Source organism: Leptosomus discolor, chromosome 20 (genome assembly GCF_034619465.1).
Source record: "Leptosomus discolor isolate bLepDis1 chromosome 20, bLepDis1.hap2, whole genome shotgun sequence".
Classification (NCBI taxonomy): Eukaryota; Metazoa; Chordata; class Aves; order Leptosomiformes; family Leptosomidae; genus Leptosomus; species Leptosomus discolor.
In genome coordinates, this window is record NC_141410.1 from 1,748,694 (window position 1) to 1,819,490 (window position 70,797).

General features: G+C 52.9%; 1 protein-coding gene across 1 annotated transcript; it reads right to left on the bottom strand.

Moving 5' to 3' along the window:
• Positions 1–797: 797 nt before the first annotated feature.
• On the bottom strand, positions 798–51,189 carry EPHA8 (EPH receptor A8). Its single transcript, XM_086476361.1, has 17 exons — positions 51,105–51,189; positions 38,577–38,641; positions 28,246–28,909; positions 14,813–14,968; positions 13,408–13,743; positions 10,991–11,115; positions 10,643–10,805; positions 10,068–10,164; positions 9,385–9,452; positions 8,741–8,866; positions 7,694–7,879; positions 7,008–7,069; positions 6,400–6,609; positions 3,891–4,040; positions 2,507–2,697; positions 1,949–2,104; positions 798–912 (listed from the first exon to the last, which is right to left on the bottom strand). Exons 1-17 carry the CDS (start codon positions 51,187–51,189, stop codon positions 798–800), a joined length of 2,955 nt encoding a protein of 984 aa, XP_086332487.1.
• Positions 51,190–70,797: the final 19,608 nt, after the last annotated feature.

A 70,797-nucleotide genomic window follows, 5' to 3' on the forward strand; every position in this document is an offset into this window, starting at 1 on the left:
CTGCCCTGGGCTGCCTCTGCCAGATCTGGAGAGGAGCAGTGCTGGTGGGTTCAAGAGGTGGAGAGCCTCCTGCAGCACTCTGGGGCTTCTTGGGGGTCCAGATAGCACACCCTGGCCAACTGTCCTCCACACTGGGGAAGTCTCCTCTGCACACAGAGCCAGCTGTTCCTGGCACTGCCACTTTGTACTCTGTCCCCTGGCCTCCTGGGCTTGGTGGGGGTGGACCATGAAGTCACCTGCAGGCTGGTGCAGTTCAGGAGGTCCAAGCTGGAGTACACTGGAACTGTGAGGTACAGGGAGCAGGGCTGTCTCTGCTGTGCGGCAGCCTGTGGAGCCCTCCTCAGTTCGGAGATCCAACAAATTCCGCAGCTGTCAGATCCAAAGGAGCTGTGTTCCACTGCAAGCCCAGTCCCACTGCTCCTGGTATTGCTGTTGCATCTGATACCCCTCCATCTTGGGTAGCAGCTTGGGCCATCCCACTGTGTGAAGGGGTTACCACCTGTCCTACATAATTTTGTGGGGACCCCCAGTCCCCCAGAGACACAGCAGAGGATGGAGAGAGGCATGGCATGTTCCCTAGCCTGCTTAGAAGGCTGCTCCCACCTTCAGATGAGGGAAGGAGGCAGCAGGACCATCGAGGTATCTGGAAAGCCATGTTTCCACCAACTCTGAAATCAAGGAGATGCTGTCAGGGCTCCAGGTCCTGGTCTGGTGCCCTTTTTCCTGCTCACCACCCTGCTGCCCCTTTGCCAGGGTAAGTGTTAAGGAATGCCCAACGCGGGTCCGCAAACTGGTGATCAGAGATGCCTCCTGGGGCCATTTGTGTTCAGCAGCTGGGATCTCATGGCCTGGATGCTGTTCAAGATCTTCTTCTGGTGGCCCATCATGGTGATGCCCAGACTTCGAACATCCCTGGAGAACAAAGACACTGCCAGACACCCCATGGGCTGTGCCAGGTACCAGAGAGTGAGACTGCTCCTCCCCATGCGCACACCCCATGCACCAGCCCAGGAACCCATGCCTGGCTCCTCTCCACTCGCCCATCGGCACAAGGCTGCTGCTGCTGCTGAGGGTCCGTGGGCATCCTCCCAGGGACAGAGAGGCTGCCGTTCCCTTGGGTACATCCTCCTGACAGGGCCACTGGGACAGACCCAGGGGAAGCAGGAGCAGCAAGGCGATCACTCCTGACAGGCTAGTAGGTGACAAGATCACTGCTCTGAAATTGGCTTCAGTTTTAGTGAGATGCCCTCAGATAACCAAGTCAGAAAGCTGGACTCATGATGAGCCTTCTCCACTCAAAAGTTTCCCTGAGGTGCATGAGAAACAAGGATCAGCTCAATCCCACCACAAAGGCCCCAAGTACAACCTCAGATCAATGCACATGACAGCCCTCTGCCTGTGTCTCTCCGTCTTCCCTTTCACTGGCTGCTTCTGACCTGCTGCACCTCAACCAAGGTGTGCACTGTCACATTCTTTCTGAGGAACCACCGTCTGGCAGCTCGATGCCTTTTGACAGGGAACAAGTCTCCTCAGAGGTAGCAGAGGTTGTTGCCAGCCCTGGCACTAATGCTACCACCAAGGGATGGGGAATATAAGCCTAGGAGTCAGCAACCTCCTATCTGACCCTCCTTTGATCAGGAGGTTATATGACCACCTGAAGCACCTTACAAACCAAATCACCTATGAACTTGTGACGACATTGGAGAGCCACCACAGAGCACCAGAGGTGACTTGGTACTTGCACTCTCTCAGTACAACTGCCACATCTTCTCCCAAGGTCAGCATAGCCTTGGACACTGTCTGAGGTCTCAACACCATTTCCTTAAGGGTGTGTCTCTGGCATGCAGGACCAACTAGATGGAGAAAGTCAAGGAGGATGGTCACTGTTTGGGGCTAGTGGAATGGTGCAGGGCAACCCATCCAGTTCTGTTTGTTCTCTGGTACTCACTCAATGTTCATGTGCATCACCATGCCCAGGGAGGAGTACCCTGCCATGGCAAAGTTGTCCCGGTAATGCCCCAGTCGGATGGAGTCCAGCCAGTCCTCCACTGTCAGACAGCTGGCCAGGTCGAAGAGACCCCTGTCAAAGGGTGTTTGGGTGAACCTGGGAGCAGGATAGAAGGGGTTAGACCAGGAGGTGTTGGTTGTAGGTGGCCAGACTGTGAGGTCCACCTCAAAGAGCCTGTGACTCTGCAGGTGAGGGCAGGACAGAGAGAACCCTCCCAGGCTGGTAAAGGCAGGCACACCTCTGTACAGGCACTGCTGTACATGCTTGACCAGACCCTCGTGTGGAGATGCCACAGTGGGAGCAAGGCAGTGGAGTGCAGGATGCTTCCCCCTGTCCACTACAACCTGTGCCCACGGGCCCTATGCATGTCCATGGTCACAGCAGAAGCCACCGCTGCTAGAGTTGGTCAGAAATATCCCTGATTTTCTGCAACCTGCATGCTCTGCCCAGCATCAGCTGTCAACCCCTGCTCATCGCGGTGGCTCAGGGAGCCCTTACCGGTTGACGGTGGCTGTGCACTTCAAGTTGTCCGGGTTACGGATCAGCTTGTCCAGGATGCCGACAATCTGGGAGAAGCGCGGCCTCTCGCTGCGGTCCTTCTGCCAGCAATCCAGCATGAGCTGGTGCAGCGCGGTGGGGCAGCCCATGGGGGCAGGCAGGCGGTAGCCTTCCTCCACCGAGTTAATAACCTGGAAGAAAGCCACACATTGAAGTGGAGCTGCACCCCCACTTGACTCGCAGCACCCCAGACAGTGACATACAGGGAAGATCCCTGGTGCATGAGCTGCTGAGGCCATCAGACAGGGAAGCAGGGGGTTGTACACAAGATTCATGCTCAACAACAAGTGAATTGCCAGCGAGCTGCGTGCGATCTCTGTGGAGAGCTGGAAGCAGGCTGGAGACCATATACATACACGAAATCACTGCCACGACAGCTGATTTACTATGTGGTTCAACAGGCCTGAAATATCGCAGCTACCCACCAGCAGACAAGCCACGAGAGCTGCACTCACAATCAGTTGTTCTACAACCAGGGCTTGCCACTGCTCAGCAAGGCTGGAGGAACAGTGCAGAGGAGGCAGAGTATGCCACTGCATCCGTGCCCTGTTGTCACCAAAGCCACTTCTTAAAATAATAAAAACACTAGGGAGAGAGGGGACTTTTGGGACTCCCAGAGCAGAGAGAGGCAGATAGGTTTATAGTCCCCACACGTGAAAAAAAAAGGAGTCCTGTGGTTCTGCAGAGTCGAAATATTCCTTTTATTGCCCCCTTTTGGAAATTTTGCTCTCAGGTTGTAGTCAGGAATATAACCTACATTTTCCTACAGTTTTTATGCTACTCTTGAGGTAAGGGTGACTCCACATAACTCTGACAAACCCAAAGCCTACTGCCAGGTGGTGTAAGCCTGAGGTTCTCAGTAGCCTCATGGGGTTCTCAGTAGCCTCATGTGGGCAGTGGAAGGGATAGACCCCCAGCGCTGGGTGCAGGAGGGACTGGAAGGCTAATGCAGTGGGGCTGCAGTGATCCTAGGGAAGCCCTGGCCCCTTACAGGGAAAGGTGGCACAACACATGCTGAAGCTCTCCAGCCAGCAAAAAGGCTTGCACAGAGCAGCAGACAGGGATGGGAAGACCCACAGTGCACACACCCAGGCACAGCCAGGGGCCACAGTGCTGCAAAGGGAAAGGCTGCATGGCGCAACGATGGGCAACACGCTGATGTCCCCGCTGAGGGGACGAGCACACTCTGCACAGCCCTGTGGGGATGTGAGGAGAGGCAAAGGCTGCTCTTTGGGTTCCTTTTCCCAGCCTCCCCTTCTAGGCTGGTTGGGTGAGGGCAGAAGGAGAGGCAGGCTTGCCACCATGCTGCCCCGCATCCACTCACGTCCCGGTTGGTCATGTTCCAGTATGGGCGCTCGCCGAAGGCCAGCACCTCCCACATGACGATGCCGTAGCTCCACACATCGCTGGCCGAGGAGAACTTGCGGTATGCGATGGCCTCCGGAGCCGTCCAGCGAATGGGGATCTTCCCCCCCTGAAAAAGTGAGCAACAGTGGAGGCTCAGAGTATGCAGGGCTCAGGCATCCCTACCTCTCTGCAGCTGGGACAGCACATTAGACAAGCGATACACGGGGATGGCATCTTCCAGAAAGGACCGAGAGGGCAACCTGCACAAGGTAAGCCTAGACGTGCACCTGAAGGATGACTTCAAGGTATTTCCAGCAGAGCAAGGAGAAAGCTGTGCTGTTTTACAAGGGCTTCTTCATGCACAATTCTGCCCCACGTTTAAAGAGATAAGAATTCAAGGTGATGAAGTGACGCTGAGGAGCTGACCCTGGGCACAGGCAGAGACCCTGACTTGAGCAGACAAGGAGAGTGATGGCATGTGCTCCTGGTCCATTACTGCTCTGGCAGGCAAGCACTGAAGAGGAGGACTTGTTGAATTAAAGGATCGTGCTGACAAAAATCAGCAACGTTTGGGCTAACAATACATTTAAGCTGGAAATGTGGTCGCCAGCCATTTGAAGAGGAAAGTTGTGGTGTAGGGACCATTGGGTGGGTTTCCCAGCTGGGGCAGGCATGATGTGCCTGGGAACACTTTTCAGGTACCCCTGTCAAGGGACAGTTGCCTCCACCCAGCTGAGTCCTGCCTGCTCTGGTGCACTCCTTGGTGGGCACTGAAGACAAATGACATGTCCTTTGGGGCAGTCCTTTTGAGGAAGCTATCTCCTGAGCAGGTCAAGGACAACAAAGGAGGAACATAGGATACCATCTGACCACAGGTTTCTGAACAAGAAAGCATCCTCATTTTCAGGATACCCTGACCGAGACCTTGCCAGAGATCTTGTGCTCCTGATCCTGTCACTGCATCCTTGTGGTTCAGCTCTATCCAGACTATACACCTAGTCTTCCTCCAGAGCAACCAGCTCTGGTGGGTTTCACCTCCACTTGTGACATTCCTAGTGGCTGCTTCATCCTCTAGTGACCTTCCTGCTTGCATTCACACAGGGGACATGGGACAGTGTCCCTAGAAACGGGGCAGGATTGGAAAGGGTCAGCAGGTAGGTGAATACATGAGCTCTGGTCACTCAGGTCACCCTCCTGACCCACTGTCTCTGGAAACTTGTTCACAAAGATTAAAAGTACTGGAGGAAAGCTCAGAGACTGGCTTGCTGGGAGGAAGGCCAGGCTATGTGTGTGTCTCTAGGCCACAGACAAGACCATGGGCTGCTCTGATGTCAGGAAGCCCTAGCTGATCATGGGCCCCTTCTCACCCTTCTTCTGAGAGTCCCAAAGCCAAGATGCAGAAGATGCTGTACTTGAACCAAGCAGCAGGAACATTCCCCAAATTAAAGGATCTGGTATATCAAGTTATTTGTTGAGATACCAAAGGGAGCAGCTGAACACAAAGACACACACAGGACATATTCTGGCTCATTTCTCCACTTGGCTGAAGCCAAGCCAACAGTATGAAGGCCATGTTTTCCATAGTGGGTCACTGTGCACTCATTCCTCAGAGCTACAACCACTTTGGGCCATGCTCTACATTGGCATCAGCTACCCCAAAGTAACCTGAGACTCTTTCTGCTTCTCTAGTCTTGGTCCTTCTGAAAAATGTTGTTTGGACTCCTCAGCTGCAGCTCCAAACTGACCTCCATCAGAAACTGTCTGTCTACCACATCGTCCCAGCCAGAGGTGTGCTTGGGGAGCACACTAATTCCTTTCACGGCCAGAGAAGAGCAAAAAGCACACATTCCCTCAATGTATGTCATTTTGCCTCTGATGACCTCCAGTGGAGGAGCACATTAAGCTCTAGAGCTACCAGGTTGGCCAGAAAAATCTTAAAATGTCTTGGCAGACAAAAGCATCCTACATTAAAACAAAATCACCCAGGTTGTGAAGCCAATTCTTACCCTTTCCACACCCCTGAATGAGGCAGAGCCACATGGAGCAACTAGTGTGTGGCTAGGCTACTGAAGAGTGTACCATAACACCTTCCTACTGACCGGTGGCTCTAGGACAGCTGAAGGAGTGGATGGAGCTACATGGCCTAGCAAAGGACCCCAATAGGGGCATGGGAGTGTCCCTGCACAGTGGGCCATGCATGTCCACAGGAGCTGTTGGCTGGGGAGGTTTGATCACCTCCCTGCTCTCCCACCCTGGTTCTCTTTGTTCTCTGCACACTTTGGTTCTGGGATGTCCCTGTATGAAGGACAATGCATTAAGACTCAGAAGCTCTTTCTGGGGGCAGATATCAGCAGTGAGGTGACCATCTCCATTCCTGCCCTGTTTATCTTGGCTTGAGAGTGTCTAACTTTTCCATCTCTCAGTGGCCTGGGAATCCTACGCCGTCACTAAGGATCAACAAGACTGCAACGCTAGGAGCTACGCACTGTGGTGGTGTACGCAGCATCAGGGTCATCCTCCAGGATGCGCGAGAGGCCAAAATCAGACACTTTGCAGACCAAGTTGCTGTTCACCAGGATATTGCGGGCAGCCAGGTCCCGGTGCACGTAGCCCAGGTCAGACAGGTACATCATGCCCGCTCCAATGCCACGCAACATGCCCACCAGCTGGATGATGGTGAACTGCCCATCATGTTTCTGGAAAGGAAATAACCCAGAGTTCATTTGTGGATTTTACCAGCAGCCTATTGACACTGCTCTCATTAAACTAACCCCATAGTACCTCTTGTCTTTGGCTTAGTACTTCCTCTAAACCCAGTGCCTCTCTCTTGTCCCCCCAGTCCACTTCCTGCTCTCCCAGGGCTTCTGACATGCTACTCAGGCAGGAATCCCTGCCTTTGCAGTGCCACTCTGGGGAGCCAGCCATGATGTCCTGGAGCCTGTGTCTGCTGGAGAGGTGAGAGCCCAGAGCACACCGCTCTTGTGCAGGGGTCGCAGTGGCTGTGAGGCTGGGGAGCAGCAACCAGCTTCTCCTCCAGTCACTCAGCCCAGGGGGATGTGACATGCATGAACAGAAATATAAAGGAGATCCTTACCCTGAGGAAGGTGTCTAGCGAGCCGTTCTCCATGTATTCAGTAACAATCATTACCAATTTGCCTGCAGAAGACAAGAGAGGTCAAGTTAACAGAGAAGTCACCTTCCTCCGGGAAGCCCAGTGCCAGGCTTTTACTGAGAGAGACACGAATCCAGGCCTGTGGATCTCCTGCAGCCCCACAGAGTGGTCTTACTCCTGCACTGCACAGGATGGGCATGACAGTGGGGATGTGGCAATAACCCAAACACTTACCCCTCCCTCCAGATGCTATTGATGTGGGCTAGGTCAGCTTCATTATCCCACTGAAATTTGCATTCCATTAGCATAACACTTTGCATCAGAATGTGCCTTTTTGAAGGAAGACTTCAAAATATGATTCAATACAGTCAGCCTTTAAATTAAATGCTAATGGGTAGGACACCTCCTAAACTAATAACCCTGACCTGGGGCACACTGTGGAGTAAAGTGGGGAACTACCTGATGGAAAGTTTGTCCTTTAATAGAAGGCAAGGGGGTGGGGCAGAGGGGACCCTGGGTAAATGGGCATCTGACAAGCAATCAGCCAGGGCAGCTGAAGCATGGAGTGCACCCAAAGTGATCCCTGACCCCCATCTCCCAGGGTGCCCACAGGGAGATACATCCCAGCTCTGTCTCATCATAGGGTCCTATCCCCACTAGCCACATACTCCTCGTCACCACCCCCTCCAGATGGATGATGTTGGGGTGGTCGAACTGTGCCATGATGCTGGCTTCGCTCAGGAAGTCCCGTCTCTGCTTCTCCGTGTAACCTGCTTTCAGTGCCTTGATGGCCACAGGAATCTCCCTTTTCCCTGGCAGCTTCAGGCGGCCGTAGCACACCTCTCCAGACTCCCCTGCAAGGCAAAGGAAGGTGAGGGCATGGGGACCTTCTCAGCTTCTCCCACTGACCCACCAGCACCATGGATAGACCGGTCTGCCAGCACACTCACAGCACGCTCCACCCCCTCAGGAGTCCTGGGCTCTTTGTACATTGCTGCTTCTGAGTACCGAAAGCATTGCCCATCTCCAGCTTCCAGTGCCACCTCTGGGAACTGGGCAGAAACATCGGAAACGACCTCTCTCTGATGCCTTTACCAAAGGCGATGGGCCAAGAGTAGTGATTACAGTGGCATTTGTTTCACTGCTTTTAATGAACAAATCTGGGAGTGTTTTAGAGTGGCAGAGATCTCTCTCAGCCAGGATTCCTAATGCTGCTCTAGGGTAAGCCCTTGGAGTGCTGCTGGTGAAGTTCCAGCTTTGTCTCTGACCTGTGTTTCCCTGCAAGCCCCTGTTCCTATGCAAAAAATCCCTTTTTTTCTGAAAATTTACCATTTTGCTTGCAATTTCATTTGAATCTTGTCACTCCAGACACTTGCTCCAAGGTTTGAAAGCAGGGTAGCCGCATTGGAGCACCCACGCAGGACAGGCTGAGCCATCTGCTATGTCAGTGTGAGCTATCAGTGCCATGCTGGCTGAACAGCAACCCTCTGTACCAGGCTGCCTCCAAAGAGTTTACTTCATAAACCAAAAAAACCCACTCTATCCACTGTTTTGATCTCAAAGGGATAAGGAGCAGATGAAGCACTGGCTGAGCACTGTGCCAGTACTGTGCAGCCTGCTGTGGTCCCAGTGGGCCACAGGAACAGCACAACCTCAGACCATGAATTTCCCTGAGCAGACACGATGCAAAGAGGCAGCCTGGCCTGCGGACTCACCAGACCCAATGACCTTCTCGATCTTGATCCGAGAGGCCTCGATTTCACGGGTGAACTCATGCACGGCTTGGCAGGGGTCCTCATATGTGTGTGGGTCCACGTAGAACTTGGAGTCAGGGAACTTCACTGCCAGGTTTCAAAAGGGAGAGAGGAGATAAGCTCTTTCAGGCAGCCCTGCTGAGAAGTAGGGGGCATGCAGCAGCTGGGCACAGGGCAGGACTGCTTGGGTTGACATGATGAGGAGTCACAGAGGTTGCAGCCCCAAGGAAACATAAGGCATTCTTGCATATCAGTGACCTCAGAGCAGTCCCAGACCTGGTTGCCCAGGTCTCCTCCATGTGATTGTCCTCCTCCATCACCCCTCCACCCCGACCCATTGCCTGTGATGAATTTTCCATTCTGCTGGCCTACTGCTCTCTGGGGTGAACCTGCTGCAGTCCCATCTCACACTGTGCAACTCTTCAACCCCATTACCAGGATGCCCCTGGGACCAGAGTCCCTGCTCAGCTCTCCTAGACACATCCCCAGAAGCAGGCAGCATCCTGGAAACCACACCAGTGCCAGGGGGTAATGGTCCAGGTCACTGCCCATCCACAGGGCTGAGGTCTTTCACACCCCAGGGGCAGTAGCAGGGAGAGTCCTACCTTGCCCATTCTGATAATGCATCTTCTCCTCGTCGGAGTCCTGGAAAGCCTTGCTGTACCCGCAGTGCCTGCCACAAGGACACAAGGGTCAGAAGAGGTGCTCCTGTCCCTTGCTCCCACAAGCAGCCCAAAGGCAGGGTGGTAGGCAGCCCAGGAGGAGCTGGAGCTAACACTTGGCCCTCTACCAGCTGCATCCCTGCATCTTGCTGGACTGACCCTTTGACCTGGAGCAAGGTATTTTCCAGGTGCTCTCCAAGGCTTGGCAGTGCTAAAAGCTGCAGCCTTTTTGTCTCCTCTGTGTGTTCCACGTGCCTGGCTCAGCCATGCTGAGATGTAGCAGACACAGCCCCCCTTGGACCTTTCTGATGGAGAAGAGCTCTTTCCACTCCTGACCTACCCCCTAGCCCGTCTAGTTAGCCCTCATACAGGTAGTGGTACTGGTATTGCTATGGCTGTGGCTATTGCTATTCAGCCTGCTGGCGTGAGAGGAAGGTCTAGAGACTGGCTCTGCCTCAGGGACAGTGGAGGCAACGAGACCCCTAAACAAAGTCTCTTGGTTGCTTATTTACCCCTGACATACTTATGCTCTGGACAAACTGAGAGGAGAAATGTTGAGCCCAAGTTCTCCCACCCCTCCTGCCCTACTTGGTGACAAGACGCATTGACCTCCAGAAAACCCTTACCTCTTCTTACAGATTAGGAACACCAGCAATGCGACAAGGCCAGTGATGAGTGTCAGGCAGATCCAGACAATCGTCATCGTGTCATATCGGAGAGAGACTGGAAGAAGCAGCGTAGGAAGGAGGTCAGCTGGAGTAGGGAGTGTGCTGCTAAGCTCAGAAACTTACCTACACTGATGGGGTCATGGTCTTCAAAGATAAAGCAACATCCCCCCATCCAGCCCCAGCTTTGGGGATCTCACAGTGTACAGGGACCATTCACACATGGGGAAACCATGCACAGATCTGGGAAAGCCATGGTGGTACCGCAAACCAGCGCAGAGAGGAATCTAGAGCCTCAGAACCTCACCAGGTCTTCCCTGCCCTAACTGCTATGTCCTTCCTCCCTCTCCTTTCTAATGTATAAGCACATCTCAGGAAAGCAGTATCAAGCAAGCCCTGCCGGCTGAAAGCCCAGGAGATGTGCCTCCAGCATCCCTCCTTGTGTGGCAGAGGAGCAATGGCCATGGAGAAGGGCATCACCATCCCCCATGCCCCCTGACCCACATTTCCTACATCCCACAACTGCACACACTCACCTGGCTTCCCAGTTTCCACCTCCACAGTCTGACTGAACCTTCCGCAGCCAGCAGAGGTGCGAGCCCGAACCTGGAAAATGTAGCGGGTTGCAGGCTTAAGCCCCGAGATGGTGGCAGTGGTGCCCTTGGACTTCAGAGTCGAATAGCTCTGCATTTCCTTGTCCTGGGGAAAAATCACACCAAAAAACCTTGCCACATCAGTACAGCAACCACAAAGCCTTCCAAAATAGTTCCTTTGTGCGAGGCTGGCTGATAGCAGTGATTGCACCAGCAGGATTTAAACTGAGCCATGCCCCTGCCTGAATCTGCCATGCTGGGACCGCTTTGTGGCAGCAAGCTCAGCTTTACCTTCTCATAGTACTTGATCTCGTACTCCAGGATGATGCCGTTGGGCTGGTCCGGCTCTTGCCACAACAAGGTGACGCTATTCTGACCCGTGCTCTCCTGGCGGACCACCACCACCTGGGACGGAGCTGGGGACACAGACGGCAGAGTGTTAGGTGCCTGCTGTCAGGGGTCCTGCATGGGTGGGGGCAGCAGGACACAGCAGCAGGGAAGGGTGGATCTGGAGCTCCATGCAGGACCCCTGGTTTAAACCACGTTTTTGTTTTAGTTAAAGCCACATGGAGATGAGTGCTGGGAACGGGCATGCAAATGTGCTTTGGTTCGCTTGAGTCGCCCTAATCTCTTTCCCATGGAGGGAGCAGGCCCTGAGGAGATGAAAGAGGAGGGCACGGTCCCAGCACAGGCAGGAGGGAACACTGGTGCTTTGCTGTGACCTGGAGTCAGAAAGGAAAAGGCGCTGTGGGACTGAAGGCTGTGGAGGTCCCTAGCAGAACACTGACCCCTCCTGCCCCACCTGGGGAAGGGGGAGAGGGAAGAGGGAGATGTTAAACGGCCAGCGGGGTGATCAAGGACTGAGCATCAGTCTAAAGGTGCCCTGGGCATGCTTTCCTGCCCTGAGATATTTGTCATCTGCCTGGGCCTGGGTTGGGAGCCTGTGAATCGGTCCTCGTACCTGCCATGTCCAAATTGGAGCCACCAACTCACCAGCCTCTTTTTCCTCTCGGAAAATCCCCCCCTGGAAGGACCCCAGAGAATGCAGTGTGGTGCTGTGACAGCCAGGAGCAGCCATTGGGTCTAACCCATGGGAAGGGGCCAGGCACCCCTTATGAGCCTAGCTGGTGAATGAAATACGGGTTGTGGTAGCTCTGGGGAAGATAGACCTGATGTCTGCCGTGGCTGCAGCACAGGGGTGTTGCTGGAGCAGCACAGAGACCAAAGGAGGCCAGATGGGCTGCAGCAGCAGTGGGGCACCCGGGAACTGTAAGGCAGCAGTTACAGCTGAGTTAATCTTTGAGTTGGCTCCTCTGCGAAGCAGAAATCCTGGTTGGGACACAAGACCCTGGGGGGCTGGGACAGGGTGGGATGGTGGGAATCAGCTAAACCACGGGCACATGCAATGCCATCTCTCCAAACAGCCCCAGGGCCTCTCTGCTGCACCTGCTCCTGCCCTGCTCAGCTGCCCAGGGCTGGAGAGACAAGAGTGACCAGCACCCAGCACAGACAGGCCACCCCAAGCAGTGTGGCAGGGGGCCCTCAGCCCCTCCTGGTGGGCAGGGATGCTCTGTGCTGTGCAGCAGCTGGAGCACTGCACAGTCAGGGCAGCTAAGCTTCAATCGCTACCAGATTCCCAACCCCACTGGTTTTGCAGCACCTGCTCAGCATCCACTTCCCAGCAGCAGCTGAAAAGGGAATATTCAGCACTTCCAGAGACCATCCCCCTCCCAGGCACCAGGGTGACGCTGCTGGTCAGCACTTGGAGGGATCATGCAGGAGGAAGCTGGCAGGACTCAACCATTTCCACATAGGCTCAGCAGAGCACCGAAGAAGTGCTAAGGCAGGCACTAGTAACAAAAGGGCCTTGTTCTCATGCCAGCCATGAGCTAACCCAGCGAAGGTCCCCAGGTTTCTCCTGCTGGCACCACCGTCGTGAGAGCAGAAGGGGCTCAGCATCACAGGAAATTCCTATGGGCTCATTTCCAACTTGGAGGATTAACGAGAAGGGTCAGTCCCTGCCCTGTCCTCTCTGCCTGCAGCACGCTCCATGGAACGGGGCTTGGCTGGACTCTGCTCTGGGGAGATGCCCAGGTGACCCTGGAGCAATGTCCTGGCCCACTTGGGCTAGAGCATGGCTCAGAAGTATTTCAGGGGGAAAAAGCATTTCACAGCAAGGGATCTGCAAGGAGGATACATGCGTGAGAGAGGCTTTTCCCAGTAAATGTTGCTGTCACCTGCCAGGGCCCGGCATAGGTGTGAGCTAAAAGCAGAGTATGAACTGCTGCTTGGCCCTTTGGGAAGGCACAGAAGGCTGGAGGAGCAGCCTGAAAGATTCATGCTCCACTTAGTGTTCCTGTCAATAAACAAGTGTTCTCTGTGCCCCCTGTCTCCTGCAGAAAAGGAGTCTCTAGCAGTGACTGCAGGCTGCAGTGGAGGGAAAGGAGGATGAAAAAGGATACCATGAATGAGAGGAGGGTAAGATTTGCCTTGGGCAGCAGCTTGTCTCCAGCCCACCCCAGCTCCCTGAACCCACCTCCAGCAGCAGAGAGGATAGGGGTGACATCTCCTGGGCATCCCACACACATCACCGAACCAGCCCTTGCCTGCTAGGGCAGGTTCTGGCTCCTGCAGATACCGGCTGGAGCAACATCAGCATCACCCGCACAGACAAAGCCTGGGGTGGAGGGGGTGTCTGCTCCTCCTACCTGCCTGGTTTGTCGTGATGTTGGCGACTGCAGCTCTCCTGGACTCCAGGCTGAGGTCAGAGACGCCGTTGACAGCCTCCACCCAAAAGGAGTAGTTGGTGTGGGCCAGGAGGTTGGTCACTGTCAGTGCTCCCTGCACCAGGCTCATCTGCTGGGGCACGAAGCGGATCCCACTGCCGCACGCCTCGCACTGGCCAGCGTCCCCCACGCAGCGCCTGCAGACCACGTTGTACACGATGTCGGCGCGTCCCCCTTTGTCGAGGGGTGGGCCCCACTCCAGTGTCACCGAGGTGCCATTTACACTGGAGATCAGGTTCACAGGAGCAGAGGGCGGGCCTGGAAAAGAAGCAGAGCTTCAGGCAGAGCAGGGGCGGCTGAAGTGCGTTGGGACTGGCAGAACATGGGACCGATGGAGAGATGCACCTTGGGCAGCATGTGCCTGCGCATACAAACGATGCTACAGGGAATACAGAGCTTCCCAGAGGGGGAAATGTTCCAAACAGAGGACAGCAAAGACACAGACAAGTCTCAGAGTGAAATGCTGTGGAGGTAAGATGCTCTGGATCAGGACGCCAAAAGCCAGGCAAGCGAGAGCTGACATTTGTTCTGGGGGAAGCAGGAAGCAATGGGGATGTAAGAAGCTTTTGGGGGAAGAGCCAAAGTGCTGATGAGAGTGGACCCGCTCATCTAAAGCGAAGGGTAAACTCACATTTCCTGGGGAGATTAACAATCTTGGTGGATATTCCCTCGGGAAACACAAGTCAGATGTTGCTGACCTGTCTTTCACTCTGGCATCAACTAGCAGCCACACACCTTTCTCCCCTCCTGGACCAACTACAGAGAGGAAGCTTGCTCCTGGGATGTTCTTTTTTAATAGCACTGGGCCCCTCAAAGAGGACTAGTGCAGAGAGCCAAGCTGAAGCCATATGACAAGCCCTTGTACCACCATCCACCCACAGCGAAGGAGAGCACAGCAATACTTGCGTTGCCCCGTGGCCTCCCAGGGGTCTGATTGCCCTCAGCGTTTCTGCAAAGGGAAGAAGCCAGCAAGTGGCTGGCACACTGGCTGGTGCAGGAGCAGGCAAGCTTGCCAGCAGTGCCACGGTCTCACTCTGCTCCGTCGCAAGGGAGAAGCCCGGAAGGGGAGAAGACTCTGGCCAGGGATGTTTGGAGAGAAGCAGGATGAGGATGAGACAGAAGGCAATGAGGGAGTGCAGCTAAGGGAGTCTCAGCTCATGCACCGAAGGGAGACCTGGGGTTGAAAGGCTGCTGCAGGGCCTTGGGCAGCATGCACAGAGGCAAGGGGGCATGCTGGACGCAGCCAGGGAGCATCTGCGGTGTCTGGGGACACGACGCCTGCCCCCGCTGCAGCGTGGGTGGATGCCTGAGCAGCTGGGGTACTCACGCGTGCAGGCTGCCGAGGGGGGGTCCTGCACCGCCCTGTAGAAGCTGCTGTCACAGCGGCACACGCGGGCCGCCCGGCTCTCCGAGTGGCTGTGCAAGGGGCACTTTGCACATAGCTGGTCCCCTGGGGCTGACTTGTAAAATCCCATCTGGCAGGCTGCAGAGGAGGGAAGGGGCAGAGGTCAGAGGGATGCACCTGGTTGAGGAGCATCCCATGACTTGGCAGATCCCACCAGCACAAAGCTGGACCCCACGCTTACCTCCATCCCAGTGCGTGGGAAACCAGCCCTTCTCCCCAATGCCTGGGTGAGCCCCCCCCGCAGCTGTCCGTCTGGAAGCCGGGCTCTGTGAAAATGGCTTTTGTCTCTCCCCTAGGATGTACTTACTGCTGTCCTAGTACCCATTCCCTATTATTTCACAAGCAGGCTTGGGTGCCTCTGCTTTTCCTGAGCTGCCTGTAAAGCTCGAGGTGCTCTCCTTGCACCCGTGCCTGCTGCCCAGAGCTCTCCCGACTGCAGCCACTCCTCTGGACCGCTGCCTGGCCCCAGGGCAGGGAGCACTGCAAAGATCAAACCAGGCAGCACTGGAAATCCCCGTGTTAACTATTCTAAGAACCATAAGTTATGGGGCAAATTTAAGGCACAGTCCCCACTTCACAGTGGTTGCCTCATTACTCATGCTGGGTGTGCCCAGGTGCCCAAGAGCATCCATGTGGGCAGTTTCAAGAATTAAAAGCTCTTCACCTGGGACACAATTCACATCCTTCTGCAAGCCCCCAGTGTGTTGCTATACAAAGAAACAAGTTTCCTCGCACAAAACAAAGGGAAAACACCCTCTCTTTTTTCATGTTGCAACAAACTGGCAGTGCGTGCAGGCTGCCTGCTCTCTGCTGAGGGACAGCAAGGTGAAACGAGCCAGTCTGAGTTTTTCCTGACAACACAACCCACCTTCAGTTGCTCTGCCTCCTCCTGGTCCTGGGGCTGTGCAGCAGGAGCACACGCTCATTCCACACTGGGGCTGCCATCAGTCTACGCCATCCTACCCCCACGTCTCCCAGCAGCCCCTCAGGTGAATCATTTGTCACACAAACAAACAACTTGTCTCTCGTTAGGAAAATCGATTAGCTCAAGAGTGACATGTAGCATGTCAGGTATCTGTCTGGAGGTGGAAGGATCTGTCCTCTCTTGCAGATTTCAATTCCAAGTAAGGAAACAGAGGCTCTGCCTGTGTCCCAGTATTCATAAAGTACTTCTAGGACCAGTTCCAGTGATTCAAGCACTGATCCTGGCTCTGACTCATTTTTGCTTTTCCCTACTGAGGTAGTAATACCTTCATTTTCCCGTCTTTACCCCCAGTGGCCACCTCTGCATACTGCTTCAATTTTTGCTTCCAAGCCTGTAGAAGGGTTTTGTTTGCGATCCAGCATCCCCACTGGTCTGGGTCCCTCCGTGCTGGCTGTTTGTTCTGCTTCTAGGTGCTGATTTGTTTTCTTATTAATAACACCCCCTTCCTTGCCACAGATCTCTCTGGACTGATTGCTACCAACATATTTCGCGTATCACATGCTGCACAGTATTACAACGGCCTCTTTATAACTGAACTACTTCCAGCAACAGCAGCTGAAGGCTGTGTTCCAGCCACACACACATCCCTGGTGGCTTGCTGGTCCCTGTTCAGACTTATCACCCACTTCTGTGGCAGTTTTGCACTGAATGCTACTTTAAAGACAGGGGGAAAATGCCACCAGAAGGATGTACATGTGTTGCATGTGCCAGAGATGCTGGTACCACAGTTTGGTATAAGCAGGCTGGAAAAAGCGAAGTCCAGAATCTCCAGAGTTTGTTCCCAAATCCCTGCTCCTCCTGCCCCCAAAGAGCATCAGAGCTAGGAGCAGAAATGCCCAAACTTTGGATGCAAGGGAAAGCAGATGTGACTACGAGGAAATTGCAGCAGGTCGGAGCTGGCTTTGCTCCCCCGCTCTCTCAACACCTTTCACCTCCTCAAGGGCATCAGAAGAGGAGAGGAAACAGGGGAGGCAGATCTAAGAGAGGAGGTTTGCTGTCCCCAGCCAGCCACAAGAAGGACAGCCTGGGACATTTGCCGAGCTCTGGTGCTGACTGGTCCTTGTTACACCACACACCAAGAGAGCCAGGGAATCTGCCTTTACGAAATGCCCTCTGCCTGATGCTGCAACACTCTCCAGTCTACAACCCCTTGTTTTGGGGTGTAAGACTGAGACGACTGCTGTCACACCCTGTTCTTAGGTGGGAACAAATTTGGGGAGTAAGCAACTGGGGAAAAAACCAAACTGAATCTCTAAGAAAGAAAATTTCCCAGTCTTCTTTCCCAGCGGGAAAGAATGAAGACATGGCGTGAGCACAGCCTACCAGATGGGAACCGAGCAACAAGACAGACTCACGGTCCACGGTAGCCAGTGTGCATGCCAGGATTTGCCACCTTCAACTTGTTGTGTGAACACCCCCCCCCCCCCTTGTACCTGCAAACCACCATGCAGAAACCAGCAACCAGGGACTCTTGATTCAAGAAGCACTGGAGTGCTTCCTCCCACCAATATTTAATTAAGGGCAGAGAAATCGGTGCCATGTTAGGTATGGAGAGACAGGCCAGCAGGAAGGATGGGAACACTAAGCACAGCAGATTTGCACCGAGCAATTGTAATCACTTAGCACTTAATGCTGTAAAAAAAGTTAATTACCTGTAGCAATGATTCACAATTATTTTAGATGCACTCAGGGGTAAAATTATCCTAAATGACAAATTACAGGTGAATTTGTGCACCAGGGCAGAGCTGTTGAGAGCCACTGCCCAGCACCTGGACAGCATGAGCACATGAAGGGGCCTGGAGAGTCACTGGGACTGGGGCAAGCACTGCCCTGGATAGGGTCATGCACCCTTGTGCGTCTCAGCGCATGCTTTAGAAGGATGCAGGACACACACGCAAAGCCCTTTGCAGGCACGGGAGACAGGGCATCAGCCTGGAATCTGCACAAGATAGGAAATCCCTACAGTACAGCATGACAGGCATGTCCCTCATGCCAGGCGAATGACATGTGGAAGACCAGGACCTCCTGGATCAGCTCTGGTAAGAGCAAACCATCAGAGAAGCAGCCAGTGAGAAAAATTCAGTAGAACACATGAAGTCTAAAATCTACAGGGCTACACAGCCATGGTTGTAGCACACACTGAAGCCGCTGAAATCTGAAGCCACCCATCCACCAGGGAGATGCAGAACCATTGTCCTGCTGCCTCCACTGAAACCAGCTACTGCCACCTGCCAGAAGGGCCCTCCCAGGAGCCCTGTAGAAAGTGAGGGTATTTGTTTTGGTTTGGTGTGGTTTTTTATTATTTTATGTAGTTGATACCATTGCTCTGTGCTTGAGGATCTTGGGTCCTGCCTCTTTGTGGATGACCAGAAATCCTGCTACTGGTGTCCTCCTTCTGTTCCCAGTGCCATCCCCATGCAAAACCCAGCCAAGGCTGCCTGTCCTTGCAGTTTCATCTCATGGTGTGGTTTCGCAGTGCATGTGGGACAGCAGCAGACCTTCGCCTGCAGCCCAGCTCAAGACTTGCACATCTATACTGAGCCGGCAGCCCAGACACCTGGCTGGTCCCAGTGTCACAAGAAGAACCAACACTAAACCTGTGCTTGGCAGGGCACATCTCCAGCCTTCTCTCACATAGCTGGGTCCCCAGTTATCACTCCAGCCTGCTTGGTTCAATACCACGGTGCTTCCACTGATCCCCCCAGCCTGCACAGCACATCTTGCTTGTTTTTCCCAGACCACCAGCCCCACTCCCTCATGCATCGCCTGCCCAAGGGGCCCTGAAGCAGCGGTCTTGTCTCAGAAACAGCAAGCGTGGGGAGGGCTCTGCCAGCCATCTGTAGTTCGGTCCATTTGCTTCCCTCCTTCTCTGTCCTCTGGGGACAGGACAACATCTGCTAATAAGCTGGCAGAGCTCAGGAAATGATAGATGAACCTGTCAAGGATACACGAACCGGGAACGAGCCACTCAGTCTGAAGTCACCGTCTGGGACTAATACTCTGCAGGTGGCCCTGGTGGGACCACCAAGGGCTGTTTCGGTGGGGCTGCAAATGCGAGAATCAACCCCACATCACTCCCTCTTGGCTCCATCCTCAGCCCAGGAGGTTTGGGCAGGGTGAGGGCATGGCTGAGACGGTGCCATGGGGCAGCTCTGCAGAACTGATGCCACCAATTGCCTCTTCCCTGACCCTGCAATGAAGCTGGGCATAAGCAATCACCAGAAGAGCAGCCATGTACCTCCTTTTGGTGCTGCTGGGAAGAGACAGAGATGGAAATAAGGGTGTCATAGCTACTGTGACAGCCAGAGACAGGCACCAGTCCCAGAGCCCTCCAGGCTGTGGGAGAAGCTAGCACAGAAAATCACAAACTCTTTCAATCCATTTTCAGCATGATGCCTCCAATCTCGGCTCCCACATGACACAGACACTGAAACAGAAGTGTGTTATTCACAGTCGCATCTTAAAAAGAACCATCCACCTCACTGCCCCCCCAACATTGTGTTTTTGCAAGGCTATGCTCCCCTTTCCTTGAAATCCCAGGTCAGCCCAGGCTCTATCCCCAAGTTGGTTGGTGGTCTGGAGGGGGCTTTGGGGGCTGGCTGGGCTGGCTCTCTCAGGCAAACTCTTGGTCCCTAGATCATTCATCATCCCACGGCCCTACTGATCCTCCGTGCATCTTTTGTGTGCTGCTTGCCCCTGCACCATCTCACACCCCTGGTCACTGCCTTACCTCTAGGCCCTGAGCACCACCTTACAGCCCTTTGCACAGCCCAGTTCCCACCTTGCAGCCCCTTGGCATAGCCTCACAACCCCTCCCAGCCCCAGTGCTACCTTACAAACTGTCACACCACTCTACACACGTGAACTTGTCTCATGTCACCCCAGATCCCACCTCACATCATCTCCCTGCTGCTTGGCCCTTCTTCCCACAGCTCAACCCATCTCATACTCCTTCACACCCCCAAAGGTTGCAGAGAGGGGAACAGGGGGAATTTTCACCTGTGAAGATTCTGCAAAACTAGCAAAACCCTACAGATCAGGCTGCGAGCAAATGGCATACGCAGCAAAGGGCACCCTGCACAGCTTCTTGATCAACACCCAGACTTCATGGCCACCAGGACAAGTTGTATAAGGAGGGCCCTGCTCATCCAAGTGGAATAATTCCGCTTGTTGTGCTGGGCAAACTGGAACCATAGTGGTCCAGACTGGCTGCATCCCAAACTGGACATCTGCATGGCACTGCCATAGAAAAATCAGCAGCTCTTGACTTTTGCCTTGAATTCAGTACTGTTGAAAGCACCCCTGACTCTGTCCTGCTCTTCTTCCCTACATTTAAAAAAAAAAAAAAAGGAAATAAAAATTAAAAAAGCAAGAACCATCCAAATCCCAGTTTGCTGTGAATGCTGCTCTGCTGCCTGGTGCAGACATCCTTCTGCAGGAGTGGAGTCGAGGTGACGCTGTGCAGACTTATGTAGGTGAGACAGCCTGGCACGCTCTTGGAGTGAAGCTTTTTTTATAAAGCTTATCTGGGGAAATGCTACAGCTTGCGGGAGTCGGAGAGAAACAGGCGGCCTAATGCTAGAATTAGAAAAAAGCTGTTTCCAAAACTTAGTCTTGTTGGAGGGTTTTAGACAGAACTATCCAAGGCTTCTGAAAAAACCACAGTTTTCGCCAGACCAAAAACAAAACCAGAAATTGCTGTGTTCAGGAAGGAGCGGGGCCTAATGGGAGCCTCCCCTGTAGGTGACAGTGCTGGTGGTAACTCTCCATCTCTGCTGCAAGGCTTCAGGGAGCAAAGGTGCATAAATGAAGAAAGAACATACAAAACACCATGAACTTAATCCCTCTGCAGGAACCAGTGTGCAGCTTTGGAGGGTGTGTATGTGAGCCCTCTCACCACATGCATATGGCTATGGGTATATACAGGGGCTGAGCTTTAAAATAAGGGCAGCCAGCATTGCAGCAGAAGCAAGCGAAGAGCATCACAGGGGCCAGCATAGCTCTCACCCCCACACAGCTGAGCACCACCAGCTTTTGGATCCCTTTCTCCTTCACAGGAAACAGTCAGGAGCAGCACCTTGTTTTCAGGAAGGGGAAGAAGTCATCGCACAAAAAGCGGTAAGATGGATGGGATCTGGATCTCATGCCAAGTACAGAACAAATTTTTGGCGTGGTCCTACTGTTCCGTGGAATGAGGAGCATCCTCCCCATGCGAGGCGGTCACACCAAGCCTCTGAGTATGCTGGTAATGAATTTAAGGTCCCCAGTCTCCCATCGCATTACACTGTCTCCAGTGTAAGTACTGGTGCAAAATGCCAGGTCCTTCCTGCAGGCTGCCTGTTTCTAAACTCCCCAATGACAGCTTCCCAGGCACCTGCACATTGGGAATCCAGAGCAACAACCTGTGTTCATGACCTTAACCTAGCCAAATTCTGTGGAAAAGAAGAGTTCAAATAAAAAAAAAAAAAGCACATTCCAAAACTGGTGAAGGTCTCTGAGTGCTGCCAGAACCATCCATCACAGTCCAGCTGCTCTTTGGCACTTCTTATAGGGACTACAGAGGCCCAACAAGCACAAATGAAATTTGTTTCATCCTCAGCAACACTCAGAACTCCAGCCTAGCATCATTCTCACCCTTCTTCTATGTCAGTAGCTAAACATAGCAAACAGAGGAGAAGTGGCAAACAATAAAATATTCAGACAGGGACAAAACCCATATTGTTCTGTTGGTGGGGAAAGAGCAGCTCTGTAGTCATCTCTGTCCTTTTTGTTTGTTCCTAACCAGAAAAAAAAAAAAAAGTTTTAGGTGTTGGGGCGCTGCTGTTTTGTTTGCCTAGTGAATGCAATTGGCCGCTTGCTCGAGTTTTAGAGGAATGAAGTTGTTGGAGATACTGAGACCACCTTGTTCTGCACCCTGCCTTCTCCAGCATCCTGGCTGAGCTGAATTAGTCATGCACACTCAGCCCAGCAGACCTGGAATCCAAGCAGACTGATTAGCAGCCAGGTCTGGGACTATAAGCTGGAAGTCCTGATATAAGGCAAGTGTGAATCCAAGGATCTCATCCTAGGGCTGGATAATCCTCCAAGGGAAGAAGTTTTTCCTAATGTCCAGCCCAAATCTTGCAAGCAATATGTGTCTCTGACACACCTTATTTACAGTCTGTTCCCGTCTGAAGTCTGATACCTGGATCCTGACAGCTGTAGCTTATGTGGTTTGGAAAAGAAACTATTTCCTTCTTTTTTTTTTTTTTTTTTTTTAGGATGCAGGGCTTTGCATGGGATAAACAGAAAGTGATATAATCTTACCAGCCAGTATTGCCTGTATTTTACAAAGCAGCTAACGGGCTTGCAAACCAACAATGAAAATCTAAGTTTCTTTGATTTTCTTGCCTGGCATCACGGAAAGGATGTTTACATAACTCCCATGGCGCATCTTCGAAACTACCACTGCTCCTGCCCTTGAAAGGTTTATTTTGGTACACTGACAGCAGAAGCTGTCTGTGTTGGGCACCCAGGGCATTGGTGCAGTCTAGCTCTGGGTACAACAGCCTAGTACTCTGCCAGCAGACATGGGAGACTCTGCACAGGTGTCACTGGGGTGCAACACAGCCACGAAGCCTGCAGCTCAGAGCTGACACGTGTGCGCTGAGACTCGCATGGAAAGTCCTTGAAATCCTCACCAATTTGCAAAGAAACGCAAACTGTATTCCAACTTGTCTGTCTGGAGTTGCAGTGACAGGGTACTTTGGTGCACACTTATCTGTCACTTTGATACATGGTACATATGCTTCTAGGCAGGACCTAAGGGAGGTGGAGCCCAGCCTGGTAACAGGTGCCCTGAAATCCCAGGTTTGCTGGTTGACAGAGGCACGTGTGACCCCATGCACACTTTTTGGGACCCCACATAGCTCAGAGCCAGGAAAAAGGGGGTTTGCTTGGAGTCAGTCCAGCAAGACAGTGTCTTGTTTCCCACAAAGCAGCGTGTATCAGCTGTTTCACATGAAGACACCATACAAGGAGCTCATGGTTGCTGTGTGATGTTCTTATACAGGTGGGGAAAAAAACCACTGCTAGCAGAAAAGGGAGAGAGAAGCCTGAGGCTTCTCAGAACATCTCTGAGTGAGAAAGGGATAAGGAGCTTGGAGAGAGAAGGGGATGGAGCAAGGTTCTGGTGGGCCCCCTCAACCCACTAGCATGTCTTTCCTCCTTCCTGCTTGCTTCTCCACCCTTTCTGCACTGAAGGAAGGGAACACAGGCTGTGGGCTCTCTGAGTAGGTATCAAGGGCTGAGCAGCATCCCCACCTGCAGTGCACTGGGCAAAGGGGTCCATCATCTCATGCCCAAGCCCAAGGAGAGCAGATTGCATGTCTCCACCTTTCCTCTCCTTCCAGCATCAGCATCTGGACCACATCTCTTCACACAGCTGCAAAAGTTTGGTGCTGTGGCAGCAGGTAGTTGTCCAGCACAGCACAGCAGGCATCCGTGTCTGTGACCCGGCTTCCCCTGCCAAGGGCTTCACTTGTGGCATTTTGTCCCCTGGTGTTTCTAGGGCTTACCTTGGCCCTGTGTGGCCAGGGCCACCAGCACGGTACACAGGCAACGGGGTGCAGCTGGATGGGGTTTCCCCTCCTCTCACACTGTATAGGTCTGCTCCCCCCTTGCCCCATCGGCTGGAAAGTCAGTCTCCACTGACTTTCTTCATAAAGGTCCATGGATGCAAATCTGTATTCACGAGCGCATAATTACCAAGCTGGGTGTTTTCTCCTCTTAATTAGCAATTCTGTGGTGTTTTAATTGCTCGATTAAAGTTGCCCATGAGGAAGGTTTAAGGTACATTAAATTTGCTGATTGGTTCATCAGCATGAATCCCACCAACTGTAAAAAATTAACTGGCTTCCAGATTGCCAGCCAGACTCTCCAGATCCATTTCCAATAGCCATGTGCCACAGGAGGCATGAGAGAGCCCAGCAGCAGAGGGATTTGTCCATGAGGGGCTAGCAGTCCTTCTCTTATTCCCATCTCTCCTTCAGTTTGGGAGCTGGAGAGGAAAGGGTCCTGGCACTGACAGCCTCCTTGTCTTCTCCTTGTCCAGAGGACACAGGCCATTTTTTCAGCTTAAGCAGAGCTGGGTAAAGTCTACCCCAGGGCTGGATCCTCATTCAGCCACACACATCAGACCCTTGTTTGGTAGCTGTTCTCGCTCAGCCCTGGCAGGCTACAAACACCCATTCTCCCGGGCAAATGGGCTGATGGAGCAGCAATTGCTCAATTGTTGTTCCTGCATCACTGTTTTCCAGCCAAAGGCAACAGCCAAGATGAAGCCCCGGAGCACAGCAGAGGGAAAGCAGCCAGAGCAATCAGGACACCAGGAGGCTAAAATGCCTGATCCCAAACTTTAGACAAAAGTTTCTGAACTGCTCCTGAAATCCATGGATATACCACAAAGATCTCTTGGGAATGACATTTCTGCCAAAGGCTCATCCACCCACCCTGACAATAGAAGAAGGACCTGTCCCTTCTGTTTTACCCTTTTTCATTTGTTTGTTAAAGAAAACACTTCCTGGGAGATTCTGCCCTCCTGGAGCTCTCTGTGGCTGGCGGCTGGCTGGCTGGCTGGCTGGGTTTGTGTCAGCTCCCAGAGAGCCACACCGTGATCCTTAGCCATGGCACTGCTACTGATGGTCCAAACTGCACTCTGTGCATGTACAACTCATGATCAGCTGAACAGATTTTAGCCCAACTTTCCAGCTTTGCTGGCTGATAGCTGGTGACAGGCACAGCCCAAGGAATAATTCAGATCTTCCCCAAAAGGCTGACCCCAATGCAAGGGCCATGGCCCCAAAGCCTTGGTGGCTCAGCAGTCCAGCAGCCCTCCCCAAAGAGGGGCTGGACAGAGCTGGTAGGAGGGGTGTGGATGAAGAGCCACTGTCCTCACCTGCCTGAACCTCCCTGCCCACCTCTCCATCCAGCCACAGGACATGGCACGCATGTCCTGGCTCTCAGCCTCATGGCTGTTTGAGGAGGTGCCTTGTTCGGTTTTTCCCTTCGCACAGAAGCAGACCCAGGATTAAAGTCCTCCCCTTTCTCATTTCTCTAATTGCACTGACCTTATTGAAATGGGTCTCTATTTGTCCTGCACAGCAGCTGCATGTAAATAAGGTGAATTATGTTGATAGTCTTCTTATCTGATAAATAGCTGGGGCATATCCTTTTCACTTATGCTGTTGCTTATTCTGCTATTTAGGCAGAGCAGTCACTATTTACCGTGTGTAAGAGACACTGATGTGTCTTGCTCTGGACTGATACATCTCAAGGAGGAAAGAGCAGCACATCTGAGGTCAGCTGTGGATGGTGGGGGATGAAGGAAGCAAAGTCCTTCAGAGCCTTGAAACCAAGGAAGGGAAAGCAAGTGGGGCAGCAGGGCTGTGCTGCCCTGGGAGAGAGACTCCGAGGAGTTTCATCCTTGGGGTGGCTGTGGCAAGAGATGCCATGGGACTAGAAACTGGGAATTTTAGGAGCTGACAGACCCCAGAACACCATCAGCAGCTGTGACAATTCATACTCAAACCTGGTTTCTGCCCAGTAAGGCACTGCAGCACCCGTGCCCAGACACAGCTGGAAAAGGGCATCCTGTACCTCTGAAGATAAATCAGGCAGATGCATGAGGCTCAGATGCAAGGGAAAAATGCCTTGTGCGATGCAGGGCTGTGATACGTCTGATGCCAGGCCGGCTGGCATCCTTAGCATGGTCCTGACCCCAGTGCCTGTGGGCTGAGATCTGGCTCCCACGGAAAGTGCCCTCCACATCCTTGTGGGAAACACCAGGACATCACAACAAGATGAAACATGTGGATCTCACTGGGGTAAGTGCAAGGAGTCAGAGATCCCAGCCACCACCCTCCTGCCCAAACAAAGCAGCATCCAAGGTGATGGCTGACAGTAAAGCGGACAAGAGGCAGAGAAGTTCCGTGGTTTCCTACGCCTTCTCCACCACAACCAACCACACCCCATCCTTTCCAACTCTGTGGCACAGCCTTCCTTCTCCTCTGAAGGGCTAGGAACAGCTCTGGTCATGATCTGGTTTCCTGAGCTGTCTTCCATCACTCTGGCAGGTCCTTAGAAAAATGAATGTTAAAGAGGAGGGGGAGAAACCTCCACTGTTCAAACATCTTTAGCTTTGACAAATAAGGCGTCCAGCTGTGAAAGGTGGAAGGAAATTAATTTGGAATCACATTTTAAACACTGCCATAGAGGCAAAGTATCTTCTCTCTAATTTTTTTCCCCCCAAGCAAAAAAATGAATTTCCCTGATATTTATAGAAAGATTATTAGGGCCACAAGGAGTGATTTATATCATCTCATCCCTGTGACGGAGAATGAAAAATTGCTGGGGCGACAGCCACTGGAATCCTGCTTTTGTCCGCCTGACAATTAAAACGGCTAATTTCCAACACCGACAGATCTGCTGGGGTTATAAATCATTCCGGAAAGGCACTTTTCACTGTGAAAAATGAACTCTGCCCCAATCAAGCACAAGAAGCTTAGGTCAGAGATTTGCATCTGTTTGCTTTTGTGTGTAAATATATGACTCCTGCTCCACACCCACCCACCAAAGGAGATGCTAGGAAGGAGGTGCTGCCCCTTCTCGCTTGATGCTGGGCTATCAAAGTCCCTGTGCTAGGAGCTGGATAAATGGGACAGGGAAGGCAGGGGCGTGAGATGACACTGAGGTTGGAGAAAGTCCAGTGACATTTCTGTCCAGTTTCTGACGCCACGAACCCTAGAGAGCTTCACCAGAGAGCATTGCTGGTTGAGCAGCATGGGTCTGAGTCCATCAGCATACAGAAAGGCCAGCTTCTGCCTGTGTCCACCCTATCTGGGGAGGCAGGTGTGACAATGCTTCCTCTTGTGCTGTGCCTATGGGTAGGGGCAATCCCATCAGAAAAGGGCAGGAGGGCAGAGAAGGAGCTCTCCCACAGCTTTGCTCTCAGGAGAAAGACAAACGTGTCCAAGGAAACACAGCAAAATGAGGCAGACTGAGCACAGCACTGATGCCAGGGCTTCCCTCAGCCTCCAGGCTTTGGGCCAGTGATCTCCTGGGGCAGAGCCTGCTGTATAGCACAACAGGAGGAGGAATACAGGGAAGGGGTGTTTGGACCTTCTGAACAAAATCTCCAATCACAGCTCCTTGCAGCTGGGCTGGGACCCAGCCACCTAGGCAGCCCAAGCCAGTGCCCTCTTCCAGGGCAGCAGTGCCTGGCCCCACGCACACTTTGCACCCACTTTTTAACACGGGAGAAGATGATCCTTTCTGGATTATCAGATCTATCCCAGGATGACCTTCAAATCAATGGTCACAGGCCAGAGGAGTTTCAGATAGAAGCATTTATTCTGCCTGTCCTTCCCACTTCGCGTAGCTGAAGACCCACTGGGGCCGGCACGAGTCCCAGTGGCACCTGGATCTGTTCCAGTCTGGCATCAGACGTCCTAACCTTGCGTCAAGTCTTCCTAAGACAAATGCTCCACTTGATGTTTCCATGAAACTCAAACAAAAGCCCCGCACTCTTATTTGTGTTGCTCCCCTAAACACCTCCCATAAAGAAATCGAATGCAAACAAATCTGTGCAGAGGGCTCTCACGGGGAGCCCCGAGCACTGTGCTCTGTACACACACATCCCTGTGCCTGGTGCATGGCTGCTGCTGGTCACCCCGCTTCCTTATCACAGTTTGTACAGTCGGCAGCTTCACGTCTGCCTGGTGGCACAGAGGGCCCCTGGGAAGGCTCTGCACGTCCCCCAGGCGGCAGGGCTCTGCAGCAGCCTTGGGGAGGGGTGATGGATGGACGCAATAACCTTGTTTCATAAAAGCTCAATGTTTTAATTTTCACTTTCCTTGTTTTCAAACCCCCTGCCAAAGGGAAGAGAGCAGTGGGGCATTTTGGAGAGGCCAAGCTGTGCTTTGCTCTAGTGCACCAGCAGCAATCTCAGCATCAACCAGAGCTGCTAGGGGCACCGGGCTGGGGTCTGTGGGCCACGTGCTCCAAGGCAGGTAAGGACGGAGCTAGGGCAGCCCCTGTCCTGATGCCAACACCTGTTGCAAAGCCAGTCCCCATCCCAAAGTCATGTCCTGTGCACAAGGACCTGTCCTGGTTAGGCTTACAGGAGCTCCCAAGGAGCTTGCCAGTGGTACCAGCAACAGGTTTTGGAAGCATGAAGCCGGCCAGCAAAGGCTTGGGCAGACCTTGGCCTCCACAGAGGCTGTCCAAGATTTTGTGAGCAGGGTTCTGCCCTAAGCCCTTCCCCAAAGAGGCAAGAGTCCCTTGTAGCCATCCCTCCCCTTGCAGGCACCGCTAGCAAGAAGCAGGGACTCACCCATGCAGGAATCCCGCTGCTCTTCATAGCCAGCACTGCACACACACTTCCCGATGGGCACCAACCATTCTCCCTCCGCACTGCAGTACATTTTGGGGGTGTCTCTCTCCTCTGAATGGCCCACACATTCTCCCCGCACTTCCACCAAGGAGGACGAGTCTGCCCCAGTCACAGCCTCAGAGAAGGACGCCAAGTTCCTCACCATTGCCGGGCACTTCTTGTAGTACACCCGCACAGAAACGATGGCAATGCAAGCGCCTATGTCCTGGAAGGCCAAGTAGAAACCCCTCTTGCTCAGTGGCCCCACGCCCCGCACCTCGGTGTTCAGCTTCAGGCGCCTCACCCCTAGGTCCACATTGGTGAAGCTCTCATCAGCCGCAATGGTGTCGATCTTCATAAACTGGCTCTCCCGGGTGCTGGTGCCCAGGTCCCGGTCAGACTCCAGGTAGTAGAGGTTGAAAGTCTCCTTGCAGGTGCCCAGCACGCCCGGCATGCTGTTACAGTCCCGCAGCGTGAATTTAATCTCTGCATAGACCCGCTGCGCGCCGTCCCGTTGAACCCAGTTGGTCCGTAGCCAGTTGTTCTGGTTGGGGGTCATGACATTACAGACCTGGTAGGTGTGGATGGGGCTGAAAAACTCATCCATCTCATTGATCGAATCCCACTGAGGGACAGAGAGAGAACAGGTCATTCCAGATGTCCCCAAACACGGGGCGAGTACGGGACATGCAGGAGTCTGTGCCATCACCCACCCCAGGATGAACTCCCTCTGCTCCTGCAGCTGCATCTGGATGAGAGATCACTGCTGCCACAGGCCAAAGGAAAATGAGGATGAACAGACTTTACCCAGCTCTAATTTGAGCAGTAACTCTCACAGCCCACCCTGATGTGGAGCAAGGTGAAGTTCACCTCTGCAGATAGGAATGTTTGCACGAGTCTAATCTGATGGCAGAAACTGATGGCCGTGTGTGTTTGGGAGGGCTCCAAACCCTCCAGACCATGTCTGCAAGTCCCTTTTCTTGGTGCACAACCTGCCATTTGCAGCAGCAGCAGGAAGGCACCTGTCTAGTGCTCACCTGGGGCTCTTCTGGCTCATGCAATCTCCATGCACAAATGGAACAGGACTCTTTTGCAGGTGGAGATGAGTTTCAGGGTGCATATCATGAGGTGAAGGGGAAGCATGCAGTGAGCACTGGGCTTCCAGCAAGAGACGGGGGTCCATGGGGGCTCAGAGCCCCCTTCTTCCCAGGCAAGGTGAGGTCAGTGTGGTTCCTCTGTGTGAGCCCACAGTGCTCAGCCCAGCTGAGAGGCTGGAAGAGGGGCTGGCTCTGGGAACCTAGGGGCTTGACAGCTCTGGAGGTAAAATTCAGTGTAGCAGTGGCAGCAGGCTGAGCTTGGGGAGGACATGCTGGGCAAAAGCAGGTTGCAGCAAGCAGGATTGCAATGGAGGGATGGTCTGGCTGAGTTTAGAGGGACAGGGACATTTGTGACATCCAAGGGAGGGATGCTAAGTCATTTTGACTGCTGAGAAGTGAGAAGTAGTAGTGAGATTTTGGAAACAAATGAGCTCCATAGTTAAGGCACAAGTTGAACTTGGTTGCTGGGGGCTACAGAACACTTCTGTGGGCTTGCTCTTGCCTCACACGTGTCCCTCTCCACACTCTCCAACCCCACCAACCCCTCACCAGGACTCACATACCTCCCCTTCTCTGGGGGCTTCCCACCACCTCTTTAGCTCACATCCCTGTCCAAATCAGGCACCCCAATCACATCCCCCATGGACGGGTCTGGGATCCCTGAATTTTTCTTACGGGAGAAGGAGGAGGAGGAAGAGGAGCAGAGGAGGACTTCAAACCTTCTGACTTTTCCCTGGACATAGGGGGCTTTGAAGCCTTTGAAGATGCCCGAGTCCCACCACCATGCCCAAGTCCAGCTGTGAGAGGCAGCTCCAGATGCAGCCCTGCAGAAGCTGGGGGAGGTACTGGCACCCCTAAAGTGCTTGCTGCTCTGCCTACCAAGCCGTCATCCACCACAGCCTCAGCAGCCCCCTGCCTGCCCCTTCCTCAGGTTGCCACCTCTGCCTGCACCGCTGAAGGCAGCTGACAGGGAGCAGCCCCCCACCTCAGCACCGTGTGTGCCCTGCCTGCCTGTGTGCTGTCTGGGGGACTAGGGGAGCCAAGCAAAGCTCCAGCAGTGTTGCACCGAGCAGGAAAACAAATCTTTTAGGCAGCATTGCAAGTAAATTAAAATAAACCTCCGGGCTTGCTCTGATGGGGCAAAAATGGTGTATTCTTATGCGAGTGGTGACCCGCGTTTCATTACAGATGCCAAACCAACAGCAGCCAGAGAGAAGGAGCCTGATGCTCAGCTCAGGGAGGGTGAGCCTGAAGACTTCACCTCAGTGACTGTGGGAGCTGATGAGGATGCAGATGCGCTGGGGCAGGCACCCAACAGCCTCTGCCAAGTGCCACCAGCACTGCAAGAGCAGGACACAGCTAGGACAGGGCATCATACCTCCAGAGCTTAAACCAAATTGGAACGAGGTTATCAGTGATATCTGTAAGATATCCCGCTCCCTTCTCCCCTCTCGGATGGGAAAGTCCTTCATCATTTAACCTCCTCGACCTAGGAGGAGGTGTCGGTGTGCCATGCCTTCTGCTAGTGTTAGGATGATCAGAGCAGTCATTTCAGTGATGCACATCTTCAGAACTCCCCCAGTATCTTGCATTTAGGAGAAAGCTCTGCTTCTCACTCCTAAAGAGCTTAACACAACCTGGAAAAGGCAGCAGCTCCAGGCACAAACTTCAACGAAAGCTCATTCAGAGGGGAATATGCTGCCAAAGGGTGTGAAAGTCAAGCCACTGCCAGGAGAGAAAAATATTTCTGGTTCTTTAAAAAAAATTGTCTTCTGAATTCCAGAAATGCCCAGGTTCTTCCTAGGTCCTAGGATCACTGAAGACCTCCTCTGCACCCGAGCACTCAGGTAGACAGCATGGAAAGGGGCCAAGCTACCTGTATGCTTTGCTGGAGGGGTTATGCGGCAGCACCCCTCTTCTTACGCCTCAGCTTCCACAACTACAGAGATGAGCCTGTAGAAAGTGTTGTGGCACCCAGGATACATTCCTGCTGCTTGGGCAAGGGGTACAGGGGTGCCCTGAAGTGTGTGCAGCAGCAGCCCTGGCATAGCTCCCTGCACACCCCTGCACTGGGGCCAGTGGGAGCCAGACAGCTCCCCGCTCCTGGATCAATGTGTGCACGCACTGCAGCCCTGCAGAGGGTGTGGAAGTTGTTGTCGAAATTAATCGAGCACAAATTAACACAACATCTGCTTCCTGTCTTTTCCCTGCTGAGTTCCCCAGGGGGGAAGTGAGGCATTGCTGTGCATGGGAGGAGACACGTGGGATGAGGGCAGAGCTGAGGGTGGGGAGCAGGGATGCTCCCTGCAACGTACAGCCAGCTGCACCCTGCAACATCTGGACAGCTTGGGGCTCTCCAGGAGTGTCCAGCAAGGGAAATATGGGGTTATTGTGTGCACCAAAATGCCTTGGCCTCCAGCTAGTGTGGTTGCCTTGGGTCTCCAGATAGTCAGTTTTCTCCTAAGTCTGGCAGAGGAGACAATGCTCATGATGGTGGTGTCCCCACACTCCTGGAGCCGGCAGCGTCCTCACCACTGGCGGACTGCAGGGGCCTAAACGCCCATCTCCAAGCACCAGCAACAGTCAACATCAGCCAAAGCGGAGAATCTGGAGGGTTTGCATTTGCAGCATCACTTTTTCAAACTTGGTGCTTTTTTACACAGCAGCTGGACTGTCAGCTCTTTCCAAGGGTCATATGCACACCCGTGGGATCCCAGCCCGAGACTAGCCCAAAACACCCCACCTGTACCACTGGCCTACAGGGTAAGTGCTCTGCCCTTGGTGGAAATGCACAGAGGGAAGGCAGGCCACCTGAACTGGTGGCTCAGATGCCCCAGGTGCATCTTCCCAGTGTGCCACAAGGCAACACAAGTCCCACAAGCTCCGGCAGGTTCCAGGGCCTGCTGGGCATTTGGGATGGAGAGACCTGCTCCAGGAATCCCCATGACTTGAAGGGTTTTTCTGTTTCACCTTAATGACAGACTCTCCTGGCCAGGGAGAAGACTCTCTGATGCCGGGTACCATCGGTTCAAAAGCACAGGTACTGTGCACGCACCCAGCCTCCCAGCATCGCCTGCTCTTGGCTGACAGTTTGAAGTGGCTTTTATTAAAAGAAGCTCAGCCCGGCCCCTGTCACTGCGATAAGATCCCCTAGCGAGACAGAAATGAGGACATCATAATTAACGTGGTGAGCGCACACGCTGGGGGGGGGGATGTGATTGCATCTGTATTCAGGGGCTTGCCTAATAGTTTAAATTAAAGTCAACACCAGTGATAAAAAAATTTGCCAGATTATGAAAGGCGAAAGATGCAAACACCAGATATCTGGGCGGCTGAGCAAGGTCTTAGAAGTCTCTCAGGGCCTGTGTGGTGCAGCAGAGTAGGGCAAAGGAGGAGGAGGAGGACTGGAGGGGGTGAACACGCAAGGAGAGACCACGTCTTCCTGGGGCAGCAGCTCAGCCTCCCACCACCCTTGTGGTGCCCATGGAGGGAGCCAAGGGATGAGGTCTTCCCAGCCCTGGGACAACTTCCAGGAGGGATGCCAAGTCTGCCTGACATAGCAAAACTTTTGCTGCTGCTGAGACATTCAGCACTTCCTTTCCTCCCAAGAACAAACACTGAGCTATGGCACCTCCATAGCAGTTGCCAGGTACCTCGTACCACTGTCATCGAGAGAGGAAAAAAAAAAGAGAAGGATGTTATTGTAGCTATAAATCATTAGATGGGAGGCATTAATGGAGATAATCCCCATGAAATCAGTCACTGCTGTGGCTAAGGAGGGATTTGTCAGGCAGTTAACTACCCTGAGCTTCACTGCAGGTGATTAACTCCTGGTAGTGACCAGCGTCTTGGGAATTAGCAATAACCCAGCATTTACCGAACAAGCACTGGGAGATGAGCTTTTATCTCAATTACTAGTCTAAATCTTTATTTTCCAATGTTCCATTCCTACCCATCTTTTTTTTTTTCAAAGAAAATGAGTTTCACTGCAGCTTGCCCTGTAACTGCCTGGTTATTCTGGATATACCTGCTGGTATTTCTGGATCCAGGCAGAGGCTCCAGATTGGAAGAGAAATCCAAGAAATGGCACAAGGACATCAAAGTGACAGAGGACAGAAGACATGGCCTGGGCAAATGGGAGAGCCTAAACACCTTTTGGCGCTCTGAGGAGAAAGACGTGACCCTGAAGAGTGTTGAAATGGTGAGCACACAGCATAGCTCGGACTGGGGACAGGGGTTTTGCAGGGTGGGCTTGGGGTAAAGGGACATCCTGCTTTGTAACAGAAGGCATGTCAGGCAGAGTTTATCTAAGCCATGAACTGGTTGTTGGCTGCAGGACCAGAACCAGGCAAAAGAAGTCCCCTGCTGCATAGGCTTTGCTCTGCAAACAGTTCAGTCCCTGGGCATTTACAGCAGCACTGTGCACCAGCATGAAATCCCCACCCTGATGCGCAAACACTGCTGGGAGAGTACCCTATGGGCAGAAATGTCTGTGCTCTCAGCTGGTTGTTTAAGCAAATCTGGTGCCTTTCTGACAGTTTGCTCTCTGAGCTACTGCAGAACGAGGGAAGAGCGCTCTTGGCTAATTGTCCCCAGGGGCCTCAGGATATGTCCCTTTGCCAGGAGCAGAGCGGCAGAGATGGGGAGAGGCAAACCACCCCCGAAGGCCTTGCTGGGGGCTCCCACCAGCAAAGTCAACACGGAGCATGCCAAGCACTGGGGCAGCTGCCTGGGTGGCAGATGTGCACCAGCTCTCTGGGCTGACTCCAGCCCAGGCAGCGAGGGGGCTGCTGGGGGGCCAGACAGAGAGGTTGTGGGCAGCACAGGGGGCCTTTCTCCAGCACTCAAGGTGCTCCCATTATAATTAGCTTTTGCAAGGCGTCATACAAGCTCCTTAGATACCCTGTGCCTGAACAAAATCATTTCCTGTTTGACTTTGTAAATCAAAGTAGACGATACAATAATTATTAATAATATGTTGACTTATCTCATCAGCGTTTTAATTAGTCAGTAGAAAAGCAATTTGCAAAGGGGCCGATCAGGCTCCCTCTGATCCAGCAGGTCACATGTCAAGCAAGGAGAGGGGAGAGAGAAGGGCACTGGGGCACTGGGGCGTTTTGCTGGGGTGAGCTGGGAAACCAGAGGCGCAGAAGGGGAAGGGGCAGCCTCTTTGACGGTGCTGATAAGAGTTTAATTTTCAATGCAGAGGGAATTGTTCTGGGAATGGAGCGAGCTGCAAAGCTCCTGGGAGCCCTTTGAAGTTATAATTGAGAGGAGCCGCAGCCTGCGGGACAGGGATGCTCCTGGTGACCCTTCCGCTTCCTGCACGTGTCTCCGGGGTGGAGGTGAGGGGGGGTGGAATTAAACCCCTGAGCGGCAATTACAGCCAATTACCCCTCAGTTAATTGTCTGGCAAGAGGAAATGTCAAAACAGGCCGCACATGCCTCCCTGATGGCTTGACACTCCCCAGAGCTGATGGTGCTGCCGACCCCCGCTGTGCTCATTGCTTCCAGCCTGCCACCCTCACCTCCCACACACCCCACCCCCACCCCTCTCCTCTGCTCTCGCTGGCCACAGCAAACCCAGAGGAAAAAACCTTCCTGTGAGGCAAGTTCACCTGGCTCAGAGGTGTGATGAAAACCCTTTGGGCCATCGTCCTGGCTGTGCGCCCAGCTCTGGGATCTCCCAGTCCAGAAGAGGAAACCTCTGAGACTGCCACCCTCCCGCTGGCATCCCCAGGAGCCCCAGAGAGGTAGGACAGTGCCGGAAAAGCAAGGTGTAGGGCACTAGGGACTAAGTTACCGGCCACAAATCCCCTTCTTAACCTCCTCAGGCTGCAGACTGGAGCTCTTTGATGCTTAGTGCTATGCAAAGACCCAGCCAGAGCTACCCACCTCCCCGCTGTCACCCATGCAGTGGCCCTGGGCTCAGGCAAGGCTGGAGAATAGAGATGTGGGTAAAGCAAAAACAAATTCGTCTGACTTCAGTGCCTTCAGCTGGGGAGCCAGGGTCAGCAATGCTGTCCCTTGGCAGGAGGATGCTGTGATGGATATGTCTGTCCGTGGATGGAGCAGAGACACTGCAGGGAAATCCTTCACCCTCCAGCACACAGCACACCCTCCAGCTGTGGCTTAGGCAGGACAGGCAGCAAGGGAGGATAGCACAGGGTCAACGCTGCCACCTTTTTTCCAGCAGGAATATCTAAATTAAGGAAATGACAGCAAAAATAATGGACTTCAAATAAATCTAGCTTCCACCTCCATACTACATCAGCAACTGGGCTCTACCCAGTCCAGGACTGTCAGAGTAACAGCAGTGGGCAGGTACAGTCCCAGGGACACCAGCAGTACTCCTGAGATGGTGACCAGCAAACTCAATCCCTTTCCCGGAGCAGAGATCACACCAGGCTTGGAGCCACATGGACCCAAGCTACCAAGCCTGTGAGTTACTCAGCATCTCTCCCACCTGAAACTGAACCCTGCTGTAGGAGACGCTCAGGAGGCATCTGTTTAGTGATAAATCATTGGCACTGGGGGTAAGTATCCTACAGCAGCTTCTCTGAGACATCAGCACCCTATCCCACCTCCTTTCCAGTGATGGCAACTGGATCCAAGTGCAAATTTACTACTCAAAAAGAACCTGGAGCTGAAGGACGAGCAGGAGGGTAAAGGATGATGCAATGCAATGGCCCACAAGGCCCTGAGGAAGAACCACAGTCCAGACAAGTGTTCAGAGGAGCCATTACAACATCCAGCTGGAAAAAGATACTCAAAGTTGTTTGTGCAAGAATGTCACATTGAAACCCACACTGGCATCCTCCCTGAAGGTGTTCAAGACAGTTTTCACACAGCTGTATGGTTGTCCTCTCAGTAACAAGGCCACAGGTTAGGCAAAAGCACAGGGTAAGCAAAAGGTGGTGTCACCCCGTGACTTACCTGGGTCTTGTAGGAGGACTTAGCAGCATGTTCAAGAGGTGGCTTTGGTGTTAGGTGCTACACAATTCTGGTTTTCTCTTTTGGCATCCGGTATTAACTATTCCTAGTAACCATCACTAATAAGGTGGAGACTTCAGACATGTATTAGGGCTCAGGAGTTGCTGGACTGCTAGTGAAGGGCTGCTGGGCATCAGCTGTAGTGCAAGAGACCAGCACTGCGGTGACTGCCCTGAGAGCCAGTGGCAGCACCCTATGGTCACGTAATGCATTACACCTGACAGCCCTGATGGGTCGGGATCCAGGATTCATCCTCTGGATTTGCAGATGTACAATACAGGACGCTGCACCTTAACCGGTCATGAAAGGTCCTGATGTGGTGAGAAAGAGGCACCTGTAGGCTCAATCCCTTATCTGCTTTAGGAGTACAAGGTCCTGCCCAGTCATACCCATGTGTCCTCAGGACAGCCAGCTCAGGTGAATTCATCTTCATCCAGGTCACCTAGGTGATGTGATGGATCCCATCTGCATGTCTGACAGCTAGCAATGGGCCTGGGGATGTGGTCACACAGGCATCTGGAGGGCTGGACTGGTGGAGGATCCAGGAGAAGGAGGGTCTTGGGCAGTCTGCAAGCAGTGGAGGGTCTGGCTATGGGGAGGAATTGCTCAGGATGCGGTGAAGGGCAGAGCAGTGGAAGTGGACAAAGGAAAACAGCCCTCACTTCCAGAAACATCCTCCCTTCTGGGGGAGCAGAGAAAGCCCTGATCCCTGATCCCCTGAACATGCATTGGGGCCCCTCCAGGATGCAGCAGGGCTGGGATGAGATGGCAGCAGCAGGGTGACAGGACAGGGATCCACATGGCTAAGGGCAGCCTGTGTATGACCAGGAAGAGGCCAACATCTGCCTCATCTAGGGAAGGGCAGAAGAAGCTCTGGTGGCTGGAAACTGAAGCCAGGCAAACCCATGTAATGATCAGTTTTTAACAGTGACCTGTTAACAACATCGTTATAGGACCTGGAGGATTTACCACCACTGGCAATTTTGTAGTCAAGGATGTTTTTTTCTCAAAGCTGAGCTTTTCTGATATGTGAGTGAATTGACAGGTCTGAAGGCGTGTATTTATGCAGGAGGTCACATCACATTAGCTCTGCGGTCCCCTCTGACCTTGTACCTCTGAATCTATTACATTTCCAGGATAGTCATCATTGCAACAGCTAACTGCTAAAATTAGAGCTGAGTTAATGATTTAATATATTTACATATATGATAATGTCTGATATAAATCTGATCACTGTTATTATTATGAATTCACCGTTCTGATCACTGCTGCTCAAACAGCGTGGGGACTGAAAGTCTCAAGCAACAGATCAATGAAAACGATTAAAGGCCTGGGAAGATTTCTGTAGGAGGCGGAATTGAAAAGATTAGGACCGTTTAGTTCAGAGAGGGGATGAAAAAGAGTGGACATGAAAAATAAACAGCAGTGAAAGCCAGGTAGGCACCCCAATTTTGCACGTTTTATGCATGCAGCAAGCCCCACTGAGCCTTGCAGTTGGTCCTGTGTGTACTTATGGGATTGCTTCTGTTCACTAAATGAATAAGGAAAATCCTTACAGCCGGGTCATCACTGCCATCTGAAACTCACAATTTCCAGAAAGCTGCTGCAGTAGCAAAACCTGGACGTGGAAATGCAAGTGAAGGGAGCATGCGGAGAGGATCTATCCAGCAGAGATGGCAGGCTCACATGGGGGTCACCACCCCTACATCTCTCCCACCCGTGCTGCAGTGCTCTGTATTTACATCTCCATTCCCTGTAAGAAACCACCCACAAGGAATGTTCTCCTGCCCCCTCTTGCCCAGTTCCCACAGCAAACTCCTCTGATTACAGGAGATGGAGATCTTCCCACTCATCTTGGGCTGTTCCTCCTGATGCTCCCTTGGTGCAGCAAGGAACAAGATGCTTCCCAGCCTGAGTGCCTATGGGGCGACCCAGCTCTTGAGTTCCCTCAAAGCTCAGGACCTGGTGACTACCTGGTCCCTATCAAGGGACATGGAGAGTAAAACAGCATTTCCAAATCGGCTGCATCCCACTGCTGGTCTTTCAGGCTGCCATTTTTCCAAGAGATGTGGTCTCTTTGCCCCACCAGCCCTGACAAAGACACCAGCCTGGGGCTGAGATGTCCATCCATCCTGCCCACAGGGACGTGTGGTGACCTGTCTCAGTGGGTCCTCCATGTGCCAACAGCCACTTCATACTTACCCCGTGTGAGGGATAAGTCATCCAGCCCCAGTCCCCCGGGATTGTTGATGTGTCTAGCAAGTTCACTGGAAAACACAGGAGCAAAACGCTGCGTTAGAAAGCTTTCTCCCCGCCCCCAAGGGTGCAAAACCGAGCCACCACAAATGACCCCATCTCGCACCCCACTCGCTTGATTGTTTCCTGCACCCATCAATCCATGGAGCTGCTGCCAGGGACCTCCCTAGCTGCAGCTGAGGCAGATGTGGAACGAGGGGATGGCAACAAATGGTGCTCCCCAGAGCTGCTGGTTTAGGGTAGAGTTGCGGTGGGGCTATATCAATCCTGGCCATAGGACTGAGAGCAATGTGTCCTTTTGGAGGAAAGGGAGCTGCAAACAGCAGGTTGGAGGGGATGCAGAGCAGGTCAGAGGGGACACAAAGCAGAAGGGAGCTGGGGAAACAAACTCCAACCACCAGGCTGCCCACCAGTCCCACCCTGGGCCAATGCCAATGCAACCAGAGCATCGTTCCTTGCTCGGTAACTTCTCCGGAGGTTCCGCTGAGCCCTTTAGGCTCACATCCCTCCCAGCATCACTGGCTTGAAGTCAGCACTCCGGCAGCCACTGTAATTATGCACTGCGATGCCCAGCTCCAGCACACAGTGACCGCCTGTGGCCCTGGCTGACACCCCACTGGAGAGGCCAGACCATGGGGGCTGGCTGTATGAGGAGGCCCATCAAAGCCAACCCTTCAAAAGCCCTGCCACCACTGGGAGCCCAACTTAATGAGGAGACATGGGCAAATCTACAAGGAGAGGGGAGCAGCTTCTGCAGGGGGAGAGGCGAGTATGTCTTTGACCAGGCTCAGGAGCTCCCCATGGAAACCTGCGCAGTGTCAGCGGAGGGGAGAAGGTGGGATGTAACGGCACTGCTGCATACAAAGGGTAAGCTGCTCCTGCTGTCACCTGCTGCCCATGAGCCCCACACCCAGATCCCATGAGGCAGCAGAGAGCCTTGCTACTGCCTGCTAAACCCTTGAATTGCTCAGCACCTGGGGAAGCAGCCCAAGCCTCTGCTCCAGGGTCCAGATTCACAGGGATGGAGGATTGGGAGAGGGTGCCAGGAAGGTGCCCTGACCCTTGGGAGTGAGTGCAGTGGGCACTGACACCGGTGCATCCGTGCCTCGTCACCCCTCATCAGCACCAGGCTCCCTCAGGGACATCCAGCGCCTCCAGCTTTCCCCAGTGCTCTTTGCCCTGTAAGTGCACTTGGACCAGCAAGGTCAAGCCCATGCTGGATGCTGCGTCTCTGCTGGCTGCTTTTTCTCACCCTCGAGCAGCATCAAACTGGGCCTTGAGGCAACTTGGCACAGCATCCCTGCTGCCGCACTGGGTCTCGAGTGGTCCCTGGGCTCTGGAGGGGTGGTAGTCTCAGCACAAGGCATCGGCTTGTTGCGGCAAGGATGGGGCACATCAGGACAGCGGCTCCAGGCCTGACAGAGGCTGGGCTCAGCATGATGCTGGTCCCAGCAGCCAGAGGAACGGGTGCCACTTTCATTTACTATCGCTAGGCAGGGAAGGAGAGGCGGGGGAGAGAGGAGCAGAGACGTGAGCTGGCTGTGAAACACCCAGACGTCATGCTCCTGACAGAGCAGATTAGGAGCTTTTGAGGCATTTATTAATGTTAGCAGAACAATTTGAAAGAATTTCCAGGGTTTCTTGTGTGACTCCATTGGCCCAACAGCAGGCCGAGCCCCTCCACTCCCCGTACGGCGCTGCTCCCACTGCTAAAGAGGCCCCTTGCCCTCAGCACGGAGTAATTACCTCAGAGATCTCAAATCCATTTTTATTTGTTATTGTTAATCTGAAGATTTTCTGCTTATTTTCCCTGGGTAATTCACCCAGCAGGAGCCTGGGCTCAGGAGTTTCCCTGCTCACAGTGCAGGAGCATGGTCCCGGTGACCCTCAGCAGGCAGGCTGTGGGGAGGGGACTGCTTTCGCAGACCTTCTCTCCCTCCCACAGTTGTCTCTGCACCCTCTTTCCCACGCTGAGATGCTCAGCGACAGACATGACTGCCTCTTGCTGCTCTCCAGGCAGCACGAGGAGCCTGCATGGACTGGGGTCCAGCTGGAGCATCGCACCATGTGGAATGATGCTGAGATTGGAGCAGGCATGGTGGGATGTACCCCAGGCTTGTCTGCACGGTGGTGTGTGGGACATGGAGCCGCCTTGCCACACCCCATCCCTCCATGTGGACCGTATGGTTGTCACCCAACCTCATATAGATGAAGGAGCCGTCTCTTTGCGGGTGCTTTGGTGCACAAGTAGCTACACAAGCTTGCATTCCCTGCAACTAGCCCACGGAGCAGATTGCTCGTGTGTCTTTGCAGGAAGAGGGCTAAGTTATTTCTTTTATTTATTAGCAAGAATTTCAGCCAAGTGCATAGGAGTCCTACGCATTAAACCCACTGCAGTGGGCATTGCACAAATACAAAGGCATTGCGTGTCCAAGAGCTCTTGCATTAACTCATGGTATAGCACACATGTCTATGGATATGAGCATCCATCCAGCAGCACTGCTACATGCTGTGCTCAGATATGGGGAGAACAATACTCTCTCGAAACCAAACCATCCATTTCAGGGAAAGGCTATAGACCAACACTGAAGGGAACACGCTGCATTGGATGTGACAAGTGCCCTGTCCATCCCCTTGCAGGTGATCTCCCAGCTGCATCCCTTCTCCACGGTTGATGCTCAGAAAGAGCCCACCCTTGATGCCAGAGGGTGAGTGAGACCACTACAAAGGACCCCTTTCAGCTGAAACGTTTCTCAGAGAACGTGTCGGTTTGGGAGACGTATCTCCTACAGCTGGGCAATTCTGTTTGATGTTATGGACTGTCTGCACGTATCAGTCTCAAACTGCGAGCTCCATTTTGTTTTCCTGAGCACCATTTTGTGTTTTCCCTATTCTGTTCCTTGGCCTTGACTCGGCGTATTGAGCCAAAACACCAGGAGGTGTCAGGGGAAATTCTCGCACTGGTGGAAAAGCTGTCAAGCCTGATTGCCCATTCAAATGGAAGCACCTAGGAGTGAGCAGGTCACTTCCCCAGCACCAACTGGGGTCTTGAAATGGAGTCTCACGCAAGGCAGACCTACTTGCTCCTTTATAAAGTTGCATCATGTAATGTTGTGTGAGTAGTGCACTTTGCAACCTCATAGATGCAGATTATGCAGGAGTCGAAGAATAGGTGTATGCATAGAATGTGTATGTATATGTATAATTTATTAATACTACATCTTTATTTTTGTATCTATATCTATGTCTCTGTATCTACGTCTCTATCTCTCTCTGTCTGTATCCATATCCATATCCGTACCCGGATCTAATTCTAAACACAGCTTGGGATGAGTGAGGAAGCCAAGGCAGGGACTAGCATCCAGAAGATGTGCATTTTGCCTGTGTCCATATATTTTTTGCCATATTTCTCTATGTATAAACAACAAGTGCTCAGAAATCCTTCACAACACTTGCGCTGGTGGCCGTGGCTCCTGCAGGGATATATTACATACCTACAAACAGCGGTGCAGGGGCCTTGGGGTCCCACATTCAAGCATCCTGGGCTCAGGAATGGTGCCAGGTGAGCCACAGCTGCCCAGCCCAGGGGAGCTTGTGGACCTGCAGCCCACCCAGGGATGCATAGTCGCGTGGTGGGACATGCCCAGGGGTGACACACTGGGGGATGTGCTGAGCCCTAGCCTATAGAAGAGCAGTGGGGGACCAAAGAGGGCTCTGAGCTCCCTCACTAAGAGGGCTCTGAGCTCCCTCACTAATTGTTAACCCACTGTGGTCCTCACACTAATTACTCTGCTGTCTCCCTCCCAGGCAGGGGCTTTGTAGCGCAGGCATGGGGAGGAAGGGTCAGTGGGAGCAGCCCTGTTCCCTTGGGCTTCAGTTCCTCTCCATCACAACTTCAAAGGCCTCCCAAGATTCGCAGCAAGGCTCTCCCCCACATGCAACAACGCCTTTTGCATCGATAATTAAACTCTTATCAGCACAGTTAGGCGCTCGTGCTCCCTGCTACCCAAAGACCATCGGGCTCAGCACCTGCAGCCCCACAGGGGACTGCTCACCCCATGCCAGCCCCGCAGCCTCAGCCCCACTCGGTGGGGAACGACACGGGGAGGGTTATCCACAGCGGGAAGAGAGAGTCAGGGTATGGGAAAGGGGCAGGGAGAGGCTCCCTGAGAGGTGGGGAACAAGAGCCAGTGGTGTTCATTTCCCATAAGCTCAGGCAGGACTTTGAAGGGGCAAGCAGGGCCGGAGTGGGTCAGCTATTTGTGTCCCACCATTTAATCCAGGGGCATGCTGAATAGCCATCTGTGACCTTTCCAACTCGGGAGGCAAAGCTGAGCGACAAAGCTGTGTCTTATTGGCGTTGAAGCATCGCAGGGGGACAGGATGGGATGCTTCACTTTCAGCTTCCCCCTCCCCGGGACAATATTTATCTTTAAAGAAAGAAAAATAGTCGTTTATACACCATCACATGAGGCCAGCCACGGGGGCTTCGAGGGAAAAGACGCCAGCCCGGAGGGTAGGTCAGCTCTTCACATTCGGGAGCTGTGCGCAGGAGATGTGCCCCATGGATCCAGGCTGGCACCGCGGCAGTGGGGTGCTGCGCACCAGTGCTCTGCCGCACGAGCGGCCAGACCCAGGCAGGCTTTGTCGAGCAGCTGCTTGTCCACAAGGCTGCACGCGCTAAGGGTACAGTGGGGATGGTGCTCGCACCGGCACCCGCTGGCCTCGGCTGCCCAGAGAGGAAATTTAAGAAAGCCTTGCGGGTGGATATAAAAGATGTCACCAAATCTGGCAGGAACGTGGGATTTCCACATTTCTGGAAATGCCAGAATCGGGCTGAAAAAAAAAAGCATTGAAAAGAAACATTTTCAAACAATTGCCATGAAAAAGCAGTGCTGCTTTTTGGGCATGCCCTAATTCCCATTTCAGGATTTCTTCTCAGACCTCCAGATTGTTGCTGTGAACTTTCTGTATTTAATTTTATATCATTTTGTAATGCATCAGGAGCGGTAATGCCCATAAGGACTGCCCAGAGGGTCACCCCTTTTCAGTATACCATGAGCAGAAGACACTTTGATGTAGGAAGAAAGCTTGTTTGTTCAATCAGTGGTAATAAAAAGCTGCAGTTTAGGTTTTAAAAATAAAATGATCAACCTGATCCTTCCAGACCCTGCATGATATCATGTAAGATAATGTGCAGCACAAGAGCATAACCTGCGGTAGGACTAAGGTGTTGTGAAATAATGTAAAAAATGAAAAAAAGCAAAAAAACAAAACACCCTGAATAAAGTATTTCCAAGGCTAAAAACCTTGAAATTACAGGGCAGAATTTTTTTTCCCCCAGAAAAAAAATCACATCAAGAGTCAAACAATAAAATGATGTTCCCTCTCAGAAATGAGTGAGTAAAATGCTTGTGCTTCCTACTCAGTTTGAGACTCCTTATGCTTGTATGTAGTGGGACAGCTAGGGCAAGCTGGGCCTGCTGGCTTAGGTGACCCAAATTAAAGCACAAGCACTACCCACCGCTGGCCAGGGTGTTACAGTACTGGTGTGCATCCCAGCATCGTGGCACACACAAGTTTCAGTGCAAATAGTGCGTGGTCAGAGCTGGACATAAATAACTAACTGGAAATGTTAAAAAACCACGGGCTGTCCCAGGGCTTGAGGACGGGGTGTACGGGGCTAGATCCAAGGCTCAGAGTGAGAGGTGAGCACACGTTTCCACGTCCTCAGTCCAGGAGCTTGTGCCAGTGGACAAGGAGCTATTTTGGGCTCAAGAGCCGGCCGGGCTCGTTGTAATTCAGGGCAGAAGACAGAGGAGGAGGTGGGAAGGCTCTGGGGATAGGGGGGTGAGAAAGGTCAGGGAGGCAAGAAATTCCATGGAAACATCCCATGTCAGCAGGGGAAGGAGCAGGACTGCGGCAAAGGCTAGGGGGGCGGCAGGCGCTGGGGAGCACAGAGGACAGCTGAAAAGTCCCTGCAGCCCCGGAGAACAGCTCTGCAGACCTGGTGTCCCCAGGTCTGGATTTGGCCATCTGGGAGCCATACGAGTACTTTCCATCACAATGTCCCCAGCCTAAGGGACAGTGAGATGACATGGACCCGTCCATCAGCAGAGGGGAGCCCGCGCCTTGCACAGCCAACCCTTGGCATCTTGTTCGTCTCAAGCCCTGTGAGAGCTAATCCGTTCAACCCATACACCATCAAGGGACAGCTTCTTGTGTCCCTGACCGGTGTACACAAACCAAGAAGCTCAAAGAACAGGTAATGGACCCGCACCCCAACCAGGACATCCCACTTTTCACCAAGCTGCAATCCGAGGTTCAGGAACAGGCTGAATATGTCACGCCACCGGTAACACAAAATACACCTCTTCTGCTTGTGGAAAGCAAAATCTGTGGTACAGACTCACAGAAATGAGAGCCCTCTCCAGAGGGGTGTGTGCCTGTGTCCTCACAACAGTCCTGACTCCCTCTTCTCTTTTCTCACGCTTGTTGGGTATGCCAAAATAGACACAAATGGATTTTCGGCTTTAGCTGCCGAGGTTTTTGACTTCTGCTGCAAGCTCCTAACACCATCCCAGGTCCTTATGCCGGAGCATCTCAGCGCTTCCACTCCCCTCCTGTAAGCCTCATGCCTGCTTGGTTATCTCCTATCTGTTTGGGATTTTGCAGATTTCTTACCCAAAATGATGACTCCCTGATGTCGCTGCCAGCCGCTTCCCATGCCACCCACAGTGACTCAGGTGGACTTGCTGCTGGAGGTCTGTGTCTGTGGCAGAGCCCGTGAGTCCATCAGCAGGACAAACCCTGCAGCGTCCCGAAAAAGACATCCCGCCTTTCCCACTGACTCCTGCACCCCAGCAGTCCTGGCAAAGATTTCAGTTTTATAATCGCTGGAGGACTTACTAGGGAAATGTGGATTTTTGCAAATGCGCTCACTTATCTGGATTATCTGAAGGGGCTCTGGATGGCAGTTTTTCAGGCTGTCAGATGCTTTTTCCCTAATTTCTCTGAGGACGTCTTTTCCTCTCACACCAGTTGGCCAGCCTAAACCATGCTTAGCTGTTTGTACCTCAGTGACATTTTTAAAGCAAATTAATTTCTTTTAAAGGCAATTACTTCACTTCTTAAAAATAGCTTTTAAAAATGGAACATTTTCACGGACAAAAATACCAATACTGAAAACATTTGAGGGGACAGGCTGAATATCGCATGTGACTGGTAGTGAAATATCACAAGAGTAGTTAAAAATTGTATGGGAGGTACATAACACAAAAGATATTTCATCCAAGGAAGGATCCAATGACTTGTGCACACCCTTGGTGCTGTGATGGAGCTGGTCCGTCCAGCTGCAGTCAGTGCTGTTGATGCTCACTTGCACGGTTAAGGCATTTTAAATATGAGAAACTGGAGATAGAGCAGAAGACACCACAGGCACAACCACGATACCAGAGCCGGAGGAAAAGAAATAAGAGCGAGAGGAACCTGCAGAGCCAAATCTGTTTATGCCCACGAGGGGTGTGAGGTACCCGGTTGCACTCAGCGTACTTTCACGGCAGAAAAATACGGGCTATTTAATCTAGCAAGAAAAGCCTAAGAAGAACAAATGGCTGAAAGGTGAAGCCAGGCAAATTTGTATTAGGGAAAACAATTTTAAGTTTTTTAAGGCTGAGGCTTATGAGCCATTGGAACGAATTATTAAAGGAAGGGACGGGTCTGCCTTTGGCAATATCTTCAGAGAAACGTTGAATACCTTTCTGGACAGTATCCCTGGGCCAAACACAGCTCATTAGGCTTTATTGGTACAGCTGGACTTGATCCATAAAGGAGTTACATCCTTTATGCGGTTATTTATGACCCTAGGTTCCACACATCTACACGGGCAGGACATGGGGGTGTTTTGTTTCTTTTTGAAGGAAATACAACTGCATGATCCCGCCGTTCACTTTTGAACTACCAGGGCTGAAGGGGTTAATCGTTTCTCTGTGACAGAAGAATAATTTTGAGTGTTGGTCATGCAAACACACTGGGGTTAGGAGAATGAACTATCAAAAACTGTCAGGGTATGAATAGAGTTATCATATGAATGGATTTGCCCCTGGAGATAAAGGCAGCACCGAAGGCTTCCAGTGAGGCGAGCAGGGATGTACGGAACACAGGACCTGACCGAAACAAAGAGCAGAGGTTTCAGGATGTCTTGATGAAACCAGCGCTCCCCGGAGTCTTGCCCGCTAGGACCCATGGGCGCTGACCCCAGTGGGATGCATGGGACAAGCCACTCTCCCTCCCTCCCAGGCTGAGCGTCTTTTGGGGCTGGGACTCATTATTTTTTTTAATTTTTATTTTGGGTAAAATATTTTTCTAATCATTTCTCAGCAATCAGAAAAATAGGGAATTCCTTCATCCCTGTAGTAATTCATCGAGTTTTCAGTTGTACTGAAATTTGGATTCATCACATATATTTCTACCATCACCAAAATGGGTGCCCATTTATTTTCACTGTAAATAAACGCGCACGATTTCAGGAAACAAGAATTCCAGGAGAATGAAAAAAAAGCTCACAAATTAGGTGTATTTTGTGTGCTGTTGTGCTGTTTTTCTGCAAATTTAGGGGTCTGATTTTCAAGAAGTTTTATAAGAAAGATGGAAATGAAGATGAGACCAGAAACACATCCCCATGAGCCTACCTAAAATCATGCAAGTATTTGATTTATATTAGAATTTTGGGAGCAATCAAAAAATTACACACCCCAAAAAGGATATATTTTTTTTGCAAATGTAGCCTGAATCAGCTCCCTGTTTTAAACTAATGCTTCTCCATCCCCCTCATCACCAAAACTCTGTATACCTAAAATCTTGTTTCCTATTCTTATGGAAGGACGCGGCATCCTGACAGCCTCACGTCCTTTTATAACCAAAAAAGCTATTTCCTCTCCCTTTCAGAGCTTTGCTTCTCCCGCAGCCCCGATTTCGGCATTGCTGTGGAAGGGGTAGAAAAGTAGCTCTGAATAAATGTGCAGATGAGTTTTTACCTCTTTTTCTGTTTGAGCAGAGGGGCAATTAATGAGATTACAATCGAGAGATTAGCGGGATTGCCACAAACCAACCCTTCCTCTGGCCCCCATTTCAGCAGCGCAGCAAGCTGCTGGGTTTTCCCAAGGATCCTGGTGCTCTCCCGCACCCCATCCCTGTTGCGGGGAGGAACAAAAACTCTTCGTTATGATCCCGTAGTGCGGGGATAAGGCGAGCATCCCTGTGTCATCGGCTCTGCATCCTCCCCAGTATGGTCCCTGTGCATCACCCTATCCCCATCACCCGCCGTTTGCCTCGGCCATATCGGTGTGCCCCGAAACACTGAGGGAGGTGTCCCTGAGTCCCCCTTCCCTGCTGCACCGTGTTCCCCACCAAGGTACCACCCAAGCTCACCCATGGGCCATGGAGTCCATGCTGTGATGGGGAGGAAGGTCACCCACCTCACGGATGGAGGGCAGAGCTGAGCCTGGGGCATCACCTGGGAGGGAGCAGACCCCAGCAGCAGCATTTGAAGTAGCATTTTCTGGCAGAAAATACAATTTTGTCACCCCCCGCCCAAGTCCCAAATGTGGTAATTTCTGCTTCTCTAATTTTCTTTCTATACAGAAAAATTATTTCATTATTTTATTTTTTAATTTCAATTTATGGTGTCATATAAAATATCCGCCTTAATATTTTTGCCTATGCAACCCGGTGTGTAATAGTGTAAATATTTTAATCTATCACACTATCTTCATATTATTGAAAATAACTTTTTTATCTCCCTGCTGTTAACAATTTCCAACAAAATTTTTTTAGTGCTCCAAATGAAAATCTTCCACATCCTGCAAATTTTCACCCATCTAGAAATAATCTGAGTTTTGGTTTTCAATGCATTTTGCAATGGCTGCCACACTGAAATATAGGGATTTCCCATGGAACGGCAATTCCCTTTTCCTCCCATTTCCAGGGCACCCACTGCACGCAAGGCTGAAAGGAATAAAAAATATAAGCTCAGAACTTCTTGGAACAGATCTTTCAGGAAAGAGAAAGGCACTGGGAGCTCTTGGAAGGGGAAGAAAATCAGATTGAAGCCATTTCTTCAGGTTAATACACGTCTTTATGTACCAATTGCCTCCCAATACGCACATGCAGAGTACAGCACACATCGGCCTCACATTTGCTTTGTGGCTGTAATTTTCTACCCTGCAACTCTTAAACAAGTGTTGGGTTTGCTGGGTAGCATGGCCAGAGATGCGCAGCAAGAAGCAGACGGTGGCTGTGGCAGCAGGCAGAGGTCACGGTCAGCAGCAGCGGGCACCTTTGTGCACCACGGCTACACCCTCACACCGTGCCCACACGTGCCACACGCTGTAGAAATGGGGTAGCAAAGCCCAGCAGAACCAGACTGCAGGAGACTCTGGGGCTGTGCTGCACTTCGCAGCACCCTCCGCATTTCTAGTCCCATGCCCATTCCAGAGCGCTCAACAACTAGCACTGCAACCGCCCCGGCACACGCTGTGCCATCAGCCCATCCCAGCACCCTGAGATGCTGTGTGCTGCCAGGAGCCTGCAGCCACATCCCCAGCTCTCACTGCCTGTATCACGGGGCCCAGCTGGCACTGAGCTGCCTCATGCCACGGCAGAGCAGTGCCCCGGTACCTGCGGAGATATGAGCATCCTTGGGGGGGTGGATGGAGCACCACCAGCTTTCTGCAGGGTCCCACACTTTGTCCTGACGCCACCAGGCACCTTTTCCTTCTTCTAACCCAGATCCAGCCCGCTTGGTATCCCCCAGAGCCCAGCTCATCCACAGTCCCACGCATCCCCCTGACCAAGGCTGTTATTGAGACTAGCTTCCCTTTCCAAAAAGTCTTACGGGAAATCCAGGTCTTTTCCAGCCAGGGACAGGCAAACAGCAGTCCAGGGCCTGGCTGTCCATACAGATGCCATAAAACCTACACCAGCAGCCAGCAATCTCTGTGAAGGAAAGCAAAGAGGCCCCAGCCTCACTTGTCCGTGCCCAGGGTTAGCCAAGTTCAAGGCAGGGTTGTTTGGCTTGGCAGGGTTGCAGCACCGACAGCTCCGGGTAACACGGGCAGCATCGTGCACTGTGCTCTGCCCAGGGCTTGGGGTGCGGGGCAGCTGCTGCACCATGGAGCAAAGGGCGAGCGAGGGCTGGGGATGTCAGGGTGCTGGGGTCCCATCCTGCATCCACACCATCCCCAGCAGTGAGACCCCAATGCTTCTCCCTGCAAAGGCAGGAAAGCCAGCGGGGAAAGGAGCAGGAAGAGTGCCAGGAAGCGGACAGCTGGCAGAAAACAGCGTTAGAACCAGCTGGAAATGGGTAATATAGGTGAGAAGGACAGGCTGGGTGGGTGGGGAGGTGTGGGTGGGTGTTGGAAGATGGCAGTAGGCACAAGGGCTTGGCCCAGTGGGGTGCCGCAAGGTGCACGAGGCATCATGATGCCAGTCCATGGGCCTCGGCATGCCCGAAGGGTGGCAGAGATGGAGGGGCAGGAGAAAGAAGACATGCCACTGCCACCACTGGGTAGGGACACCGGCTCCCGGGCTCGCTGCAGAGGGCTGTGCCGTGCTGGCCGCGGCTCTCAGGCATAGCAGAAGGGAGGAAGGATGCTGCTGCCAGTGCCAAGCACACGCTTGGGAGCGGGAACAGCAGATCTCCGCTTGATGAAGATCAGCAGACCTGGGAAGCAGCCGTGCCGCCGCTGCCAGTGTGAAGGAGGCAGGTGAGCGGGTGGGTGGCAGGCAGCGGGAGCAGTGCTGCCGAAGCCGAGGGGGGCCTGAGACGCCGGAGCAGGGTTGCGCTGCCGACAAGGGCCGGGGATGAATGCAGCCAGCAGCAGGGCAGAGTGGCCGGGCAGAGGGAGCAGGCCTGACGTGGCTGACACCAAGATGTCGGGAGGGAGTCCCTGGCTGCATCCCTGCTTTCCACTTCAGAAGTTTCCAGCCCTCTCCCTTGCTACAAGTTTCCCACCCGAGCACCCTTCCAGCTCCCCGCACCCTCTGCGTGCCCTTCCCATGCCCACCTGCTCGCACCATCGCAGCCCGCACCGCCTGGCCAGCATGCACGGCCGCGCGCCGCCGCCAGCTCTGGTGATGGGGATCGCCATGGCTAAGCTGGTGCCTGTGTCCCCGTCCCCTCTGCAGCCACCCCTGCACGCTGCAGCAGAGCCCTTGCAGGGGAGGCCGGGCAGAGCTGGCAGGCATTGCTGCAGAAATCAAGTCCTCCTGCCCAGCTCAGAAGTTTAGCCTCTGGTGCAAAAGCTCCAGGATAAGCAAACTCAGGCAGGCAGGAACCCAGTGCTGCGCTCCCCTGGGAGGAGGGAGAAGCCCGGCAGAGCAAGCAAACCCACGCGGATGCATCCCGACAGCCACGGCGATCCTGCAGGTCCCCCCAACACTGCCCCGTCACGCCAGGGCCACCTCAGTTCCTACCTTCGCTGGTAGTGGCAGAGAGGCAGGCAGCCAAAGCGATGACGATGGAGAGCGAGGATGTCAGATCCCCCCGTGCCCATGCCATGGTCCGGCAGGGCTACCAGGCACAGGACAGGGCCACCTCGGTTGTCTCAGCACCTCTGTGAGCGAGAGCCGGGAGCTACGGCGCACACCGGCTCATGCAAAGGCACTTTGCGCACATTGCTCGCATCCAGACAGGCGAGCGGCTCGGCGGGGAGGGAGCAGCTGCCTGTCACTGCTCGCAAGCCAATGGGGTGGGTGGGCTCTGCAGCGAGCCCCCCTTCCCGCGCCACGCGCGCAGGCTGTACCCAGCCCCAGCATCCGGACAGCGGGCTCCCGCTCCCCACTGCCCCCCATCCTCCCTCCCTCGCAGCCATCGAGCAGCCCCCATGGATTCGCACGCTCCCCATCACTCTTCTCTGTTCTGGTCCGGCTGCTGCAAGAGCCAAACTTGCAGCCTGAGCCGGGGCCCCGCAGGGAACTCTGCGCTCGGTCGGGGTCAGGTACGAAGGGGATGGGGTTGCCCTGGTGTGCATAGAGAGGAAAACCCCCTTGCACATGGTCTCCTCGTGTGTGTGGGGCTGGGGAAGACAGGCAGACACCACCCCACCCCGCCCCCACACACACACCTTGATGCTTGTCGTGCCACATCGTCCTGGGATAGACACTCTTTGCTCGCCCTTGAGCTGAGGCAGCAGGGGCAGGGGACAACACAGCCAGGCCTGACAACACCCCGCCTGTTTACAGCCACGTTGGCCTCCTGAGAGAGGGCCAGCCCCTCCAAAAGCAGTTTGTGAGGCTGCAGCCATTGCCCCAGGGTGTGCAAGGCCAGGCACGGGGCAAGGGTGCCCTGTGACAGGGGTCTGGGCTGCCTCGGGAGCACAGAGCATCCTCCCCGCAGCCCTGCCGAGGAAGCCTCTGCAACCCTCTTGCTTGGAGCCACCAGAATTGCCAAGCTGAGTGAGTACCTTGCTCAGCATTAAACATTCGGCATCTGTCAACAGACCCCCTACAGCGGCCACGACTGTTTCCCCATCTAAATGCTGAACAATCACTAATACCTGCCCACGGTAACCACAGATGCTGACTCCCACCTATGCCATGTGCAGCGGGGTTATTCGCTCTTCCATGTGCTCGTGGCCGGGGGACTGATGGGTGACTGCAGCCCTTCCCTTCCCCCAGCAACTCACCCCAGGAAAAGGCACATGAGGGCGGATGGGCATCTCTCACTGTTGACTGTCAGGCCATCCTTTGGATAGAGCTCACCCCAGACTTTCTCAGTGGGCTTGGGGCTGGTGGGGGAGGAGTGTTGCACACCCTCCACCCAACCCCGGATCACAGTATGTTCCCTGGAGATGCTGGGGCACCCCACAGCACTGCCAGCAACTCTCTCTCACAGCATGCAATAGCAACAATTCCCCATTCAGAAGGGATGAGGATTATGCCTTCAGGGACGTGTCTGCACCACTCATCACCAGGACCTGGGAACGGCCCAGGGCATCAGGTCCCTTCAGGTTTTTTTCTCTGCCTGCCTGGGAAGCCATCCGTCTGGAGACAGCACTGGAGAGATCCTGTCATCAGTGGTATCACGGGATGGGCTCGCAGAGCAGCTCAGGGAGGGACACAGCCATGGCTCCAGGAGGACTCCAGCAGTTCCCAAAGCAGCTGACAGAGGCTGAGCAGTGCTGTCAGGCCAGAGGCACAGCTAAGCAGTGGTCTCTGCAGTGCACCTTGGAGCAAAGGGGTCAGGGCTGATGGTTTCCTGAATAGAATCATAGAATAGTTTGGGTTGGAAGGTACCATTCAAATCCATCTGGTCCAACCTCCTGCAGTGAGCAGGGACATCTTCAACTACATCAGGTTGCTCAGAGCCCCGTCCAACCTGACCTTGTATGTTTCCAGGGATGGGTCATCCACAGCCTCTCTGGCAGCCTGTGCCACTGTTTCACCACCCTCCTTGTAAAAAAATTTATTCCTTACAACTAGACTAAATCTATCCTCTTTTAGTTTAAAACCATTAGCCCTTGTCCTGTGGCAACAGGCCTTGCTAAAAAGATTGCCCCCTCTTTTTTATAGGCCCCCTTTAAGTACTGAAAAGTTGCAATAAGTTCTCCCTGGAGCCTTCTCCTCTCCAGGCTGAACCACCCCAACTCTCTCAGCCTGTCCTCACAGGAGAGGTGCTCCATCCTTCTGGTCATTTTTGTGGCCTCCTCTGGACCAGCTCCAAGTCTTTCCTGTGCTGAGAACTCCAGAGCTGGACACAGTACTCTGGGAGGGGTCCCTCAATCTGCTGGCCACACTTCCAATTATGCAGCTCAGGATGCGATTGGCTTTCTGGGCTGTGAGTGCACATTGCCAGCTCGTGTCCAGCTTTTCACCCACCAGGACCCACAAGTCCTTCCCCGCAGGACTGCTCTCAAGCCCTTTGTCCCCCAGCCAGTATTGATAGTGGTGGTTGCCCTGACCCAGGTGCAGGACGTTGCACTTGGCCTTGTTGAACCTCATGGGGTTCTCATGGGCCCCACTTCTCAAGCTTGTTCAGGTCCCTCTGGATGGCATCCCGTCCCTCAGGTGGCTCAACCACACCACTCAGCTTGGTGTCATCTGCAAACTTGCTGAGGGTGCACTCGATCCCACCATCTATGTCATTGGTGAAGATATTAAAGAGCACTGCTGCCAGCATGGGCACCTGAGGGACACACTTGTCACCGATCTCCATCTGGACATCGAGCCATTGACTGCTACCTTCTGGATGTGACCATCCAACCAATTCCTCACCTACCCAACAGTCTACCCATCGAACTCATATCTCTCCAACTTAGAGAGAAGGACGTTGTGGGGGACTGTGTCAAAGGCCTTACAGAAGTCCAGATAGACAACATCCATAGCTCATCCCTTGTCCACTGATGTCGTCACTCCATCACAGAAGACCACTATGTTGGTCGGGCAGGACTTGCCCTTGGTGAAGCCACGCTGGCTGTCTCGAATCACCTCCCTGTCCACCATGTGCCTTAGCAGAGCTTCTAGGAGGATCTGCTTCATGATTTTCCCAGGCACAGAGGTGAGGCTGACAGGTCAGTAGTTCCCAGGGTCCTCCTTTCTACCGTTTTTAAAAACAGGTGCAATGTTTCCCTTTTTCCAGTCACCAGGGACTTCACCCGACTGCCAGGACTTTTCAGATATCATGGTGAGTGACTTGGAAACTACAGCAGCCAATTCTCTCAGGACTCCGATATATATTTCATCAGGTCCCATAGACTAATGTATGTTCAGGTCTCTTGGGTGGTCATGAACCTGATCTTCTCTTACAGAGGGACGGACTTTGCTCCCCCAGTCCCTATGTTGCAGCCCATCCACTCAAGAGATGTGGGAAGAGAGGTTACCAGTGAGGACTGAGCTAAAAAGTTGTTGAGTACCTCAGCCTTCTCCTCATCCATTGTTACCAGCTTGCCAGTCTTGCACCTCCTTGACTAACTCCTATAGCATTTGCAGGGCCAGGTGCTTCCAGTTCAAGGCTAGTGCAGGTAGCACGGGTGGCAGTCATTAAGGGAATGGCACCATCTCCAGGACCCATGCCGCTCCATGTTGGGCCACCAGTAGACCCAGGACCCCCTGTCCAACCCTGCAGACAAGGGGATGCTCAGAACTGGGAGCAGAGCCATGTTGCAGGTCTCTGTAACCCCCTGACACCTGTCCATCTCTGTCCCCTGCTGTGTATCCCTTTCCCAGGAGGAGGAGAGCTGAGAGATGATGGAGCGCGGGTGCCCTCTCCCAAGCCCAATGTGCATCCCTGTCCCACTCACAAGGCGTCTGCGGGAGGAGGATGAGGATGAGCTGAGTGGGTGCTAAGCACATGCCACACTGCACAGAGGTCCAGGATCCTTCTGGGAAAGCAGTGCCCTCCTGCAAGTGGGAGGACAGGAGTCCTAGGGGGGGCTTTCCCCACACAAATGGCCATGCACGATGCCCACTCCATCTTTTGCACAGGCAACACCCCTGAATCCCAGGACCTTTTAAAACTGGGATTAAACAAGTCGGGTTCCTACTGCCTTCCCCCGTGTGCCCTGAGCCCTCTGCCCTGGCCTGCCCAGCAAAGTCCTGGCAGTAGCAGGATAGGAGGGGTGTGCTGGACCCGTGCAGATGTACATCTCCCCTCTGCACTTTCACGTGGCTGTGGCATCCACCAGCGAAACTTGCATTTGTGCCCCAGCCTGAGCTGTTGGCAGTAATCCCCAGTGAACTTCAGTGTACCCCATGTAACAATGCAGGTGGACAGCCCTTTGAACTGGCACCTAATACGTAAACATGCCAACAAGTTCTCTACATGGATATAACAATTCATCTGGAGCAACACGGGTGCTACATCAGTATCACTGTAATTCCTTGTGCCGTACCGGGGCTGGGACAGATGCTTGGCAGAAAGGTCGCGCATCACAGGGACCGCATCTCACCTCCTCCCTGGGCAGCCTGCACCAGGCTCTTTCCCTCTCCAGCACCATGGGGTTTTCTTTTCCTAATGTGTCAGCAAGGTGCCTGCCCTGAGGAGCAGATCAAGCGGTGCTTTCCCTGCTTGCCCCGACACTCCCTGGTGCTCACTAGTATCCCCATCACCACCTGGCATCTTCCCCAGTGGAGCAGCCATTGAGCCAGCATCTTTCACGAGATGCCACAGCCGAACATCTCGCCTAGTCCTTCAGCACAGCCAGGCAGAGGATACTGCTTCCCTCCTCTTTACTGCAGATGGGTGCCCAGTTTCTTCCATTAACACCAGCGGAGAGGGTCAGCCCTTGGCATCAGTCATGACTAGGTACAACTGTGGGAGGCTCTTGGCCAGCTGAGCAATCAGCACCCAATTAATTCGGGTCAAGGCTGGGGAGGCATGGCATGCCTTTCTTCCTTGTCATTATCAGAAATACTGTGTATTAATATCCTTTATATTAAAAAAAAATAATCTTATCATAATATTTCCTCATTGAAGGAGATGGTTTGGAATTGGAATTGAGACAAACACAAGCCAGGAGTACCAGCTGCAGAAGGGGAGAGTTTAAGAAAGGCCTTTTGGTAATATCCATCGTTCCCTTATCAGTGAGGATATTAAACGTATTGAAATGCTAAGCAGCTCTTTAATGGCTGTCTCTGATTTTCATTAAACAAGCAGGGGATGAGCAGGAGGGAAGGGGATGCAGCACTGTTCTCTCTCTAAGAAATTCTGATTGCTGGATATTAACGGCATTAATGTTCTTTTATCCAAGAGCGCTGGGGTTGTGCTTTCCTTCTTGCCTATTTTCTATCTTGCTGAAGTGGAACTAAGTCTCTGCTCCCTAAGGTGGGCGCACAGTTGCTATGAAGCTGTTAGGGACCAGGGCTGTAGAGAGATGCAGAGCAAGAGTCTCACAGGGACCATTTTTTTGGTACCAGAGTCTCCAAGCCCCATCATGTCCCTGCTGCCCAAAAGGAGATACAAACTCATGCCTTGACAGGACAGTCTGGTCCTGAAAAGAGGGGATGAGCAGTCAGAAGTTTAGCCCAATTGAAATCACCACCCAGGCTGGAACCATCACCTGCAAGCCTGGCAATAGCACAGCCCTTATCCGGAGGGATGGTGAGGGGTGGGCTGCCCCTTTGAAATGGTTACAGCAGTAAGTCCTGGCGATCCCCAGGCATCTCCAGGCATGGAGAAAAATGCTTCTGTGCCCTGTCTGAAAGAAGGTCTGGTTAACATGTCTACCCCACTCCGTATTCAGTGCTGTAATGACCTCAGGGACCATCCCTCAGCTTCCCAAATGGGGACATTGCTATGGGGAGCATTGGAGGAAAGCCATCATAGCATGCAGTGCCACAGCGCAGGCAGGGCTGGGGCCACACAGGGTCCACTGCAGAGGCTTTGGGGTGCTCTGCAGAGGGTCTCAAGCCTGGCTGCAGTGCTGATGCAGCCATCTGAATACTTGCAGGATCTCCAGCCGATGCTCACAACTCTGCCACCCAGAAAAATCACTGGATTTCTCTGCAGACAGCCCAAGCAATGATGCTTTGCTGGCTGGAGAAGCAGACATGCAACACAGTCAAGTCCAAGCACTTCAAAGACAAACAGGAAACAAAACCCATGAATTAGCTGCTAAACTGGCGTGAGAGCCACAAATATAGCTTGCTGCTCTTAATATCTCTCCTTTGCCTTTCAATTTCTAACCTTGGCATGTACGTAGGTCTATTCTGCATGGTCACAGAGGCCAAAGGCTTCGCTATTATAACCATATGTCTCCAGGAGATGGGGCTTGAAAGCATCCAAATATAACACAAGGCTGCCCATAGTACTGTGAGAGTCAGCAATCATGGAGGAAGGCAGCCCCCTCTCCCCATCCGATGTACATGCATTTGGAAAAGAAAGGGACACAGGGACAGCCCTGGTGCTCTCTCGGGAAAGGGTGGTACAAAGAAACAGAAATTAGCTGGAGCTAATAAAACAGGGGCTGCAACGAGCCCAGGCAGTGCTGCGTGTATTTAATCCCAGTCTCCAGACTACAGCAGCTCTGATATTGCCGAAGGGAATGGCTTTGTGGGCTAAGCAGGTGGTTTGAAATGCTTAGACTTAGGAAGAACACAGGGTCCCCGCAGGACAGCTGAGCCTGCAACCCCATTCACTACCCCTCCACCGCATCACCCTGCTCTGCGGCATTCCTTGAATTTCTTGAGCCCAGCTTGTGCTTCTTTCCTCCCAAGATATTCCACATATTTTCTTTGCCTCCCTCTGTCCATGCTCCTTCCTTTCTTGTGCATGGCTTATTCTCACTCTCTCCAGGCACTTTATCCCACATGGACATATAAACTGCTTTGTGTCTGCCAGATGGTGGTGCCACCTCAGTCCCCATCCCCTGCCACCCACTGCCATCTCCTCTCTTTGTACAGCCGGTCACAGCTTTGCTCCCTGTTACCAGCTTCATCTTTGCCCTGCCTTCACGATCAGGCTTCTCCCATAGCAATGAGTTGAGTGCTGTCCAAGGCACCCAAAAAACACATTAGTTGTGCTATGGGATACAAATCCTCTGTAGGATCAGAGGGTGCAATTCCGCGGTTGTTGCTTCTTGGGGTTCCCAGACCAAAAGTCAAGCCTGTCTCTGGACGCTGGCAATGAGATGGAAAGTAAAGCAGAAAACCCCGTACCAGTCACCTCCAGAGCCCTGAAGCCTGCCTTGGAAGTACATTGCAGCAAGTGTTAACGCCCTTCAGCATCCCTGGCCTCCACTGTCCCAAGCAAAAGATCTCTGCTTGGTCCCAAACCGCTGGTGCTAACAGCATAGCCACAAGGTGGGCAGAAAATACCTCCAGCCCCATCTCAGGCATCCTTTGCTCTGCCGATGCACTGATAGCTGCCTAAACTGCCAGCTTTATTTCAAGCGCATTATTTCTGCTGGAAGTGGAAATCTCAGAGAGACTTAATTATAGAGCTGGGCAGACACAGGCGTAATCCTTTTGAAAGCTTACAATGAGATGCTTTCCAAAATTAATTTTGATGCTGCAAAAATAACCAAACAAAGCTTCATTTAAAATGGGGTGAGTGATCAGGGAACAATAGTGAAACAAATGGGAACACCCGCAGCCACTTCAGAGCTCAGCCAGGGTTGCCCCTTTGCAGAGAGGGGCACCAGTCAGGCACGAGCTGCCAGCACAGCGTCTCCCTGCCAGCAGTACCCCGGTCCCGCTTGCCTGGGCTATGCTTTCACAGAGCTGGGCTCTGTCATTTATCACCTTGGGAAATTTGGGAACAGGCCACCAGCATGCAAAGGTGGGGCTGGCAATGGCACAGGGCAGTCCCAAGCCAAGATCTACTCCAGTTTCGGTTGCACACCCCAGGATCCCCAGCTGCAGCTTCAGGTTTAGTATTTGCTCTTTCTGATGATGAAGTCCAGCTGTATCAGGGACCATGCCACCAGATGGGACTATTTATTACCCAGCATAGGTCTCTGTGTATGCAGTTTGGAGCCTGCCTCCTGCGCAGAAGCCACGTTCCTTCGTGTTGGATGTTGGATGTAGGACTATTTAGGAAGAACTGGAGCTACCCACCCAGCCCTGGCTATTATACAAAGTTATAAATAACTTGGTTACCTTGGCTAACCTTGTAGAATTGCAGTCTCATTTCTTCAAACGTCCACCTCTCCATGTTATTTCACTGAGATTTAACTTCCTGTGGGGTGTGAGGGGTCAGTGAAAAGCCCTTCATTAGTTCAAGGGTGAGCAGAAGATGAACAAACAAATTGAAATTTTGTAAAAAGTGTGTATTTAATTAATACTGTCTCAGGAACTAATTAACAGATTCACTCGGAAATTGTCAGGAATACAATCTATGTTTCAAGGGTAGGTGGCGAAGGGTCAGGGAGGACATGTTACGTGTTTCACATGGAGAGAAGGACTCAGATATGGGAATCAGATGTAGACAAAACCCAGTGTCTGGCCAGGACCTGAGGCATCACTGCAGGAAGGACCATGTGTGACCACACCGTCGCTGCAGCCGGAGGCACAGGAGAAGCCACATCTCTCTTCCAGAGCCTCACTTGCTCAGGTCAGCAGGAGGCTGTTTGCTGCTCCCAAAAGTCAGTGCAAGCATGTCCAAGCAGCACAGAGGAGCAAGGAGCTGTTTAACGCGGTCACTTAGAGAAGCCGAAGCTGGCAGCACAAAGCATTACCGGGCAGCTCTGGCTGCTGACCCACAGCCTCTTTACAGCTAAACCAGCCACAATGCTGCTGTGTCATCTCACAGCTCTAGGGTTTGATCTCAGCTTTGCTCCTGGATAGTCTTCAAGGGCTTGATCAAAATGTCTTATGCTGCAGCCTGCTCACCTGAAGGCAGTGGCATCAGCAGGCAAGTCCAGGGCAAAAGGTCACATTGCCAGAGTCTGACATCACTTCTCCCCATGACACATTTTCAAACATCATGAGATTTACCTAGCCCCCAATATGGGTGACATTTATTTTCCTCTGGTTTGGGGATTTTATGCTAAATTGAAGTCAAGCAACTTCAGAAGGGACTTTCATCAAACACCAGATATTAGAGGGTCTGAGACAAGTGCCCAGGAACTGGCAGGACAGCCACCCAACGGTCACCTTCCTCTTGCTCTAACTGACAGCAAGCTGTCTCTAATTTTTAAATATATATAGTTTTTCCCATTGTGTCTTTGGAAACAGTCTTTCCATAAGGCAAAGTAAAACCAGCCCCAAGCAGAGCTGATTTAATCACTCCAGCTTCTCCATGGGTTGTTCTCTCTAGTACCCCATCCTGAGGACATTGCAGCAAAGCTCCTCACCCACTGCTAGAAGCCTCCAAACAGGCCCTGTTGTGTTGTCCGAGGTCCCACGGGGAACCAGGCACTGGCAAGAGACCATCCAAGGCTTTGGTTTGCCTGCAAGGCAAGACACTTGTCTCCTGCTTGAGCACCTCAGCCCACCAAGGCACCACCTCTAGGACTGTATCTTCTGTCCAGGCTATCTTTACAAATACTTCTCAACAAGCTAGTCATTCTCCTTAGTGACAGTGTAGCTGGGGTCTCGAGGTGCCCTAGGAGAGTATTTAGGCAATAGGCTCCCTTTGAAGGCAGCTCTGCTGCCAGTTGCACTTGTCCTGCCTGTGCCGTGCCCTGAGGGTCTCTCATCTCTATCTAGTCACGGAAAGCTTTGCAGTAGACTCTATGCCCCTTGTTCCTCTCATCTGGCCACTCAGGAGGACCTCCCCTAACATCTTCCACTCCTTTGGTCCTCCAGTTACAGCACTTGGGTCTTGGGACACTTTACTGGGTGACAATGTTAGCAGAAATAAGTTCTTATCTGGTCAGTAGTACACCCAGGTGTACATGTAGCAGCGATAAGTCTCTTCACTGTCAGAGGTGGCTCCTTTTATAGAGATACTTTCTGGCTTGCTCCTAAATATATGTATTCAAAGTAAAGCAACTTGCCTTGACCTGGAGATTTAGAGTCCATTTGCTTTCTGCTGCAGCACTATCCTTTGCTCCTTTGAAGAAATCATCTGAGCTAATAGCATGGTCACCTTCTTCTTTATCCTTCCTGTGCATCTGCTGGTGCTTGCAGACTCCTGCATTTGCTGCCTCTCCCCAGTATGCAGGGCTCTTTGCTTGCACTGCTTATCACAGTACGTGCAGCATCCAGGTGCTGTGCTGGCTTCATTCCTGCTTTCAGATCTGCTCTCATCTCTGCTGTGGGTCACTCTAATGGTGTCAAGTGTTTTCAACCGTGTCTCTTAAGGCAATGCATTACTCACCCTTCAAAGTTGTCGCTCTGGACAGGGTGACTTCTGCTGCCTGGAAAATTCTAATTGCACTGCCTGGAGTTAGCTCTGCAACCAGACCTCTCTCGCTGCCTCTGCCTCTCTCTCAGTTGCCTGTTCTCCAGCCTCAGATCAGTCACTAGCTCTTCTGAGATTTCTCCTTCTATCAATCCTCTCTGATTAAACCATGTCTTTTATATGTTCCATTTTTTCCCATGGTGTTCCTGCGTGCCTCGGATTTCTGTGCCACACTTCCGTAATTATCTTACTCAGCCTGAGTCCATTAAAAGCTACCAGAGAAATCAAATGCTTCAAAAACAGCCAGTGTCAAAAATAAGGCTACTGCCTTGACGCTTTCCTTTTTACTGCCACCTATTGCTTACAGTGGTAGTGAGAAAAGCTGCTTGAAGCTCTTTCACCAAGCTGAGGAAGTCCAGCTCCAGAGGAGCTTTAGCATCCTCCCATGGACAAGTCTGCACCCAAGCAGCTGGAGGAGCAGGGCAAGGGGAGAAACACTCCTGTTATACAGCAGCGCAAGCGACCAGCAGTCTTACCTGTGGTATTGGACAGAAGCACCGCACCTCCCTCTTCCCAAGAGGATTAAAACCTCCCCTTTCACTGCTCCAGATTGTGCCCCAACCTTCAGCAGGAGATGCTTCTCCCAGGGTGCATGGCTGGGCACCCCTTGACCAGTGCTTGCACATACAGCTGTGGGCCCTGAACACAGCCTCTTGTAGCAGATCAGCCTCCTGCAGGGCTTGAAAAGACAGATTTTGTCCTGAGAGGTCAGGCACAGAGACCAAACTCAGAAGATGGCTTGGAGCTGGGATCACACCTGAGAGGTGTGCCCCAGCCCTAGTGAGAGTGGAAATTTTGGCTCCTCAGCTTTTCCCAAGCTCTAGGAGACTCCAGTCTGTCTCAGCGTTACATCAGGTGCCTTGGACTGGGAAGGTGGATTGCACCAACCAGGCTGTTTTTGTGGTGCCAAAATCCCACTGAAGGTGTTGCCTACATGGCTGAGGCACTTCAAAGTGAAGTAGGCTCTTACCAGCCAAGTAAGAATTCTATCTCCCTGCTTACCTGGGAAGCTCAGTGTTTCACAGCACAGCATCCATAACATGACCAAGGCTGAGGATTTCCAGACCATTTTTCTCCTCTATCCAGGAGAAAATGTTGCTGCTCCAGAAGCTACTAAATAAAGTGATTGAAGATCTAAGTGCACCAAAGAGAAGGGAACAGGACAGAGAGGACAGAACTGCCTTTGCACAGCAGATGGACAGCTGGGTCCTGTTCTCTCCTTTGCTTGCAGGTTTAGACCCCCAAGTCTTGCCTTGCTTTAAAGCCCAGGCAGGCAGATGTCCTGGCCGAGCTACCATCTCTCAAGTTCTTCCACATGCACATCAAATGAAATGCCCTTGTCCTGCCCTTTGAGCAAAGTCTGACCCATAGAGTTGGAAAATCATCTTGTATGCTCCCAAAGACTTTGCAAGTACTTTAGATGTGGCAGAAGAGAGGAGCAGAGGACAACCCACATCCAAGGGTGGTAGATGTCCTAAAGCCTGGGCTACAGCCTGGCACAGGGGAAATTGCACCAGGGTCTCCCATGCAGGGGACAAACCTCCTGAATGGCCATGCTTGAGGACATAGGTCCTAAACCTAAGCATGAACATTTCTCCTGTCTAAATCGTTTAGTGAATGTGGGTAAGATGTATACATCATCGAGGAAATCAATGGATGAAGTCAAGGACTGGGGTCAGGAAGGATCTGCAGGGGCCTGATGGATCTACTGATCACATCTTCCCTCCAGCAGACCTGATGCCAGCATCTCCCCCTGTTATCACCCCGGGGCAACGTGAAGGCACTGCAGTGGGTGTTACTGTGCATGGGAACACCAACGGAAAGCAAACAGCTTTAGACTGAAGTCAGAATTGTGATTTGGAATCAGTATGAGTAACCCTGTAGCTCTGGGATTATCCTGAGCCTGTCCCACTTTGGCACAAATCCATTGACCTTCCCACAAAGGCATTCTCTGCTCCTACAGGTGGAGGGGAGCAAGGACAGGGGCTGCTGGGGCTCTTTGGAGACACACCACACACACCCCCCCCAGCTTTTCTGAGGCCCTGGGAAGCAGAGCAGCACCCCCACAACTCAAAGCAAAATGTTTACAGAAACCTGAGGTCCCTGGTGAGCGGAGGAGGTGATGTCGGGAGGAGAAAGCAGCACACCGGGTGGACTGGCCTCGCTGAGGGTTTGCTCAGGGTCTGCTGAGTCGTGCTGCGGGTGCTGAGCTCAGCTCACGGCATCCCCACAGACTCAGCAAGGTGGGGGGTCGGGGGCCCAAGTGGGATGCGGACAAGTGTTTCAAGCACCACACTGAAATGCTGTGCCCCCCCTCCCCCATGCCCCCTTCCCCTGAAACAGGCTGTCAAACCTCCACTGGAGAGACTTGTCAAAGGCAGCAGGATCCGGTGGCAGGTCGGGGCAGCGAAGCCCCCCGGGGATGGCCTGACAGACAGGCGCTGGTGGGGATGTGGGGGGCAGACCCCCTGGGGTGTGCGCCAGCATCGTGCCAGGGGCTTTGAGCCTGCCCTTGCCGGCCCCATGGCCAGGGAATGCCTGCCCAGGGCTGTCAGCATCCCATCAAGCCGCAGCACCGGCGGGGGGTGATGCTGGCAGCCCCATCCAGACACTCTCGTACTCACTGAAAGACACAAGCTCCATCTGGTCCGCAGAGGGGATGAGGTGCCTTGCACAGGGGTGCCCAGGCACCGGGGATGCTCGCAACCTCATCCGTGGTGCGAGGCCAGCTGCACCCGCTTGCACTCTCGCTGTCCTTCCTCTCCTCACACACAGATACTGAAGGTCCAGCTCAGCATCAACCCACCGATGGGTTTGCCCCATGGCATTGCTGGCTGCTCACCCTGGGAGGTCTTTGTGGGATGCTCCCTCGAAGACAGGTCTCCAGCTCAGGATAGGGGGTTATCCCTTGTGCTCTTTGCTGCTCCAGCCAGCAATGAAGAAGATAATTACAAGTGATAATTTATTCATTACTGGTTAACCCATTTAGTCTGTCTAAGCCTGCTTCTAATTAGAAGACAAGGACCAGGCTGCCTCTCCTAGGTGGTCTCTTTCCCTACAGAGGCTTTTCCATTAGCAATGCCCACTGTTAAGCAGAAAGGGAGCCGGCAGGACCACTGCCCTCCTGCAGCCCATCAGTGCGGTGCTGATGAGCTGGGGAGGCGGCGGGGGGTGGGGGGGAAGTCTGGCTGCTTCAGGGAAGCCATGAGCAGGACTGTGCACTGCACTGGAGGGATGCACAGGCTATACCGAATTTCATTGCGGAGGGACGCGCAGCTGCTTTGGGATCTGCAAACTGGAGAGGCTGGGATAGGCCCATCCTGTCACCAACATGGTCGGCGGCTGGTGCAAGCATGCCAGGGAGGTCCCGAGCCCCTGTGCCAGAGCAGCAAACCTGGCATCGCTGCAGCTGACTGCTACAACCAGAGCAGAGCCTGGCATCCCATCCAGAACAGCACCTACCTCCTTCTCCAGGAACACAGAGCCGCCACGGAGCAGTGATGCCCAGGAGCAATGCCAAGACTCCCTTCTCCTCCTCACCCCTCGTCCGCTGCCTGCAGGACGGCGCTGCAGGCACAGGGAGGGGTGGCTCGATGCAGCAGAGCGGCAAGGGGCAGGGGACGAGGGCAAGCTGCCTGTGCAGGCAGGCAGCCCGCAGCTTCGCGTGAGGCCACTGCAGTGCAGCCTGGCCTGGAGCAAGCTGCACACAGCTGCTCCGCACTGCCGGGCTTCCCGCTGGGCACCAATCTTCATCTCTTTGAAATACACATTAAAATACATGAGACACACTCTCTGGCCAGGGCTCCTAGCACTGGATAATTGCTTCTTAAGTGCTTTCTAAATGTAAACTGCATGTCATTCTTACCACCACTGCCACCTCCCCTGCACCCAGCCTTTGATCTTCTACATGTCATGACAATATTGCAATTACCCCATCAGTGTCGGAAAGTGGAGGCGCTCTCGGCTGGAAAGCACAGGGATGCACCGGACCACGGAGTCCTGCCCTCCCAATCGATACGGATGAGGGGCCGGCAAAAGTCCTCCAAGCTGTGTGCTGGCCAAGCCCCAGCTTGGCAGTGGATCCAGAAGAGCACTTGGGAGTCAGCAGAGAGGAGCTGCGGTGCGGATCTCCTTGGTTAAAGAGACGACATGCAGCCGGCTGTGGCTGGCAAGCAATGGTAATGCATCCCCTTGCATTGCCCACTGCATGGAACTTTCTGGGTGTGTGCCTTCCTTGCCCCTGGCAAGGCATCTGCAATGCCCACAGCCTTTAAAACTCAGTCCCACCTCACTGCTTGTGTAGCCTTTTTCCTGTGGCCCCTGAGCCTTAAATGATGCTGAAGCCCTAAAAGCCCTCACTTCACCCCAAATTCAACTTCTTTCTGACTTCTTGATTTGTGAGAAATGTTGGGGAGAAGAAAGAGAAAAAGAAAAAAAGGCCAGTATTATTCTGGATTGGTCCCAGGTGTTGATTTAAAAGCACTGTTTTCAGACCTGACAGAAAAGCTGAACTCTGATCCACTTGCCTCATCCTGGGGAGACACAGCTTTGAAGGCAGCAGCCAGGGAGGCTTCCCTGCAGCTTGCCCCGAGCTCTCTGCAAGCATCGCTCCTCAGTGCTGATGGGCTGCTGGCGGGGACCTGGCCCTGCGACCATCCACAGCTGCCCGGCACCACTGCCCACACCCCAGCTGGGCCATGGGTTAGGCCAGCAAGGTGAGACAACAAGGCGTTGTTTTTAGCAGTGCGTGGCTAGGAAAACCTTAGGGGATGCCATGGGGATGCAGCGCTGAGGAGCAGCCCTCAGGGCTTTTCCATCCCCACCTGCTCCGTCTGGCCCAAACAGGGACAGTAAGGCTGGGACACAGGCGGTCCCCAGCAGGGGATAGAAATTGGGATGGAAATGCTGTGCAAAGAACCTCCCCATGGCTGCAGAGCCTTTTGGAGTATCATGCCAACAGCCCCAGGAAAAAAAAAAAACAACAAAATGGCCCTAACGAAGCTCTGTGGGAGCAGCACGCCCCGCACACACCCCATGGCACTGTCCACAGCATTGCCATCCACTGCCACTGTCACTGTCACCATGCAGGTTCAGGGGTTCAGGGCTTTGGACTGGCTCTTCCAGCAGCCTGTTACTGGCTTCCAGCATGCCCAGTGTGCCCGGCACAGCAGCGCCCCAGGGAGAGGGCACAGAGACCTGGCAGCTCTCCTCTCCACAGGGACAGGACGGAGCAACTACCCCATCCCGCCGTGAAGGTCCAGGAGCCACATTGCTTTCGGACACTGGGGAAGGGTGACAGAAGGGACATGTGGACTGATGGTACTAACACTGCTTTCCTTCCTTGTTTGCTCTACGTGGGTAACTCCCTTCTGACCACTCCTAAATCCTACAGGGATCCTCTGGATCTTGATGCCCACATCACACCCTCCTCTGAGCCTCCATACAACGCAGCTCCCCTGCAGCCAGCTCCCCATTACCCAAGACTAATTTGGAGTACCCAACAACGTCTCAGGCAGTCTTTTCCAGAGCCTCTTGCCCAATCACACATGCACTGAGTGGCCAGGAGTCAGCAGGGGACTGCCTTTGGACTCACTCCAACTTGCATTCACTGCTTTGGGGTGCAACCTGGTGAGGTGGGAATGTGCATCTGGGGTTGAGGCTCTCCCCATGGCTGTGTTCACCATGTCCTAGGCACACAGTCATTTTGGAAGGCATCTGATGCCCCACACTGTCTGAGAGCTGTTGCCAGAGGGAATCCAAGCATTTCATACCTGGCTGACTCCTCTGCCATGTGTCAGAGCCCTGTGGCCATCACCATGGCCTTTGTGCCCACAAGCAGCCACAGCCACGACCTGCTTGGCATGACACCAGAGGGAAACACCACACCAGCAAGCTGCTGGGGATCCCTGCCATTTCAGGGAGCAAACAGAGCAGATCAGACATCCTGCCTTGCTCGATGCTGGCAGGAAGTTGGAGGGAGATGGAGGCAGATGCAGGCAGCTCCAGCAGAAATGAACCGGTACTTTGCCCTCTGCTTCCTGCTGCCCTGGATGCCACGGGCAGATCACTTGAACTCTGCCAGAAAGCATTTCTTGCATCTGTTTGCAAGAAGGGCCCTTTCAGTTCCCCAGGCACCTCTTGCTTTGTCGAGGGTGAGTGGTGGATGCGTCTTCCTTGTCCCATTCATTATTATCTTCATCTCACTGTGTTCGCTCTCATTCATCCCTTCTCAAACTAAATAGCTCCTTTCTTCTCTCTTCTCATGTGGAAATGGTTCTCCACCCATTATCATTTTCATGATTTCACTTTCTGCTGTATCCTCTGTGATGAGACACCAGGACGCAGTGGTTTCCTGTGCATTTCTGGGCACGTGGAACATCTTTCTTCACGCTGGTATGTCTTGTCTTAATGCATGTGGAAAAACTCATTTCTTCCCTTTTAGTGGCGATACCATCCCCCGGTGAGAGCTCATTGCTGCGGTTCCCAGGCCCTGTGTTGACGCAGGAGCATCAGAAACACATTACGAGGGTCTTGTTCCCAGCTTCACATGATCCTCTTCTTAGCTGTTGCATTGCCTTCTTTAATTTCCTTCTTTTCATCCTCTCATGCCAGTGTAAGAAGATGCACCACGTGTCTCTCCATGGTTCCCCACCAATTTGCTCCTGGATATCAAGGCTCAGTGCAGCAGCTCAGAGCTGTGGGTCAGGCATGGTGTGGTCCCGTCTCAGCCACCAGAGAACTGGCAGCATCATGCCAATAGCACTTCCTTCAGGCCAGGCTCACACTGCCTGGATCAACCTCAACCTCTCCATTACCCTCAACGGAGCACTGTTGGGACTCGTCTCCACTGCAAGGCAGCATCTCTCCGATCTGCGATACAGCCTTCCCCAGCCACAGCCAACCTGACCACTTGCAGAGTCAGCTGCTTGCAGAGCTGCACAAACACTCGGGCTGGCACATTCCTGATAAGGCTCTTTTTTATTCTGCAAAACAATGTCACACTTCTTATCTGACATAAATCCGCAGTGTTGCTCCAGTAGTTCTCCAAAGCAGTAATTTAACCCCAAACACATTGGTGTGAACCTGGGTAATTATATCCAGAGCTGCCTCCAGCACTGCAAGGTCTGTAGGTGTTACAGGTGCTCTGTCTCAGCAAGGTTAGTGGGATTAGATACATCATCCTCCCATGAGATGGTAGCTCAGTACTGGAATAAAATTCTTTAGGCTGATATGTCACGTTTTTCACACGACCCCCAGAGCACAGTGCAATGCTTTACACCATGTTTCCCCTGTGGCTAGCCAAAGCATTATCAGTTGCAGCTGGTCTTCGGGGTATTCCAGTTTGTGGACAAATAATTATTGAGTGTGGTCTCCAGATTATGACCATGTGTCACACCGAGTCTGACCAGCACCACCAGCAGAACCTGGAAATGGTGGGGCTCACTGTGGCTCTCCCTGCCTCTCCCCTACCTCTCAGCAAAATTGAAGAATGAAAGTACAGGATTAACCCTTTCCACCCTGTCCCTTTCCTGTAGAGCCAGGTCAGGTAATGAAAGGGCTGCTGACCAAAGAAGAGAGAAAGTGCCAGCCTTGAGAACAGTCCAGAGAGACACTGCTCTCCCCAAACGCTTGCTGGGCTCAGGGAGGCCTTCCGAAGGCAGACCTTACAGTGGGCACCATTATGGCACTTCACAAGTGATTAACAAGACTAATGCTTGCCCCACTTCTCCAGGTGGTGGAAACAACCTAAATGGCTGTGCTGTTTGTCCCCGCCAGTCGCCCCACGCCTGAGCCTACAAGCATCATGGCCAAGTACCTGGGCTGGGCACAGTGGAGAAGGTGAACAGATCACACCACGGTCCTTGGGGTGAGTGTAAAGGGCAGTGACACCTGCAGTACTGTTGCCCCACTTGGCCACCCCGCTCAGGGCCACGGGCAGGGGAGCAGCATGGGGCCACGCTGGGTCTACCCGCAGACCCACAGCTACTCCTGGCAGGGACAGAGTGGGACATGCCCAGGCTTGAGGAAAGGGAGGGATTGTCCCAAATGCCGACCCATCCCATAGCCACTGTCTGGTGTCAGACCTTGCTGCTGGAGAGAGAAACCCACTCATCCCCCAGGCTATGGCAGAGAAATGGGAATTTCCCAGGGTCAAGGACAAAAGGAGAGATGAGGACCCTGAACATCAGCATTGTGCATAGGGCTGGGGCAAATTTCAGGTCTGATCTCTGCATGTCTAATGGAAAGAGATGCCTCCCCGCACAGGCTGTTCCACTGCAGCAGGGACAAACTCAAATGCACGCTGAGGGAGGCACGCAGATGCCAGCATAATTAGCCACAAAATAGACTTTTCAGTATCACACAATGACAAAGAAAAATAAAAAAGGCCTGCGTGCTGATAATTCCTCAGCGCGCCTCAGTGACAAGGAACTGGGACAGACCTGAGCTTCCACTGAGCCAGAGGAAAATGTATTTTTAAAAAGCAGATTATCTGGTTAAACAGAGGGCAGGGGGCTGAGCCGAGAGATAATGGGGGTGTCTGTGACAGCTTTATTAGGAAGTGCCTAATGTCGGAGTGATTTCACGGCAGATCTCAGAGCGGTGGGCTGACTCCAGGAGCTGCGGTCTCCACCGCAGAGCCTCGGCAGCACTGTCAGACAGTCTTAGACGGCAACTGACCCCGGCTTTTTGCTGCAGGAGACAATGGAAGCAGCAGGGATGCTTTGCAGGGGGTTGCCAGCCGCGAGGGGGGGGGTGGTGTGTGTACTCCTGGGGTATCACCTGAGGGGTGGGATGGCCAAGCGCTGTATTCATTAGCCATGTTAGTAGCAGGATCAGCTTTGCTAACCTGAAAAGGGGGACATGCTTGGAAACACGGAGCAGTGCCATGGCCTTTACCATCAGCACTGGCAGCCGTGGCCCCGATAGCTCTAAGCTCAGCAGGCACAGAGTATGACCCCTCCTTTGCCTCACAGCTGCCTTCCAGGATGCTCTAACCCGACTGATCTCCTTGTCTTTTTTCAGAGTTTCCTCACCGCTCCTGTCTAATTCCTTGCCCTGTCATCTTCTCATGTGGTGCAAAGACCCCTGCAAAGCCGGCAGGGCATCCGCGCAGCCCATTCCAGCCAAGGATGGTCCCCATCACATCCCCAGGACAATCTGCATCCAGGCCCCGCAGAGAGATAACAGCTCCAGCACTCGGGGTCCTGCTGCCTGCTCTGGCAGCACAGCAAACCCCCTACGAGCACCTCCTGCTGCTGACCCCTGCAGTGCTGCCAGCCCAGAGGTTTGGGAGGGCACAGCTCCAGGGTGCATGGGCAGCAC

Coding starts and splice junctions, on each gene's coding strand:
- EPHA8 (XM_086476361.1), bottom strand. CDS start 51,189: ATGGCATGGGCACGGGGGGATCTGACATCCTCGCTCTCCATCGTCATC. Junction 2,105..2,506: donor TGCACAGCCACCGTCAACCG/GTAAGGGCTCCC, acceptor TCCTGCTCCCAG/GTTCACCCAAACACCCTTTG. Junction 913..1,948: donor GTGATGCACATGAACATTGA/GTGAGTACCAGA, acceptor TTTGTTCTCCAG/GGATGTTCGAAGTCTGGGCA.